This window comes from Lissotriton vulgaris, chromosome 1_1 (assembly GCF_964263255.1).
Source record: "Lissotriton vulgaris chromosome 1_1, aLisVul1.2, whole genome shotgun sequence".
Taxonomy (NCBI): domain Eukaryota; kingdom Metazoa; phylum Chordata; class Amphibia; order Caudata; family Salamandridae; genus Lissotriton; species Lissotriton vulgaris.
This window is the reverse complement of record NC_141685.1, coordinates 250,214,646-250,285,610: the sequence shown is the minus strand read 5'-3', so window position 1 is coordinate 250,285,610 and position 70,965 is coordinate 250,214,646. Positions and strand designations below refer to the sequence as shown.

Sequence of the window (70,965 nt, the reverse complement as noted above, 5' to 3'; positions counted from 1 at the left end):
TGGTGGGCAGAGTGCGGGGCCCTGGACAGCTGCGCATGCCTAGCGCCAGCCCTGTGCTGTGAGTGTGAACATGGCCGTTTGCACCAGTGCCTGTAGAGCCTGTATTGACAGTCATGCGTGCGCATGCCCGTTTGCACAGGTTCCTGTAGAGCCTCTGATGTGTTTCGGCGCTCTTAGCTGTTTTTACCACTGCCTGTAGAGCCTGTAATATCTGAGTGTGTTCTTAGCTGTTTGTGCCACTGCCTGTAGAGCCTGTAATATCTGAGTGTGTTCTTAGCTGTTTGTGCCACTGCCTGTAGAGCCTGTAATATCTGAGTGTGTTCTTAGCTGTTTGTGCCACTGCCTGTAGAGCCTTTAAAGCCGGAGGAGGGGCTGCTGGGTCCCTTGTCCTGTGCCAGTGTGCTGTAAACAGGTGCCCGCACAGGTATGTTTGCCAGAGAAGGGTTGTGTTAGTTCTGTTAATCTGTCACGGTGCAGAAAGGTTGCACAGTTGAGTCATGACACCTTTTAAAGCCATCTGGGTCAGAGGTCACCTGCTCAGTGTTTTCTCTGAGCGGGTTCCCTCACACTGTGCATGGATTTACTTCGATGACGTCACCACCGCGTCACATCTGTGTTTCATCTTCTAGCAATATCATCAAAATGCAATCTGTGGTTGGGTGACTTGAAACCCTCCTGCCTCTGTGCGCTCTCAGAATGGGAGCCGGTTTATGAAAACAGACTGGGGCGCCTGGAACTCTTACAGTGAGAGTCCAGGCGCTGGATTCAGGGGGGCTGGAGTGTGCAGTGTGAGTTTAGGGAGGTTGAAATCCCACATGGACCGAAGATAGAAAGTACTCCCGAGATAACACGAACACTGTGCACGTCATAGAGAAGAACAGTGCCCCGTCCGCTTCTCAGAAGCCCGGATAGCTCAGTCGGTAGAGCATCAGGCTTTTAATCTGAGGGTCTAGGGTTCAAGTCCCTATTCGGGCGATTCAGCTGTTTTATTGTTATTCAGCAGAATTGAAATGGAGGTTTTGAACCGAAAATGATTTTGCTTTTTACTCTTTCATTTCGATCGCTCTAACTTTCCTCTGTTGTCATTCGGGTTTCTTAAGACAAGCAGCGAATCCACCTATTATAGAAGTTTCCACTTACATTTAAGAATCAGACACTGCTTTCTGCCCACGCGGCCAACTGTGACGCCCAAAATTCTGCATTTAATACATTTATGGTCTCAGTGATTGAAAACGTAGGCAAAGCCCTCTGATCACAAGCAAACTTCTAATTTATACCAAACCACACGTCCTGCCAGTGCTGCCAGGGGGCCGTGTCGAGCTTTGACACCAGTTTATATTTTATTACCCTTATGATTGTCTGCTCGCTTTTCGGTGGAACACCTGATACACTGTTTGTAACAATGTGTCAAGATGATTTCTCCACTAGGGAGGGGAGAATTGTTTTCCATCTGACCCCACTTTTTATTTCCAGAACTTTTACTTTTTTGCCACAACTTGGATTAAATTCTACTAATAAAGTAATTAACTGTTGTGAGTTACTTTTTTCAAAGGAAAAAAGTGTTTCCGCCCGGTCTCGAACCGGGGACCTTTCGCGTGTTAGGCGAACGTGATAACTACTACACTACGGAAACCCATGGGATGTGCAGATTTGCTACCCCCCATTTAATTCCTGTGTATTTAGAACAGATGAGCAAATATAGTCCCAGATTCCTTAATAAATCTCTTTTCCCCCCAGAAACATGAGTTTCTTGGAGGCAAAGAATATCAATTTGTAACAAATGTATAATTTTAGCAAGGATTCCTCTCTTTTTACCATCATTGAGACCATTAACATTAAGGGTACAAATTCTAATTTCCCTACCCATCAGTGAAAATAATATTTGAATATCGGCAAGTCCTCACCAGAAACCAAACATTTATTATTCTTACCATTTGAACATTTATTTATTAGAAATCTCCTTATAATACTATTGTCAAGACTTATAATGAGACAAATCAAGCTATCTGAAAAAAAAACCGTACAAAATAAGTACCAAAATATACAAGTTTTGCTTGGTTCCAGTTGCTGTTGATTTACACCCCCACCACCAACCCCCGATTCCACCCACACACACCCACACCCCCAACCCACCTTATGAGGAACAGGGACAGCCAGTCCCTGGGATCACCGAGCGCTTGCCCCCCCCGCCTCCCATCTGACTCGAAGGAAAAAAAGAAGATTTAAAGCTAAACAAGAGAAAAAAAAAGGGCAAGCAGATTGTCAGCCTAATCCGACCTAACCCAGCCAGGACCAGCCTAAAAAATCTAAATCAGCAAAGAGTCATCGTAGTTAGATACACTCAAAATAAAACTATGTATAACAACACACGATAATGCTTATCTATACGCCTTTAGCAGCATATGTAACAAACAGTCATAAAGAAGCTAGTTAATCTTTGGCGACAATCTCAGACACAAAAAATCTCATTTGTCCTTTTACAGTAACTTTCAGTTTGGCCGGATTCTGAAGGTAGACTATAGCACCCTTTTCTTGAAAGCCAGAGATTAGCTGTCTAAGATGCCAACGTTTAGACACTGTTGCCTGGCAAAAGTCGGGTCTCACAAAAAAACGACACCCTTTTGCAGAACGTTTTTTATCAGGTCTGGCTGAATCAAATACGGCTTCTCTGGCCAAAAAGTTACTAAACGTAACCAAAATCGTTCGTGGATAGTCCCCTTCTTTTGGCTTTGATTTTAAAGAAAAAGGAAAACGATGGGCACGTTCGATAACCACTTGCCAATCCCAAGAAGTAAGTTCAGGAAATGCTGAGGAAAATAGATCACACACAAATTTGTGAACATCAGATCCACCTAAATTTTCTGGAACACCCAGAACTCGTAGATTGTTCCTCCGAGACTGATTTTCAAGCTCGGTGAGTTTAAAGCTAATATCGTCTCGGTGTGCTTTAACTTGTTTAAGTTCAGTTTTTTGAGTAGCAACTTCATCTTCTAAGGTGGATATTCTATTCTCAGCACATCGTCAAAGTCAGTAATAAATAATGCAGCAATCACACACGCTAGTGATTCGCCAAAGGGTGCTCCCTTTACTAGAATTCCCCGGTCATTGCTAAATTTTACACACATTCAATTAATTTATACAAAATAAAATGTATAGGTCCAAATGTTAGCTATATTTTTTAAAAGAAACCTAGAGTCCCTCTATGTGTAGCCAATGTCAAACTGACAACGTGCGCACATTTAGGGATACAATAATGGCCAGCTCCCTTATGTGGAAGCCCTGCACCGTAAATGTGTGGCACATGCGGCGCCTAGAGGCGGCACATCACAGGTCCAGGGATGCTGAGTCTTACACAGTGGTCGAAGTGGGGGAAAAAAAGTAGGGGAACAGTGGGCGGAGAATCAGAGGGCGGGAATAACCCAAGGATTGGATCTGTAGGTGGAGCCAGAGGTGTGGCCAGAATGCACATACATCCCAATTTTTAGTATTTGTTTGGCATTTCACTGCCCAGTTTAATCAACCAATGGATACACATGATTATTTAAGGTTATAATGAGTTATTGACATTAAAATATATTCACAAAGTGGGATGTTCTTCTAATCAGAGAATGTACCAAATACGATAAAATGTGGAAACACAAGCTATTTGTCTCCGAGCGGTGGAGTTTCTGTCATCAGCACTTCTCCCTTTTTCCACAACAGCAGTTCAAACATGAATGGCAAAATATCCTAGTTTGCAAATGTTTTCTCTAAAATTATGGCTCTGACATAGTTGCCCCATAATGCAAGATCTGCTGCATGATCTGACCATTTAAACTAATAAATTGTTTGTAGCTCAAACATATCAAAAGTTAATAAAAAATGTGACTTGTGTTGCTGCGGAGGGGATGGCCTATTGCAAAGGTTGACTGGTCACCTTTCTCACTGCTGCGTTTGTATGTTACACTGGTACTAATAAGGCAAAATCTTTCCAGAGACTGTTAGCATGTGTACACACGTCAAAATAATAAAATATCTGGAAATATACTGCATTACACTGCAGCCTTTTTTAAATGCATAATTTAGTCAACACTATGGCATAATTTTGTCATCCTTCGCTGCATAATTAATTCCAGTGGCCCCACAGCAGGAGCACAGGTTAAACGTGATTGTAAATGAAGCAGGGAGACTGTGAAGTTTGCGAACTTAGGGGCTCATTAGGATTGCGGATAATCCGCATCCTCGGCCCGGAGGATGCAGATTATCCGCTGCGGACTGGAAAAAGACCCCCCGCCAGATTAGGATGCCTGGGGGATCTATTTTCCGTCCGCCGCTTTTCCGCCGCGGTCACCTTCCGACCGCGGCGGAAAAGCTCTAACATGGCTGGCGGTGTCTATAAGACACCGCCAGCCATATTACGATAGCTGCGGACATATGCCTTTCCACGGCCGCATTTCCGCCGTGGAAAGGCATACAGTGTTGTCTTCGGGGGCCCGTTGTGGGCCCCCAGGGATGAAGAGGGGGTGGGGGGTGCACATGGGGGGTACCTATGATACACCCCTGCCTTTGCGTGCACGAAGCGGCAGGTACCACGCTGTGCCTGCAGCTTCGTGCACGCAAAGGAAAACATGTTTTTTTTAACATTGCGGCGTGTGCTGCTTCAAGCAGCACCCGCCGCAATGTTAAAAATACAGGATGTGACCGCCAGGGTGGCGGTCACATCCTAATTAGCACGGAGGGTCCGCCGCTGCGGACGGTCCCTCCTCCTCTGGGGTGGCGGACAGATGCAGGTCCGTCTGCCATCCTAATCAGCCCCTTAGTTTGGTGTGCGTGCAAATCCTGCATTGTCAATCCCTAGTGAGTTGCAGCTACTACTGCTGAAACGAGGCCAATGGAGGTACCTATGGGTGAGGCAGACTGGCCTCAAGGGCAGGGCCAACCATAGCACTGGTGGTGTCCTGTGCATTAATGTTTGTTAGTGCCCCCCAATGACCACCTCTGCAATGGATTCCCTCACTACCACCCTTTAACTGTGCCCCCCAAGTCTCCATAACCACTCGCTCTTGGATGCATTTAATTTGATTTACAGCGCCACTCATACCATTGTAGGGTGTCACAGCACTTTACATCACACACATTACACAGAGACAATCAATACGTGTGTAAATCACTGTAAAGAAAATGTTACATAAGACTAAGGACTACATGGTGTAGGAGTCACATGACCACCATACTAGTAGCCCGTATAATTTTATAGCGATTGGTCTGGAGAAACACAATACCCGGAATTTAAAACGTAATACCATGGTTGGGGGTTCTCCTTAATAATCAGAATTGATTTCTGTCCAAAAGAACACTTTTTGGGACATTAGGATAATCAAACACTGGGAGGGGGGGGAAACATAACGCTCTAATTTATACCTTGCAGTTTGTATGCAGCTCTTAGATGACAGTTAATAGCTCACTGTGTGGTTCCGTGATTCTGAAGTGGGTTTGATAGTGCTGAAACCCGTTTTATAAAGATCGTCGGAAATGGACGATTTTGGTGTCAGCAGACCGCAAATGACGAGTCTAACATGTCTGAGCGTTTTCGTATGAATCGATATAGGAGAACACTCTGTATTTGAGGATTTAGTTTGAACCCTCGGGTTCCATTTTGTAATGTGGCAGCCATCTTGTATGGTTGCCCTAACATAGGCCCTATGATCGTGGCCGAACGAGTCCTTGACACGTACGGCTTAGCTGACTTCTGGTTGACCTGGCCGAACTGACTCCTCGCCTGGGGCGAATCCTGCTGAGCCAGTTCCTTGGTTAGCAGCTGCACTGATAAAGATCAAAGAACAGGACGTGGTCCGATTTTATGGCCCACCGTTCCTACTCCTCTATCTCCTTTCCATCTGTTTCTGCCTTTCCTTTACGACATGTTCATCGATCTGGGTTGAAGGTTTTATGATCCGTTTGTCCGGCCTGATTGAACAAGAAACTAGCATATGTGCGATCATTTTGGTGGGCTGGACAACGGAAAGTGGGATTAACTTTGACTGTCGTGATTCGCTACTTTTTGAAATGCTACTTGTTCATTGGTTCGTTTTGTATGCACCGAATGTAAATTGTGATGTTGCCAGAAGCATAAAGACCGAGTTTTGTTCATTGAGATGGTGCAGTCTCTTTAGAACTACCCGTGTGTGTACTTAGTAGACCTCTGTCCCTGGTTGCAACCATTAAACTTTGGTCTTTGACGTCATCGAGAAGTATCTCGTGTCTCTGTTTGCCAAGACAGGGAAATCCGGGGTCTTTGGGTGTTGCCCTGACACCGCTGGGTTTTTGTATTAGTATTGGTTCCGAGAAAACCCAGTACCTCATTTGGCGCCCAACGTGGGGCGACTTCAGCGGTACCGGTCCAAGCCAGAGGTTCGTGAGGAGCGTCGTGTGAAAATTCCGGAGGTTGGCCAGCCACTTCAGCGACCCCTGTATGTCGACGTGGTTCCGAAGGTCTTTGCTGCGAGGCTTCCCGCGTCCCGACGGCTACGAAGGACTGCTGCCCTGACTGTCGCCCTGTTTTGGAGCCTTAGACGTTTGTAGAGCGAGACGATTGACGGGTCTTCTGGTGACGCTATCGAAAATTCAGTTAAGTATAAAGGGAGCGTCTCCTAGTTCTTAGTTCTTAGTTTGGTTTTGTATCCTTTAGTGGATAGCTTTGATTTGGTACCTGCAGGCCCCAAAGCCAAGGGATTCGTGTATTCACGAGTTTATCGATTTTAGATTACCCTTGTTGTTTGAAGCTAGACTAGTGAGCAAGATGCCTGGTTTTAGCAGTCTTAGGAATTTGTTTAGTTGTGGTACTATGAGGGATTCCCGGTTAGAGGATTCGTGTCCGGTTCCTCCGATCGGAACTCCTACATACGAGTTATATGTGAAGCATGGAGTAGGTCCTATTAGCTATAATGAGATTTAGGTAAAATACACGAAGAACGACGGTGTCCTACAGTGGCCCCGTTATGGTAGTTCCGAGACAGAAGTCTTAGATAATCTTGAAGTGAAGTTGTTCAAGAAGAAAGCCCGGCCGAAGATGTTTGACTCTTTCTGCATATGGCGCAAGGAAGCCAAACAGAAAGAAATTAAGTTAGCGAAAAAGAATAGAAAGGGTATGTCAATGGTGCAAGCCGCCGTTGCGTACAGAAATGATGAAGAAGAAAGAGTCAGTGAGCAGATGCTTAGAGTGAGGAAGTTAGCGGTAGACAGATGCTACCCAGTCTTGCCGGCTACAGAGCAGAAAGACGAAAAGGATCTTGTGAAAGACCATTTGATGTCGCATTTGCTAAATTCACCACCACCTTATATGCAGAATGCTACGGCACCACCACAGCCTATTGTGGCCGTGCAAGCTCTTATTGCTTTGCCTCCTGTTATTCCTCCACAGCCAGCTCCTCCGTTGCTTGTTGTTCCTAATGCGCAGCCTTCTCAAGGGTTGCCCACTTTGCCTCCTTCTACTACTGCTGTTTCTATGTCTGTTCCGACTATGGATCCTACTACTACTGTTTCGTCTCCTCTTGTCCTTCCGATTGTTCCTTCTCCTAGACAGCGGATGACCGCTGCCTTTTCTAATTTCCTAACTTCTATTTTGGGACAAATGGGTATGTCTCCTATGAATGAGCGTAGACAATTGCATAGTCAATTGCCCGATACAGATGAGCGAGTGGTTCTAGACCATATGACACGTAGATGGGTGACGTATAAGTCCCAGTATGATCTAGAAGGTATTATGGATGTTTTCCGACAATGGGAAGCACCAAATCAGCGTTACGTTTTTGAACTTATGTGTACATTCCTCCATGAACAATGGATGGATGAAGTGGGTAGAGTTCCTGTAGAATTGTCCCGCTTGCGTTCGGAGTTTGCCAAATGTTGAGAAAGCGGTTTCCACGTTACTGTTGCTCCGTAGCGACGTTCCTATTGAACAGTTGTTTGAGCCAGATTCGTCAGTTAGGAGAAAAGCGCGTCAATATCCGAAGCGAAAGGTTCCTCCAGTATGGAGACCTGCTGATCCTAATGCTGCTCCACCTGTTTTAGCTCATTTCCAGCGAGTGTGGGTACATGTACCATGGAAGCGAGCAGAAGTTCTAGCGCTTAAGCAGACTTTACCAGATCCGCGAAAGAATCCTGCAGGATATTATAAAGAACTTGCGCAAACTGTGAGTTCGTGCGTTATGAATTTGGCGGACATAGATATGCTTTTTGGGAATGTTGTTCCACAGCCCATTTGGAATGTCATTCGTCATACAGATCATGATAATGAATTGGGCGATTCGTGGGTGAATCTCGCTGCAGCAAATGATAGACAAGTTGGAGGTGCTAAGCCTGAAGATGTTATTACTGAACTTCCTGGTAGGATTATTACTTTCATGAAGACTTTAATGCCTGAAGTCCGTGTTAATTGGGACAAATTGTCAGCCTGTAAGCAGAAGAAAGAAGAGTCTGTTTCAGACTTTTTCTCGCGTTTCGAGGAAACGTTTGTAGATCATAGTGGTCAGGATATGGCTACAGAAGGTGGCCAGAGATTGTTTGTTGATAAATTTGTGCACAATCTTCTTCCTGAGTTGTGTACTAAGTTGAAGGATTCCGAGAGTTCTTGGCCCGTTTCTACTTCGGCGCAGATTCTTGCTACGGCTCAGTACTATGAGAATAGGCGTAAGGATGAGTTAGAGAAAGCGGATAAGAAGACTAAGGAATTGAAGACTAAGGTTCTTCTACAACAAGCTTATCTACCTCGTGTTAATAATCAGCGTGACTATCAGTAGCCTCAACAGTATTCGAGGAACTCGCAAAGAGACGAGACTCCTCAACAACAGCGTATTCCGTATGGGCCTAATCAGTGTGCATATTGTAGAGAAGAGGGTCATTATAAGAATAGTTGTCCCGTTCTGTTGCAACGTGCAAATAGTGCTCCTGGTGTTAGAGGTAGAGGTGCTCAACAAGTGCCTAGAGGTAGAGGTCGTGGACAGAACGCACGCCCTTTGCCTCCGCAAAATTCAATGAACAGTTTTGATCAACAGCAGAATTCTTTTGGTCGGTCTACACAGTACTACGTAGATGATTACTATGTTGAAGGCGATGGAGAGCAAGGTAATGATTATTAGGACAGCCATGGACAAAGAGAGGGGGTTGTTTCAGTTCCGGTAGATCAGAGTGGACCTTACGTGGAAGTGATTGCATCAGGTGTGTCAGAGCCTTTTCTGCTGGACACTGGTGCTACGAAGAGTTCTATTATGCATTCGAAACTCCCTGGTGCACCTTTGTCTGGCTTAAATAATGTTTCTATAGGTTTTTCTGGCTCCCCCGTTATGAATCCGATTTCCGTTCCATTGCCTCTTTCTGTTGGTCCTCGTAGACTTGAAGCACCCCTTCTTTTGACAACAGGTTGTAATGAGAACTTACTAGGCCTTGACTTGTTGAAGAGATTGTATGCGACTTTGTACTGTTCTCCGTCAGGAGTACATCTTACGTTAGGTGAGAATGTGATTTCTCCGATATATGTTTCAAAAGATTGTCTTCCATCTGAATTGTCTTTTCTACCAGACTCGTTGTGGGCTTCGGGTCCAAATGATGTGGGCCTGTTAGACATTCCTCCATAAGTTGTGACGTTGAAGGCGAATGCTCAGTTACCTCGCATTCCGCAATATCGTATTTCAAGTGATGGTGAACGAGCGCTTTTAGAGATCATTTATGATCTGATTGATAAAGATGTTATTGAAGAGACTCGAGGTAATGTGTGCAATAGTCCGGTTTTGCCTGTTCTAAAGAGAACTGATTCTTCACAGCCTCCTGTATATAGGTTTGTTATCGATCTTCGTGAAGTGAACAAGATCGTTGTTCCGCAATTCCCTGTTGTACCCGACATTACTGCGTTATTGACACTGATTCCAGCTTCTGCCACTTGGTTTTCGGTGATCGACTTGAAGAATGCTTTCTTCAGCATCCCGATTGCCATAGAGAGTAGAGATATCTTTGGATTCTCTTTGGGAGGACGAAGTTTCCGCTTTAATCGCGCTCCTCAAGGTTATTGTGAGAGTCCATCAATATACAGTCAAGCTCTGAAGACACAACTTGACTTGTTGGCCTTACCGGACGGTGCGGCCCTTATCCAGTATGTTGACGATTTGTTAGTCGCTGCCGATACTGAAGAGATATGTAAGGATGCCACTGTGTCCTTGTTGTCTCATTTGTCCGATTGCCATCATAAAGTTTCTCTTTCCAAACTACAATTTTGTCGCCAAGAAGTTACCTATCTAGGTCACCTCTTATCGAAGGAGGGAAGGAAACTGACCCCAGAAAGAATCCAGACCATTGCGAAAATGAGTGTCCCTACGACACAGAGAGAAGTATGTGCGTTTTTGGGTATTATGTCGTACTGTAGACAGTGGATCCCAAATTTTTCTCTTTTAGCGAAACCTTTGATAGCTCTTACGGTTAAGGATACTCCAACTCCGATTCCTTGGACTGAGGAATGCCAAAAGAGTTTTTCTGAACCACGTAATGCGCTGTGTTCGGCTCCTGTGTTGGGTACTCCCGACTACAGCAAGCCTTTCACATTGTATGTCCATGAAAAAGAAGGATGTGCATTCTCAGTTTTGACCCAACAATTTGGCGGGAAGCAACGCCCATGTGCGTACTTTTCGTAAACTTTGGATCCTGTGGCTAGAGCACAACTGCAGCAGCGGCTGTTTCGATTCGACAATCTGCTGGTTTGGTTATGGATAATACGCTAGTGGTTATGGTTCCACATGCAGTGGATACCTTGTTGAATCGGATGAAGACACAGCACTTGACTAGTGCTCGGTTGTCAGGGTATGAGCTTACGTTGTTAGCAAGCCCTGTGCACATAAAGAGGTGCAATACCCTAAACCCGGCTACATTGTTTCTGATTTCACTTGAGACAGACGATGATAGCGAAGAGCAACATGATTGTTTCTTGAGAACTGAAGAAGAGACGAAAGGGAGGATAGATCTGAGAGATACTCCTCTCCCTGATTGTAATGATGCCTTGTGGGTTGACGGCTCGTGTTTTAAATTAGCAAATGGCGATACCACTGCAGCATATGCCGTGACGACTTTATATACAGTTGTGGAAGATGCACGTATTCCGTATAATTCTGCTCAAGCGGCGGAATTGATCGCACTTACGAGAGCATGTGTGTTGGCGAAAGGGAAAAGAGTGAATGTGTATACTGATAGCCAGTATGCGTTTGGAGTGGCCCATAGCTTTGGACGATTGTGGCGTGAACGTGGATTTTTGACATCGCATGGGACAAAAATCCAGCATGGGCAACTGGTGAATGAACTTCTTGAATCTCTTACGTTACCTTTGCAGATAGCGATTGTGAAATGCAGTGCCCATAGAAAGATCACAGATGATGTTGGTCGTGGTAATGCGTTTGCGGATGAGGTTGCGAAAGAAACTGCTAGGAATGTAGCGAGTCGAATGTATGTTGTGGGACCAGCGAGATGGGTTCCGGAGAAAGGCATGTGTGAAGACACTATTGAGAGCGTGAAGATTATCCAGAGTGAGGCTTCGGAGAAAGAGTTGGATGAATGGAGAGAGAGTAAGGGTAGGTTGGATTCGAATGGTTGTTGGACTGATTTGTCCGAACATCAAAGATGGTTGCTGTCAAATGCCTATGTGCTTCCAGTTGTTACAATGGCACATGGATTGGCACACATTAGTGTGAAAGGGATTTGCAAGTTGTTGGCTCCGGTTTGGCAGAATGTGGGAATACCCAGATGTGCAGAGAATTTGGTCAAGAATTGTATGGTGTGTTTGATGCATAATCCTGGCAAGGGAACTCCAACACCAGCTGGTCATTTTGCTCCTCCTACGTATCCGTTCGAGGCTTTGCAGCTAGATTTTATCCATATGGAAAGATGCAACAACTTGAAGTATGTGTTGGTAGTTGTTTGTTCTTTTTCTAGATTGGTAGAAGCTTACCCCCTTAAGGACAACACTGCTTTGTCCACTGCCAAGGTTTTGATAAAAGAATTTTTCCCTAGATTTGGATTGCCAAGAATCATTTGGAGTGATAACGGAAGTGAGTTTGTGGGACGAGTGATGAAGAGAGAGTGTGATGGTCTCGGGATCGAGCAGAAATTTCATGCTGCAAATCATCCCCAATGAGCTGGTTTAGTCGAGTGTTATAATGGCACTTTGAAGTTACAATTAGCCAAAATTCAAGAGAGCACTGGTTTACAATGGCCAGATGCTTTGCCATTAGCACTTTTGTCCACCCGAATGACTGTGCACTCGCGAATGGGTTTGAGTCCGTATGAGGTTGTGTTTGGTCGCCCGGCGAATATTTGGGGTGTACCAAGACCAACGAGATTTAGCGACCTTGAGTACCCTGTTTTGCTTGATTACTTGCGTGAATTGACTACTAAAATGAGTGTTTTACGCCAACAGGTGCATGACTCTCTTCCACAAGCTGCAGAAGATCCAGGTCACATTATCAAACCTGGTTCCTGGATTTTTGTGAGGAACTTTCAACGTACTAAAAACGAACAACCCCGTTGGACTGGACCCTACCAGGTCCTGTTGTCGACGAGATCTGCAGTGCGAGTTCGTGGGAAGCGCCACTGGATTCACGGATCCCACACGAAGAAAGCACCCTTACCTTTGCCGTACGACAAGTGGGTTCAGGATGGTCTTGCAGATTCAGAAACGGAGACAGTTCCGAAATTTGTAGCATTCAGTGATGCTCGTTTGATTGGGAATAATTCAGAACTGGAGAGTGATCGCAAGCAGCAATACCTCCTGCAGAGCGGTTGGACACTACCGAGCCTCATCTTTTGTTCACTGATCAAGAAGTACCTGGAAGAGACAGATACAATTTGAGATTGAGAACTAAGGACAAATAAAGCTTAATAAAGTTGATTTTTTTTACTGTTTGCAGGTTAACTCTCCACCAAGGATCTACGTATTTTTGTTTTTCTGAACTGCCATCCGGTTCTTGCTGCTAGGGTCGCGGTTGCTACCAGTCTTGGGAGTGCAAGCCTGAGACACTAGGTCTTGGGTTCTGTTGGTCCGAGGCAGTCTTCCTGGGTTCAGCGGAGGCCCTCTCAAGCAGAATCAACCAACCACCGCGGGCAGCAACTTTAGTTTAGGATGGATTTCTTTGAGTTGGAGAGACCTGTGCAGACACTGACTTTTAGAAAACGCATTTGCAAAATAATGTCGAAGAAATGTTTTTTGATTCCGTGCATACTTTTACTACTGAGTTTTGTGATTTTCATAATTGGTTATGTAGCATTTGTTTTTAAAATGACATCTAATTCCACTGTGCAATCTACACCTTCACCTACTATTTCCTCTCATTCTTTCCACCCTTTGCCTGAATATGAGGTAGTCAGACGTAAGGAGTTCGCTAATAATTCCTTCATACCGCTTTTGCACCAGCACCAGTTAGTGATCAATACAACAAACTGCTGGATTTGTGGTTTAATGCCTCATACAGCCGATAAAGGAATTCCTTATTTGGTTTTGCCCTTTAGTTTGAATGGTTCGATCCGAGCTTACAGAACCATGTTCATATATGCCCACAGTGTTGACCCTTTACGTTCACCGAGAGATAATCCGAAGAATAGTCCTATAGCTAGAGGCATAGTCGACATGATTCAAGGGACTAATGCAGTAGAGACTATTCCGAAAGATGAGAGGCAACCATACAGTGGTTGGAGCGTAAATGGATATGGAGTAAGTCTGAGTATTAACTAGCGTGCGAAAAGTCCTCTACCGATCTGGATAGTGCCCCATAAGGGTTACTATTGTCTGCAGGGCAACGGTAAGAATCCGAGAGCTCAGTTAGGGAAGAGCATTTGCACTGAGACTTACGTGTTTCCGTCTCAGTCTTCCCCAGCGTTCTTAGCTGCCAAGGGTACTTATTTTGTTTGCTACGACAAAGCATACACATGGTTGCCCCATGATTTTTCGGGCACATGTTTTGTTTCCTTTCTGTTACCCCCCACTTTTACAGCTGCGGCAGATTATCACAAGATGAGAATTGCTAGAGGTGTCTTTAGCCAAGAAGACACTGCAGGACAAGAATTGGGTGATTTCTTTAAGGGTTTTCTGCCGTTCTGGGACCTATGGCTAACAGTAGGAATATTCGTCAGCTTACGAGAGTGGTTGAGTCCACCATAGTTGAGACTGCCGGTGCCCTTGGTAACCTGACTGCTGAGCTCCAGTCGGATAGACTTATGACACTTCAGAATAGAGTTGCCCTAGACGTTATTCTAGCAGATCGAGGGGGAGTTTGTAGATTGATTCAATCGAGCTGCTGCGTTTTTATTCCAGATAATGCTCCGTCAGTCTTCCAGGCCATTTCCAAATTGCATAAAATCTCCGATTCTGTCCACCTGGACAAAGGGGATTGGTCTTTGATGGGATGGTTATGGGGATTGATATCCACTTGGGGTTGGAAGATTTTGATGGTCATTGGGATGTTCTTAGCGATTCTGTTCATGTTCTGTCTCTGTGTACAGTGTGCTCCGGCTATTTGTGGCCTTTGTGCTACTTTGTGCGTACGGAAGCCTGTCCGGAGAGAGATGCATAGTAATAAGATGATGCTACAGCAGCATATCAATGACCTGATTAATATAGATCCGGATTCAGATTAAAATGGGTCTGGGTTTATTGCCTATGATAGGGCAAAAGGAGGGTCTGTGGTTCCGTGATTCCGAAGTGGGTTCGATAGTGCTGAAACTCGATTTATAAAGATCGTCGGAAATGGACGATTTTGGTGTCAGCAGACCGCAAATGACGAGTCTAACGTGTCTGAGGGTTTTCGTATGAATCGATATAGGAGAACACTCTGTATTTGAGGATTTTGTTTGAACCCTCGGGTTCCATTTTGTAATGTGGCAGCCATCTTGTATGGTTGCCCTAACATAGGCCCTATGATCATGGCCGAGCGAGTCCTTGACACGTACGCCTTAGCTGACTTCTGGTTGACCTGGCCGAACTGACTCCTCACCTGGGGCGAATCCTGCTGATCCAGTTCCTTGGTTAGCAGCTGCACTGATAAAGATCAAAGAACAGGACGTGGTCCGATTTTATGGCCCACCGTTCCCACTCCTCTATCTCCTTTCCATCTGTTTCTGCCTTTCCTTTATGACATGTTCATCGATCTGGGTTGAAGGTTTTATGATGGGTTTGTCCGGCCTGATCGAACAAGAAACTAGCATATGTGCGATCGTTTTGGTGGGCTGGACAACGGAAAGTGGGATTAACTTTGACTGTCGTGATTCGCTACTTTTTGAAATGCTACTTGTTCATTGGTCCGTTTTGTATGCACCGAATGTAAATTGTGATGTTGCTAGAAGCGTAATTTTCGGCATAAAAGACCAAGTTTTGTTCATTGAGATGGTGCAGTCTCTTTCGAACTACCCGTGTGTACTTCGTAGACCTCTGTCCCTGGTTGCAACCTTTAAACTTTGGTCTTTGACGTCATCGAGAAGTATCCCGTGTCTCTGTTTGCCAAGACAGGGGAATCCGGGGTCTTTGAGTGTTGCCCTGACACTGCTGGGTTTTTGTATTAGTATTGGTTCCGAGAAAACCCAGTACCTCAACTGTTCTAAGTTAGGATTTTAACTTATAAATTGCTGGAGGCCAGGAAGGAGGAAGCAAGCGTTTTTAAAACCATAATATACTTGCAAACATGATGCCTCCACCTAAAGTCAGCACCCGGTGCGGTCACACTGGTTGCACCGCCCTAGAGCTGGCCCTTCTCAAGGGTCCTGTGAACTCAGTGACTGTTGTTCTAGGGTGTGCTGCTTCATAGGCCTGCCCGCAAGACTGGAGGTGAACTTCAGTATGGATAGTGGTGGACAAGCCTTGAAGATTAACCTACACTTGTCATGCTAGGGTCCACCTGCTGGTGTGAAGACACCTGGGCTTCTAAGGTGTTGCGAAACCTTCCCAGATCTCGCATGTGATTGTGCTCTCGCAGGAGAGTGATCTGGTGGACTGGTTATTAAGGCTGAACCTGGTTCCTACTTCCAAATTCACCAGCTCTGACCATAGTGCCACATCCTCTCACCCACTGAACACCGTACTGCCCCACTGAGAAAAACTTCCACTGTCTTCAAGTACAACCCAATTGTCGCCCGCTATAAACACCTGGATGCGGCTCAATTTAAATTACGCACTAGACAAGAGCAATATGCGACCTACAAAAAAATAGTAACAACATCCTGGAAAAAGCAAACACTTGTAGGGAATGCAACATTTAGCAAACCATGGGAAATGTAAGCAGGAACAACATGGTTACCTTAATGCTTTTACACTCACTATTCAGAAATCAGTGAGTGTTTTTGCCTGAAAAGTTAAGGATACGACTACAGGGCCCTGAATGGACCCATTTCAATGGCCATTACTTATATCCTCACAAAACGTAAGCAGTATGGTAAAAAGACCACGTCCCTGGAGGCGGAGCCGCAGCACACATTTTGTTTTCCAATCCACGTATTGCAGTACCTCCAGGATTGGTGCACTAGTTCCAAGTCCAGGGGAAACAAAGACAAGAAAACAAAAATAGCGCTTCACTGGCAAACTCTGTAAAAGTGGCGCTAATGTGTTTCTGTGTGAATAAAATCAGTTTGGGCAGTTGGCTACCACTCTGTCTTACTTTATTTAGTTATTTATCTATTTTTCATATTTTTTGCCTTTTATTCCCAATGCTACACTTTGGAAATAAAATGTCAGTAAAATACGACATTTCAAGCAAAAGCGTCTTTCTTTTTTGGATCCATTTCATAGGGAAGCAAATAAAAGAAAGGAGAGGAAAGAGTGTGACAACCCCGTCTTGAAGTCACGGTTTTCATGGCCGTCCTCAGGGGGGGCAAGGAGGGGTGCTCCGGGGGGGAGAGGGGGGGGGGGGGCAAGCGCCTCTCCTTGCCTCCCCCCTGCGAACGCCCATGCCCTATCTACAGGAAACAACATGGGCCTCATTTATGAGGCTGTGCGTCACTTTTACGCTTCCAGTGCGTCACTTTTTGTGACGCAACAGTGGCGTAGAATATGGGCCTTGTAGCGCCATATTTACAAAGGGACGCATCTAGGTAGATGTGTCACTTTGTGAACCCCTGCGCCACATTATACCTGCGCCAGGAATAATGTATGCAAAGGGGGCGTTTTGACGCAAGAAAGGGTCATGGAAGTGACGCAGTGAAATCTATAAGATTTCACTGCGCCATTTCTTGTCCACTAATGCGTCAAAATCTTATGCCTGCTTCATGGAAGGTGTAAGACTGACGCAGGCACTAACAACATGGGACATGGCACATGTGAAAGTAAGCATTGCTGGAGTTGCGTCACTTTTGTGACACACTCCAGCAATGCGTCATTACTGCACCTACAGATACGTCAGAAATACTGACGTATCTGTAACTAATGGCGACATGATGTGTCATATTATAAATATGACGCATCAATCATGACGCAAGGAGTGCGCACTGAGAAGTGACGCATCGCTGCTTTTACTCAGCGATGCGTCATTTCTTATAAATGAGGCCCCAGGTGCCAGCCTTATGTGCCAGACGCCTCTATAGCAGCGGGTTCAATTATTCAAATGAGATTATCTCAGATTTTGCCAGTTCTGACAATTTACAGAAATATTAATAAAACGCGGACCTGCCGTATTGTGCACAGAAACCCTTAAAAAGCAACACCCCGCAGAGGCGAGTTTAAAGTGCACCGCAGACAAGTGAGGTAAACTGGAAGTAAGTGTGATGTGCGGCGAAGACCACCCGTTCTGCCACTCGTGGGCACAACAGAGCCACTTCGATGAATGCCAAACTCCTATGACGTAACTGGGGCATGGGGCTGGTGTCTACATTGAACCCATGCACGAGCGCACGACACGCACGAGAACACGACATGCACGAGCACACGACATGCACGAGCACACGACATGCGCACGAGCACACGACATGCGCGAGCACACGACATGCACGAGCACACGACATGCACACGAGCTGTGTCAGATGCGTCAATGGCAACAGTTGGAGCAACTGGGAATCACAGAGCAAACCTCTGTCTAGACTCTAAAGGCTCATTCTAGGAAGGAAAATGTGATGTGAGATAGAACATGCCTGGAGAATGGGGCATGAATCCAGCTGCCGGTCTGTGCTGCGGAAGGGGAATTAGCTCAGATGGTAGAGCGCTCGCTTAGCATGCGAGAGGTAGCGGGATCGATGCCCGCATTCTCCAGCTTTGTGCCTTTTACCCATTTATTGCATTTATTGTTTTTTTCAGAGAGTGTTATGTGATTAAGTTATCATTTAGTTGCGATTATTAAAATAAGAAACTTCTCGTGCAATTTTATAGGTTAAATTTGCTAAAACCAAGCGTCGGTGTTTGGAAAATGGTTCATTTGTTCATGTTAAACGTAGTGTGTGAAGAAGAAAAAAGTTTATGGGGACCGGTATGGGCTTCTCATGGAATCAAAGCCGGAGGGTGGGGGGAGGGGGGCTGTCACCAACTGAGTTATCTTCCGAATAATCATGAGGTGCCGGAGAGAGGACACTGGACACTGCCAGAGGATAGAGCTGGACCACTATGGGCCCTGCAAGCTGATGGATTGCATGAACCCACAGTAAGGCCAGTTCCTGCAGGCCCCTGGCCCCCAGGGACTGCAGCTGCTGCCCACCTCTGTTAAATGATGGGGGGACAAGACGTCTCCTTCCGAACCCCCGAGACACCTGCGCCCCTGTTGCGTGCATGGAGGTGAGTGGAGTCACCTGCTCCCCTGTTGTGTGTATGGAGGTGAGTGGAGACACCTGCTCCTCTGTTGTGTGTATGGAGGTGAGTGGAGTCACCTGCTCCCCTGTTGTGTGTATGAGGTGAGTGGAGACACGTGCTCCCCTAGAGTGTGTATGGAGGTGAGTCGAGACATGTGCTCCCCTGTTGTGTGTATGGAGGTGAGTGGAGACTCGTGCTCCCCTGTTGTGTGTATGGAGGTGAGTGGAGACACCTGCTCCCCTGTTGTGTGTATGGAGGTGAGTGGAGACACGTGCGCCCCTGTTGTGTGTATGAAGGTGAGTGGAGACACCTGCGCCCCTGTTGTGTGTATGGAGGTGAGTGGAGACACCTGCACCCCTGTTGTGTGTATGGAGGTGAGTGGAGACACCTGCTCCCCTGTTGTGTGTATGGAGGTGAGTGGAGACACCTGCACCCCTGTTGTGTGTATGGAGGTGAGTGGAGACACCTGCTCCCCTGTTGTGTGTATGGAGGTGAGTGGAGACACCTGCACCCCTGTTGTGTGTATGGAGGTGAGTGGAGATACCTGCGCCCCTGTTGTGTGCATGGAGGTGAGTGGAGACACCTGCTCCCCTGTGGTGTGTATGGAGGTGAGTGGAGACACCTGCTCCCCTGTTGTGTGTATGGAGGTGAGTGGAGACACATGCACCCCTGTTGTGTATATAGAGGTGAGTGGAGACTCCTGCTCCCCTGTGGTGTGTATGGAGGTGAGTGGAGACACCTGCTCCCCTGTTGTGTGTATGGAGGTGAGTGGAGACACCTGCTCCTCTGTTGTGTGTATGGATGTGAGTCGAGACACCTGCTCCTCTGTTGTGTGTATGGAGGTGAGTGGATACACCTGCTCCCCTGTTGTGTGTATGAGGTGAGTGGAGACAAGTGCTCCCCTGGAGTGTGTATGGAGGTGAGTCGAGACATGTGCTCCCCTGTTGTGTGTATGGAGGTGAGTGGAGACTCGTGCTCCCCTGTTGTGTGTATGGAGGTGAGTGGAGACACCTGCTCCCCTGTTGTGTGTATGGAGGTGAGTGGAGACACCTGCGCCCCTGTTGTGTGTATGGAGGTGAGTGGAGACACCTGCACCCCTGTTGTGTGTATGGAGGTGAGTGGAGACACCTGCACCCCTGTTGTGTGTATGGAGGTGAGTGGAGACACCTGCTCCCCTGTTGTGTGTATGGAGGTGAGTGGAGACACCTGCACCCCTGTTGTGTGTATGGAGGTGAGTGGAGATACCTGCGCCCCTGTTGTGTGTATGGAGGTGAGTGGAGACACCTGCTCCCCTGTGGTGTGTATGGAGGTGAGTGGAGACACCTGCTCCCCTGTTGTGTGTATGGAGGTGAGTGGAGACACATGCACCCCTGTTGTGTATATAGAGGTGAGTGGAGACTCCTGCTCCCCTGTGGTGTGTATGGAGGTGAGTGGAGACACCTGCTCCCCTGTTGTGTGTATGGAGGTGAGTGGAGACACATGCACCCCTGTTGTGTATATAGAGGTGAGTGGAGACACCTGCGCTCCCGTGTTGTGTGTATGGAGGTGAGTGGTGACACCTGCGCCCCTGTTGTGTGTATGGAGGTGAGTGGAGACACCTGCTCCCCTGTTGTGTGTATGGAGGTGAGTGGAGGCATGCGCTCCCGTGTTGTGTGTATGGAGGTGAGTGGAGACACCTGCTCCCCTGTTGTGTGTATGGAGGTGAGTGGAGGCATGGGCTCCCGTGTTGTGTGTATGGAGGTGAGTGGAGACACGTGCGCCCCTGTTGTGTGTATGGAGGTGAGTGGCGACACGTGCGCCCCTGTTGTGCGTATGGAGGTGAGTGGAGACACCTGCTCCCCTGGTGTGTGTATGGGGGTGAATGGAGACACCTGCACCCCTGGTGTGTGTATAGAGGTGAGTGGAGACACCTGCTTCCCTGGTGTGTGTATGGGGGTGAGTGGAGACACCTGCTACCCTGTTGTGTGCATGGAGGTGAGTGGAGACACGTGCGCCCCTGTTGTGTTTATGGAGGTGAGTGGAGACACGTGCTCCCCTGTTGTGTGTATGGAGGTGAGTGGAGACACCTGCTCCCCTGTTGCGTGTATGGAGGGGAGTGGAGACACCTGCTCCCCTGGTGTGTGTATGGTGGTGAGTGTAGACACGTGCGCCCCTGTTGTGTGTATGGAGGTGAGTGGAGACACCTGCTCCCCTGTTGCGTGTATGGCGGTGAGTGGAGACACCTGCTCCCCTGGTGTGTGTATGGAGGTGAGTGGAGACACCTGCGCCCCTGGTGTGTGTATGGGTGTGAGTGGAGACACGCGCGCCTCAGTTGTGTGTATGGAGGTGAGTGGAGACACGTGCACACCTGTTGTGTGTATGGAGGTGAGTGGAGACACCTGCTCCCCTGTTGCGTGTATGGAGGGGAGTGGAGACACCTGCTCCCCTGGTGTGTGTATGGTGGTGAGTGGAGACACGTGCGCCCCTGTTGTGTGTATGGAGGTGAGTGGAGACACCTGCTCCCCTGTTGCGTGTATGGCGGTGAGTGGAGACACCTGCTCCCCTGGTGTGTGTATGGAGGTGAGTGGAGACACCTGCGCCCCTGGTGTGTGTATGGGTGTGAGTGGAGACATGCGCGCCTCAGTTGTGTGTATGGAGGTGAGTGGAGACACGTGCACACCTGTTGTGTGTATGGAGGTGAGTGGACACCTGCTCCCCTGTTGCGTGCATGGAGGTGAGTGGACTCACCTGCTCCCCTGTTGTGTGCATGGAGGTGAGTGGAGTCACCTGCTCCCCTGTTGTGTGCATGGAGGTGAGTGGAGTAACCTGCTCCCCTGTTGTGTGTATGGAGGTGAGTGGAGACACGCGCACCCCTGTTGTGTGCATGGAGGTGAGTGGAGACACGCGATCCCCTGTTGTGTGCATGGAGGTGAGTGGAGACACGCGCTCCCCTGTTGTGTGTATGGAGGTGAGTGGCCCGTGTCCTGTCATGGTGAGAGCAGGCGCTGAGTGCCTTTAACAGGTGCATGGGTCTCAAGTCACGGTGCCTCACCACGACTTCAATCTACAGGTACTCTAAGGGCACAAGTCTTAAATAAGCATTGGCATAGCCAATAGGTCTCGCTATTGGGACCTTATAAGTATTTAGTTATGCAGCTCAATATCCTTGGTCTAACAACATCAACTGTTGCACTTATAAGGTCCCGAAGGTGAGACTTATTGGCTATGCCAATGCTTGTTTTTTTTGCTGTTAACGTAAACTCGGCCCACTGCCATTAGTGCGCTTTACGCGACGAACAGATTATATTTAACTTTTTTGCCCGACAGTTTTGGTGGAATTGTCATCCCCCTTCATATGTCGGGTAGTTACCAATAAAGGTCAGAAATAAAACAAAAAGTTTTTTTAATTTGTATCCGTTAACACTTTATTCAAGCCTTTCTTGTACACACTCCTTTCTTGTCTGTCTCCTTGTAAGTTATGCAGTGTGAAGGGCGCTGGAGTCAGGTCACTGTGTGTGTGACTGTTGTGCAGCTACAGGAGAAAGGTGTCCACACATGCACAGGAATGATAAAACACCTGTGTGTATTGTCACGTGCCACCCAGCATCGCCTAAAGATAATGGGCCTCATTTATGAGGCTGTGCGTCACTTTTACGCCGCCGGTGCGTCACTTTTTGGGGCACACCAGTGGCGTAAAAAATGTGCCTTGTTGCGCCATATTTACAAAGTGACGCATCTAGGTAGATGCGTCACTTTGTAAACCCCTGCGCCACATTATACCTGTGCCAGGTATAATGTATGCAAGGGGGGCGTATTGACGCAAGGAAGGGTCGTAGAAGTGACGCAGTGAAATCTATGAGATTTCACTGCGTCACTTTTAGGAAGCTGTTGCGTCAATATCTTACGCCTGCCTCACAGCAGGCGTTAGACTGACGCAGGTTCTTTCACATGGGGCTTTCCCCATGCAAAAGGACGCATTGCTGGAGTTGCGTCACTTTTGTGACACACTCCAGCAATGCATCACTTTTGTGATTACAGATACGTCAGAAATACTGACGTATCTGTAACTCCTTGCGACATGATGCGTCATACATTAAATATGACGCATCAGGAATGTCGCAAGGAGGGCGCACTGAGAAGTGACGCATCGCTGCTTTCACGCAGCGATGCGTCATTTCTCATAAATGAGGCCCCCTGTATGGATGTCAGCAGAGACCAGGAGAATGAAAACAGGAAGGGAGGGGATATGTTAGAGATACAGGTGCTCCACTGCTTAAGACCTAGAGTAAATGGAAGCAAATAACAAATACAAATGGCGCCCTGCTCAATACCTAGAATAATATAAAACAAATGAAGTGAAAAATAAAAGTATCTCAGGTCCCACCGAGATTTGAACTCGGATCGCTGGATTCAGAGTCCAGAGTGCTAACCATTACACCATGGAACCGCCTGGTCGCAGCACTTGTCACATTTCAGTCAAATGCTGACTTTCTATTGGTCAACAGTGAATGTTAAACGTCCAATCAAAGAAGTCTATTTCACAATTAAATCCTTAAAACACCATACACGAAACTTTGATTTAACCAACACATGGAAAGTGACACATTGATGCTCTAAACTGTCCTTGGGGGCAGCGCTTTAAGATGCTTTAAGTGTTGGTGTTATTCAGAGAAACGGCGGAGACAGGAGCTGAACCCACAGGAGAGAAAACAGGAACTTCCTAAATTCTCATCTATACTACTATTATAAAGAGAGAACTGAGTCCTTTGAGCCAGGTAAACTCGAAAAGTACACCACCAATCGCAACACCCAATACAGCGTTGGAAAGGGCAGTTGGAGCAGAAGGACATAGGCTAGGCAGACGCCCACCATATACATTTAAAAAGTAAAAGAACCATGCCAACAAAGTAGTCCCTTGTGGGCGTGTCTGTGTTGTGCTGTGGGCTTGTGCTGGGGGGCGTGACAAATGCTGGGGGCGTGTGGTACGTTCCGCCCTTCGGGCTGGACTGTTCCCATGAGGCACAGGGTCAAGGCTGATTTGCATATGGCCATGTCTGAACTGGGGTAGTGTGGAGTGTAAAAAAACGATGGATTTAGGCCCAGATCTCTGTACTGGGGTGAATGTATGACATTGTTTTGCATTCTGTCCATCAACTGTTGTTTTTGCATTTGTCACCCCGAGTGGGATGGGTATGCTGAGACGTGAGTCCCATGCTCTCCACAACACTGGAGTCAAGCTATCCTGGCTGAAGACGGCTGATAGCCAGAAATTGGTGAAAGAAGTGGCTTGGTAGTTTGACCTGGAATGTTTCCACGAGGCACAGGGTTAAGGCAGACTTGCTCATGGCTGTGTCTGAACTGGGGGTGTGTGGAGTGGAAAAAAAATGATGGATTAGGCCAAGATCTCTCTATTGGGGTGAATTTATGGCATTGTTCTGCATTGTGTCCATCAACTGTTGTTTTTACATTCTGCCCTTCATGCCATGTCTAATATTGTGTGCTGGGGGTGTGGGTGTGTGCGGGGCGCGCGTTGTGTCATATATTTAATTGTTTTTTCTTCCCAGGTTCTGTACATTCCAGCTCCGCGTGTCCACCCTGCTCCCTTTAAATACCCCTGCACCCCATAATCAAAACCCACCCATACTCCTTAAAATATCCCAACACCCTTAAACACTAACCCATCTTAACCCTATAAATATACCCTGTACCCCAAAACCCAAACCTATACCTAAATCCTAAAAATACCCCAAAAACCAAACCTACCCCATAACCCTAAAATACCCCTGTACCCCATAACCCAAACCTACCCCTGTACCCTAAAAATACCCCTGCACCCCAAAACCCAAACCTAGCCCTGAACCATAAAAATAACCCTGTACCCCAAAACCCAAACCTACATCTGATCCCTAAAATACCCCTGTACCCCAAAACCCAAACCTAGCCCTGAACCCTAAATATACCCCTGTACCCCAAATCCCAAACCTAGCCCTGAACCCCTAAAATACCCCTGTACCCCAAAACCCAAAACTACCCCTGAACCATAAAAATACCCCTATACCCCAAAACCCAAACCTAGCCCTGAACCCTAAAAATACGCCTGTACCCCAAAACCCATACCTATCCCTAAACGCTAAAACTACCCCTGTACCCCATAACCCAAAACTATATCTGAACCCTTAAAATACCCAAACACCCCAAAACATATACCTCAGTACCCCAAAAACATACACCCCTATACCCATACTTACCTTATCCAAACATTAAAAATAAAATATGCTTTTACCATTCATGCATTTACAACGAATTTCGTTGTAAATGTATGCGTGGTTAAAGCATATAAAATGTAATGCCATGCGTTATAATGGCATTGCGGAGTCATGGTACTTTCATAATGAAAGTATGCAGAGTGATGGTCTGCGGAAAGAAAGTTGCGGAATAATGGGTGTTTACCCTCCTCCGGTAAGTACATTGGTGGTACGGTGGCCCACATCTCCAGCAACATACTCATTTTTTTTCACCACCGATTTAAAAATGCACAGTTTATCTCATTGATGGCCAGCAACGACATACACTTTTCGACACACCTTCCGCCACAAGTTCTAGAATTGCGTACTTTAGAGCTGGGGAGCTACGTTCGAATCTCGGCATCAGGTCAACATCCTGTGATTCCAGGCAAATTGCTTTGTCTCCCCGTCCCTACCACAAATTAATGTGTTGTTCTGTAATGTAAATTGTGCTCATGCCATGTTGTCGCGTTTGCGCTATAGAATATTGCAAGGAAAAATAAAGTAGGGAAACTCGAGTTCACACACTATTGAACGCACACTCTTAAGTGCATCAGCAGTGCACTGTGAATCGGAGCGTTTCACAGGCCTGTCACAGATAAGAAATGCTATCAAAACGAAATCCTACAAAACAATATACACCTGGCCGGCAGCAATTCAACCCGGACAACGTCGGGACGGGCTGCTAGTCTCCTATAAATCAACACAGCGGGTTATTAATGTCACAACACAGACTCCAAAAGCGCCTCTTCCATAGCACGGGCGGAGCAGGGAATAAACGAGCATTTCACACGGTGAGAACCCAGGAAACGGGTGCTTTGTAATCCACACGCTATTGATATAATCTGTACTCTTTGTTGTGTGATAAAAAGCAAACATCGAATAGCCCTTCATAGTATCCATCTGTGGCTTTTTCCCTCCAGTTCTTTAATAATACAGCAGCTGTGCAGCAAGGGCTGGGGCGGGAACAGGAGCCGAGGGGTCGGGGTAAACCACAAAGGGCTTTAGACTGATAGAAGGGAAGAGGCGCAAGTGAGAGTTATTAGGACTTCAAGAGCCATTTTGGTTTGGATGGAATAAAATACATTTTATAATGTTGGAATAGCAAAAAAGTGAACTTCCCATACCGGGAGTCGAACCCGGGCCGCCTGGGTGAAAACCAGGAATCCTAACCGCTAGACCATATGGGAGGCTGTCTGCGCAAGATGCAGTCTGTTGAACATTTGTCCTGTCTGACTTCGGTCTGTACATTTACAGTCACACCGCCACCCATAAGGGTCTGGCCATGAATGGGGTCACAGACCCCCACACTCCTGACAAACCGGAAGGAATGAGGGGTCAAGATTTGTGCCACAACCTGCTCATGTCTCATTATTTAGAACCCTGGACCTTCTCCAAACCCAGAGCCCAGGACCAGAGGACAGCAGCAGCCCCCGCACTGCCTCTTACTGCCCCCCCCCACAGCCAGACAAAGCCACGCCCTTCTCCCCAGGACCCCCTTCACTCCTGTGTCTCCTCACCAGGCTGAGGGCCCCACAGACCCCTCTGCAGTTACCCTCCAGCTGCTTCCTTGATCCACCCACTGCCACCCCCCCCCCTCTGCACCTGTCACAGGCCCGATGCTGCCTTGGGGGGTGGGTCAGCCTGGCTTCTTCCCAGGTATCTTCAGATGCACAGAGTGACCGCCAGGGGGCAGCACCGCCACAGCACTCACAGCCCACAGGGCCCTGGAGCAGCAATGGGGCATCAGCAGCCTTGACAGTGGCAGACCCCGAATAATCCCGCACAGCATTCTGGGAGAGCGGGGGAGGAGCCTCTGTGGTGTGTGTTTACAAAAGTAAACATCTGAGGCTAAAAGCAATAAACACACATTTGTAATCATTCTCTGCTGTGTTGTTCCTTTTTCACATCATGCCAATTTATAAGAACCGAATGGAGAAACTTTTACATATAGATAGGATACGACTGCAGCCGGGGCAGGCAAATAAAACACGCATGTTTATTCATGTCAAATGTAAATAAGATATAAATCAAAATATACTTCTATGTTTACACCGGATGCAAAAAGTGTGCACTGATAGGGTCAGGGTGCAATTTCTTTCCCCCATTTGTTCCTTTCATAAATGTGGGTCCCCAGTTAGCATTCGGCTGCTCTCCCTTGTTATTCTGAGAGTCGGTGTTAAAAGGGGGGCCTTGTCCCTAGTTTGAGGGCCCAGAGTACAGAGGCCCCTGGGGCACCGGAAGTAAACACCCCTCCTTGATACAACTATGACCCGATATGACCCCTCAGACTGGAGCCTGATTCTTGTCTTCTCCTGTCAGATACCTTCTGACAGTGGTGAGTTTTTGGATACCGAGGCAATAGCCTCATTACTCCATATTCGTTTGGAATTTTGTAGTCGCTGTTTAGGTTGTCTTATTGGTGTGTGACGCTTTGTCACAGTTGAGGTTGTATCACATGGTCAGCTCAGTGATGGGCCGCGGGTAGCGGTCAGTAGTGTTTGCAGAATTGTCAGCATGTTTCCTCCGAGAGTCTCGTCTTTGTCCGTCTAGATCCTTCTGTTAGTGTTGAGGTTTGAGTGCCTGCCGCGGCTATAATGCCATCGGGCAGTGAGCGGGTTTTAGGTGCTTCCCGAGGCTATTATGCCATCAGGGCAGCGGTGAGTTTTGCGTATCTGCCGGCGTTTGCCTTCAGGCAGTAATGAGTTTTTGGATGCTGCGTTGCTGTTTCAGGTTCGCAGGGTTAGCGCTTCAATGGGACGCTGGTAGCGGTCAAATGGGTTTGTAGAGATATCTGCAAGTTTCCTGATCAGTCGGTTTTCTTTTTGATCCAGTCCTTTGTAGAATGTCCTGTTGAGTTTGAGGAGATGGTCGTCCAACATCTCAATGCCTAGGTCTCTGTGGAGGTCTGCTGTTCGTGTGCACATGGGAGCACCTGCTGCAATCCGTAAGGCCTTACTCTGTAGTTTTTGTAGGTCCTTCCGAAGATGTGGGCGGCAGCCACTCCAAACTGGTGAGGCGTATGTCATAGTTGGTCGAATTATTGCAGTGACTACCCGCACCTTGCTCTGCATGGGCATCGACTTAGTCTTCAGGAGTGGGTATAATGCAGCCAGTTTGGATGGTGCTTTCTGGCAGGTCTTCTCTATGTGGTTTCTGCAGCTGAGTTTAGAGTCCAAAGTCACCCCTAGGTAGGAGCTGCTGTTTTCCCATTTGACCTCGTCCCCATTGAGGAGGATCTGTGGGTGTTTCCTCTTCTGCTTCATGGTAAATAATGTTGCAGTGGTTTTGCCTGTGTTCAAGGTTATCTGCCAGTCGCTGTACCATTCGGAGAGTCTGCAGAGCGATGTCTCCAGGTTCTTAGCCACTTCTTTGTCGCTGAAGGATTGAGAGATGACTGCAACATCGTCTGCGTAAAGGGCAAGATCAGTCTTCTTTAGGTACGTGGGGATGTCGTTTGTGAATATGTTGAAGAGGAATGGTCCTAGGATTGATCCCTGAGGCACCCCAGCAAGAATTGGGCGTGGCGATGAGCATTCTTCTCGCATCGCCACGTGAAAGGTCCGTTTTGTCAGGTAGCTGGACAGTAGCTTCACCAGGTAGCTGGGATTCTCAGACTGGATTCCTGTCAGGCTTCTTTTATAGAGGAGGTGGGACTGACGTGGAGATGATGCTGCCAGGGAGGGGGGGGAGGGGGGGGGCAAAGGGCTGACAATGGCTCAGCATTTCAACCCAGTCTCTTATCACCTTTGTTACACCCACAGCATATAAGTGCTCTGATAGGTCAGAGGGGACACCCCTCTTGACACCTTCTAGTGTTTAAACAGATCCTTTTACAAGGACCAGCCCCTGAACTTTAAGTAAAACCAGCCCCTGGGGCCCCCTGGGGTCTGAGGGTGTTTCACAGACAGGGACTCGCTGACGTTGGTGACCTCCACTGACTGAATCACCTTTACCAACATCACAGACCAGAAACATAAAATGTAACACCTGGTGAAGTTTGGCATTTATATAACTAGAAAACATAACCCCATTATTAACTTGTGGATCTCGTGGTGAGTACCATTTTTAAAATTAAAATGCATGAACCGCAAAAGCACATTTAAGTATTTAATGCTACAAAGAACATCCGAACCCAAAAAAATAACTCTTAAAACACCATAACACACGTTACCCAGGATGTACAGCAATAATGTATCCAAAAGTAAACACGAAACACCCTAAATAAATAAATAAACATATATAACTCTGATCCAATACCAGGAAACCTACGGTGTTTGAGCGCTACATGTATATAGATATAACTAGATTACATAACCCCTTTATTAACTTTTGGATCCCAAAATAATAAATGTAAATATATCATGAAATCAGTCAGGACTCAGATGTTTCCCTGTTAGTTAAATATCCGTCGGGTTTGCAGCTTTATCAAGTGTTTAGACACCGAATATTTCCCAGTTGGGTACAGTCCAGAACCACTCTTTATGTGATATAGCGCCTTTTCACCCCCAGCATTGCCAATCCTTCGATAGCTCAGTTGGTAGAGCGGAGGACTGTAGTGGAGTGACTGTCATCCTTAGGTCGCTGGTTCAAATCCGCCTCGAAGGATTTTTGCAAACTCTTCACTTTTTTTCCCCTCTGATTTACAATGGAAAGCGCCTCTTTCTCGGAACCTCACACGCCGGGGCTTTTCCTGCCTCCCCTCTTCACCTTTGCAGCCCAGCTCTCTCCTCCGGCGGGGGCGAGGGGGGTGGTGTCTCCCGCCCCCCTCCCTGTGTGCAGCCCCCGCTGCAATGCCCCCTCATCAGACAGAGCCAGGGGCCCCTGGGCTGAAGAGCCAGTCCGGGGCCCCGTCTGAAGCAGCCCTGGGAGCTGGTTGTGGAGCCTGTGCCCCCCTGTGTTGGTGTGAAGGAACTCGGAAATGACATTACAATTTGCTTTTTATTCATAACCACACCTTTACAAGTTTAAATATTTAGAAGTCTTTTACCTTTTGGACAGCATTTGTGTCTTTTCCTTTTAAGTAATTGAAAAAGCAAAAAGTAATTGAGGCTTATTATTTATATAAATACATATGACATTAAAATCAAAGAACTACATGGAAAATGCATTTTGACGAGTATTCTTCATGCTAAATAAATGGAATGTTGGGGGCGGGCTCTGAATGGGGAATTGTTTTATACGAAGGTGTCACTTTTATCTATTTAAATGTAACAGTTTAGAACCTACAGACACATTGTGAAAGTAAAAGTGTCACTGGGCCGGACGTGCACGCCCCACCACCCTCATCAGAGATCTTATATTCCCGGGTCCAGCATGAGTACCTAACACAGGTCGGTGTTTACCCTCTGTATTGGGACATGATAGGACGGCAGGTCCCTGCATTGTAAGTAAAACCCTGCCCAGTAGGGTGACCAACTGGCATGGGTGCAACTTCAGGACGTGAGTGTAAAATTCAGGACAAAACTTTGGGACAAAGTAACGTTTTACAGACACATCAGAGGAGGTCGCGCAATAGTATATAAGTAAGCCCATCCAAATCCAAACATATTCTTCCATTTGCTAACCTATCCATCATGTATCCTTCCTTCCATCCATCATTTCATTCATCTATTCACACTTTCACTCATCCATCCACTCATCCACCCATCCATCCACTCATCCATCCACCCATTTACCATCCATCAACCCTTCCACCCATACATCCACTTTCCTTTTCTCTCAGCCATCCATCCATCCTTTCTCTCATTATCCATTCATTTACCCTTTCATTGATCAATTAACCCTTTCACTAATCCATCCAGCCATCCACCCATCCCTTCAATTCCTCACTCGCCCACCTTTTCATATTAATTATGAGCTGAGCTGTTGACTGCAGAACTGCAGATAGAAGAGGCCCATCAAGAATTTCACCCTTGCTCAAGTTCCTAAAGCAAGGGGTAGGGTTCACTATGCCCCTGTGCTTAGGCAATCTGAAAAAGAGGAAGTCATGAGTCAAGTATGATGCACAGTGCCAGGAATTGAGGTGACTGTGGCATGGTGTTGTATTTGTATTTTATTTGTATTTTAGAGTATTTGTAGAGTGCAACATTCATCCCAAGGTACATCACAGCCTGTTGTTTCCAGGGTTTTAAGCAGGATGAAATAAAATGGGGGTGGGGGGTCTCTCCAAAGGGGGTGTTTAGTGTAATTAGGGCGCGGCTTAAAACACCTAAGTTAAAAAGCTATGCTTCGCATAGTGGGCTGCTGGACTGGTATTTTGCCTCTTCTGTCATTGTATCCAGAAAATTAACACAACAAGTAATGTTACACCTGCAAGACAAGTGGATGAGTGGCGTTGCGTGAATGAGTGGGGTTGCGTGTATGAGTGGGCTTGCGTGGATGAGTGGCGTTGCGTGTGTGAGTGGTGTTGCTTGGGTGAGTGGCGTTGCGTGGTTGAGTGTGGTGTTGCGTGGATGATAGTGGGCTTGCGTGGGTGTGAGTGGCAATGTGTGTCTGTAAGTGTTGCTGTGTGGGTGAAAGTGGCACAGAGCCTTTGATGTGACATTTCAGGTGCAGAGCATGAGATTGATGCAAGGAGCAGGCATGGGAAACAAAACCTTCCTGATGTGAGAGACGATAACGGGTGCATATGCATAGGAGGAGAATACAGGTATATGGCATGTGAAGATATCAGGTGGAAAGATTGGGTAGGGAAGATAATAGGTTCAGGGCTTGCAAGGCATGAGTAGAGTAAAGCATGACAAAATGGTGCAAGGCATGAAAAGAAACTAATGCCAGGTGTGGAAATTGAGGAGTAAAAATAACGATACGGCATGAGATGTCCAGCAAGAGAATATAAAATGTGTGCCAAATTCAGGTGGCATGGGTAGGTAATGTAGTTCAAGCAACTGTGATATAAGTGACATCACAGGCTTTGGTGTGCAAGGCTAGCAAAGGGCCGTCACTGATGTAAGGCTTAGGAAGAGAACATAAAACGTCGAAAACAAGGACAGCGAAGAAGATAGCTGTCTGACCATAGCTGATCCGAAAGTAGCCTTGTTTGCTATGATTACAAGTGCAAAGAATGTCCCGAGAAGGTAGGGAGTGCAAGGCATGATACAGGAAATTATGTGTGCCTTAAACCATGGTAATGTAAGCAAACTGATACAAGTTGATCGGCCGGGAAGCGGCCAGGAAACACAAGTACGGCCGGCCACATAATTAGGGGAGGAGAAGCCGCACAGCACACGCTGGGAGAAGCCCTTTGATGTGCTGTGCGGCCGCGATGCGCGCTCTGTGCTGGGTGAAGGGGGAGGGCCATTAGGAACAGATGGCCATGAAAGTGTATGGGCCAAATGCGCGTGCCTGTACGTGCACTCGAAGAAAACGCCACGGAAAAAAGCGGTGGTTTGACTATCCGATGGAGCACACGAATTCTCCCCCATTTCCCATTGCTTCATTGTTTTGTTTCAAATATTTACGCACAAACAAGAACCAAAAAAAAAAAGCGAGGTCATTGAAACCAAAGCGGTCATTCGTCTGCACGTGATCAGATGACTCAAGGGATCTGTTTTTCATTTGTGGCTCTTTTTGACTGTTATTCAAAGAGACTGGCTCTTTCTGTGCAGTTGGCTCGGCGCTTCGTACATCTGCAGTTCAGAACAAGAACAAGTCGGGTTGGGGTGAGAGAGTGGGAGGGAAGAGCTGGAAAAGCCCAGGCTCGGCAGTGCAGCATGGCTGTGATTGCGTGGAGAGAGAGGGGAGGTGCTGGTGTGGGAGGGGGAGGCTGTGATTGCGTGGAGAGAGAGGGGAGGTGCTGGTGTGGGAGGGGGGAGGTGCTGGTGTGGGAGGGGGAGGCTGTGATTGCGTGGAAAGAGAGGGGAGGTGCTGGTGTGGGAGGGGGGAGGTGCTGGTGTGGGAGGGGGAGGCTGTGATTGCGTGGAGAGAAAGGGGAGGTGCTGGTGTGGGAGGGGGGAGTTGCTGGTGTGGGAGGAGTGCTGCTAGGGGAGGAGAAGCCTGATGCCGGATGGGGGCGGGAGAGGCTGGGCTTGCATGCGATGCGCGTGCATGTTCACGTGAACTTCATGAAAACCGCGGGGCTGAAAGCCCTTCGGTTTAAAGATGTTTTCGCCACATGAATTCTCGCTACGCTCGATGCGCTTGCGCACATCGATAGGTCGCGAGACCTAAAAAAGCAGAAACCATTGCATCGTTGAATATAATATTGAAAATGCACTTTTCTAAAATGATGAGACTGAAAGAACTCTAGCCGCTTCTTTTAACTTGTTTTTCCACCTTCTTTGAATGAACTGGATTCTCACGTAGCAGCATTGGGGTTTTTGCACATTTCTTCCATCTGAAAGAATGTCCTGCCCTTGGCCGAGGCAAGAGGAGGCCACCACATGCTGTGAGAGCCCAGACTGGCCCATTCTCATTCTGGAGGTGGCAATCAGCAGCAGACAGAATGACCATGGGCGGGTGAGGCTGCTCTTGTGCTCCTAGGAAGAGTGCGGTGCGGCCCCATCAGGGAGCTGAGGCTTCATGCAGGGGAACAGTGCTGTTCCCCAATGCCCAAAATTACGGATAAAAGGCATCCGTAAAAGGGATTGTCAAAGACTACAGACTTGAGATCCAAATTCCGGACAGCCCATGGAATTTTCAGACAGGAGAAGCTGCTCATGCACATGCATGTCTGGGAAACCTGGGGCTATCCTCCTGCAGGGTCCCTGAGAAGAAGATCTGACCCTAGCATTGTACTTTCTATTTTTCTTGGTTTGTTGGTCACTGATATTTTTAGGTCAAGCCTGGTCAGTGCATGTGCTGCTCTGCGATGCATGCTGTTTTGGAATTTGTACTTGGAGTCCAGCCCTCTCTCCGCCCATATTTGTCATTGGCTTGTACCATTGTCCTTCAAAAATGCTGGCTCCTGATTCCTTAATAGGCTTGTTAGTCCCTCCTTAATTCCGCTTTATCTTCATTTGTAACCCCCCATAAGGACTTGCCCTTTTACTTCGGTTGTTATATAGTAGGTCTTTTTTTAGTCTGCAAGCCAGCCGTCGCCGCTGCAGGTAACAACGGTGGGGCCGCGTGAGGTGGAAGCTGCTTTTATAATGTGATACAAAATATCTACCTTAAAGGCCTGTAGAACGTTGACACAAACAAATTAACTAAAAGTTACTGAAGCTGCGGAAAGTAAAGATTCTTTTGTAACGCAAGGCTTGGATAAGAGAGATACCAGAACAGCGCAGGATGCTAGATGACCCAAAGTCATTTCAGCATGTCACATTTAGATATATGTTTGGTACGTGCTATGATATTGCAATCATGGGGGGATACTGGGGGGATACTGATGTATCTGTAAATCCTTGCGACATGATGCGTCATACATTAAATATGGCGCATCAGGAATGTCGCAAGGAGTGCGCACTGAGAAGTGACGCATCGCTGCTTTCACGCAGCGATGCGTCATTTCTCATAAATGAGGCCCACTGTATGGATGTTAGCAGAGACCAGGAGAATGAAAACAGGAAGGGAGGGGGTATGTTAGAGATACAGGTGCTCCACTGCTTAAGACCTAGAGTAAATGGAAGCAAATAACAAATACAAATGGCGCCCTGCTCAATACCTAGAATAATATAAAACAAATGAAGTGAAAAATAAAAATACCTCAGGTCCCACCGAGATTTGAACTCGGATCGCTGGATTCAGAGTCCAGAGTGCTAACCATTACACCATGGAACCAGCTGGTTGAAGAACTTGTCACTTTTCAATCAAATTCTGACTTTCTATTGGTCAACAGCGTATGTTAAACGTCCAATCAAAGAAGTCTATTTCACAATTAAATCCTTAAAACACCGTACACGAAACTTTGATTTAACCAACACATGGAAAGTGACACATTGATGCTTTAAACTGTCCTTTGGGGCAGCGCTTTAACTTACTCTTAAAGTTGGTGTAGTGCCGAGAAACGGCGCACACAGGAGCTGCCCCCACAGAGGAGAGGAAACAGGAACTTCCTAAATCCTCATCTCCTATAAATCAACACAGCGCGTTATTAATGTCACAACACAGACTCTAAAGCGCCTCTCCCATAGCACGGGCGCAGCAGGAAAGAAACGAGCATTTAGAGCCCAGGAAACGGGTGCCTTCGTTTTATGCCACGCGCTATTTATATAATCTGTACTCTTCGTTGTGTGATAAAAGGCAAACATCGAATAACCCTTCATAGTATTGATCTGTGCCTTTTTCCCTCCAGTTCTTTAATAATACATCAGCTGCGCAGCAAGGGCTGGGGGGCGGGAACAGGTGCCGAGGGGTCGGGGTAAACCCCAAAGGGCTTTAGACTGATGGCAGCGAAGAGACGCAAGTGAGAGTTATTAGGACTTCCAGAACCATTTTGGTTTGGATGCAATAAAATAATTTTATAATGTTGCAATAGCAAAAGCTGTACTTTCCATACCGGGAGTCGAACCCGGGCCGCCTGGGTGAAAACCAGGAATCCTAACCACTAGACCATATGAAAGCTATTTGCATAGGATGCAGTCTGTTGAACAATTGTCCTGTCAGACTTCGGGCTGTACATTTACAGTCAGACTGCCACCCATAAGGGTCTGGCCATGAATGGGGTAACAGACCACCCCACAGTCCTGACAAACCGGAAGGAATGAGGGGTCAAGATTTGTGCCACAACCGGCTCATGTCTCATTATTTACAACCCTGGAACTTCTCCAGACCCAGAGCCCAGGACCAGAGGACAGCAGCAGCCCCCACACTGCCTCCTACTGCCCCCCACTGGAGCCAGACAAAGCCACGCCCCTCTCCCCAGGACCCCCTTCACTCCTGTGTCTCCTCACCAGGCTGAGGGCCCCACAGACCACTCTGCAGTTACCCTCCAGCTGCTTCCTTGATCCACCCACTGCCCCCCCTGCACCTGTCACAGGCCCGAGGCTGCCTTCGGGGGGGGGGGGGGGGGGGGGGGAGAGGGGGCTCCAGTTAACCTATCAGCACCGACCACAGTCCTGACACTGGATTGGTTCACACAGAGGAGGGAGGACCAGCTCAGGTGCACCCTGGCTTCTTCCCAGGTATCGTCAGATGCTCAGGGTGACCGCCAGGGGGCAGCACCGCCACAGCACTCACAGCCCACAGGGCCCTGGAGCAGCAATGGGGCATCAGCAGCCTTGACAGGGGCAGACCCCGAATAATCCCGCACAGCATTCTGGGAGAGCGGGGGAGGAGCCTCTGCGGTGTGTGTTTACAAAAGTAAACATCTGAGGTTAAAAGCAATAAACACACATTTGTAGGCATTCTCTGCTGTGTTGTTCCTTTTTCACATCATGCCAATTTATAAGAACCGAATGGCGAGACTTTTACATATAGATAGGATACGACTGCAGCCTGGGCAGGCAAATAAAACACTCAGAAGTACAAATGTTTCCATGTTTATTCATGTCAAATGTAAACAAGTTATAAATCAAAATATACATCTATGTTTACACCGGATGTAAAAAGTATGCACTAATAGGGTCACGGTGTATTTTCTTTCCCCCATTTGTTCCTTTCATAAATGTGGGTCCCCAGTAAGCTTCGGCTGCTCTGTCTTGTTATTCTGAGTCGGTGTTAAAAGGGGGGCCTGGTCCCTAGTTTGGGGGCCCAGAGTACAGAGGCCCCCGAGGCACCGGAAGTAAACACCCCTCCTTGATACAACTATGGCCCGATATGACCCCTCAGACTGGATTCCTGTCAGGCTTCTTTATAGAGGAGGTGGGACTGACGTGGAGACGATGCTGCGGGGGGGGGGGGGGGGGGGGGGACGGGCAAAGGGCTGACAAATTGCTCAGCATTTCAACCCAGTCTCCTCCTATTATCACCTTTGTTACACCCACAGCATATAAGTGCTCTGATAGGTCAGAGGGGACATCCCTCTTGACACCTTCTGGTGTTTAAACAGATCCTATTACAAGGACCAGCCCCTGAACTTTAAGTAAAACCAACCCCTGGAGCCCCCTGGGGTCTGAGGGTGTTTCACAGACAGGGACTCGCTGACGTTGGTGACCCCCAGTGACTGAATCACCTTTACCAACATCACAGCCCAGAAACAAAAAATGTAACACCTGATGAAGTTTGACATTATATAACTAGATAACCTAACCCCATTATTAACTTGTGGATCTCGTGGTGAGTACCATTTTTAAAATTAAAATGCATGAACCGCAAAAGCACATTTAAATATTTAATGCTACAAAGAACATCCGAACCCAAAAAATTAACTCTTAAAACACCATAACACATGTTACCCAGGATCAACAGCAATAATGTATCGAAAAGTAAACACGAAACACCCTAAATAAATAAATATATATATATAACTCTGATCCAATACCAGGAAACCTACGGTGTTTGAGCGCTACATGTATATAGATATAACTAGATAACATAACCCCTTTATTAACTTTTGGATCCCAAAATAATAAATGTAAATATATCATGAAAATCAGTCAGGACTCAGACGTTTCCCTGTTAGTTAAATATCCGTCGGGTTTGCAGCTTTATCAAGGGTTTAGACACAGAGTCGTGCCCAGTTGGGTACAGTCCGGAACCACTCTTCATGCGATATAGCGCCTTGTCATTCCCTCCCAATCCAGCCTTCGATAGCTCAGTTGGTAGAGCGGAGGACTGTAGTGGAGTGACTGTCATCCTTAGGTCGCTGGTTCAAATCCGGCTCGAAGGACTTTTGCAAACTCTTCACTTTTTTCCCCTCTGCTTCACAATGGAAAGCGCCTCTTCCTCGGACCCTCACACGCCGGGGCTTTTCCTGCCTCCCCTTTTCACCTTTACAGCCCAGCTCTCTCCTCCGGCGGGGGCGAGGGGGGTGGTGTCTCCCGCCACCCCCTCCCTGTGTGCAGCCCCCGCTGCAATGCCCCCTCATCAGACAGAGCCAGGGGCCCCTGGGCTGAAGAGCCAGTCCGGGCCCCGTCTGAAGCAGCCCTGGGAGCTGGTTGTGGTGACTCTGGCATCAGGGGATGCTGCTGAGAGCGTCTGCTAGGAGGCGAGAGGGTTGCTGTGAGGTGTGAGGGAGGAGTGTGTTTGTGTGTGCGTATGGTGGGAGAGAGTGTGTGTGTGTTTGTTGAGCCCGTGGCCCCCTGTGTTGGTGTCAAGGAGTTGATAAATGGCACGAACCAGTAGCATATCCGGGAGAGGCGGCTTGAAGGCCACATAAGGAATGGCCCAGCAGGTCGAGAGTCTACGGTTCCTCGTTAGTATAGTGGTCAGTATCCCCGCCTGTCACGCGGGAGACCGGGGTTCAATTCCCCGACGGGGAGGCTAATTAATATTATTTTTTTAAATTAAGCAAACATTTTGACGGTGGGAAACCTTTTTTAAATGCAATTTATAAAGTTATACTGATATTACAATTTGCTATTGCTTTTTATTTATGGCCACACCTTTACAAGTTTAAGTTCTCGTATTTTATACATTTTGACCTATTGGTATTGTAAATGACAATGCATTTTATTATTGCAGGTTTTTTTAAACACATAAATAAAAGGCATTGTTATTTACAATGCCAATAGCTCAAAATCTCGCAATTGCGAGACCTATTGCAATACAAATGCTTGTTCCTCTCTAGTTTGTAGTGTAGAAGCTGCTTTTATAATGTGATACAAAATATCTACTTTAAAGGCCTGTAGAACGTTGACACAAACAAATTAACTAAAAGTTCCTGAAGCTGCGGAAAGTAAAGATTCTTTTGTAACTCAAGGCTTGGATAAGAGAGATACCAGAACAGCGCAGGATGCTAGATGACCCAAAGTCATTTCAGCATGTCACATTTAGATATATGTTTGGTACGTGCTATGATATTGCAATCATTTCTATGGAAAAGTACTAGGGCTAATACATCGCATTACAGTGGAAAGTCCCAAAAGCTGCCTACTTAAGACACGTGGTCAGCAACAATATATTTCGGACCATAAATGGTGTAGCGCAGCCTAGGCATTTGCTAATTGGTCAAGTATTCGATGCTTCATTTGTGTTCCGTGCATTATGATGCTGCATCCTCTGTGGTTTGTGTCAATAAAAGCTGTCAGAGACATCACTTCTTTGGACACTCAGCAGCTATGCCGACTGTCTCTGTGCTGCACGTACTCGTATTATCTTGTCATCTATAATACATTTTCTCTTGCATAAGTGCTGATTGCTATTAGTAGTGTGCTATGAGAGTCTTTTACATCTTCGACACTTGTAAAGTCTTAACAGATTTTGTGCTCTAACTGCTGCGGCCTGTGCGATGTGTCCTTACACACGGGGCGAGTCCCATGTGAAAGGCCCTGCATCACTCCTTATGCCTGCTTGAAGCAGGTGTAAGGATTTGACGCAGTCAAGTTGTTGAAGTGTTGCAGTGAAATCGCATAGATTTCTCTGCGCCACTTCTACATGGTTTTTCTGAGTTGGAACGCACAATCTGCATGCATTATACCTGAAGCAGGTATACTGTAGTGAAGTGGTTTACAAAGTGATACATCTGCATAGATGCGTTACTTTGTAAATATGGCGCAGTGCGGTGCGTTTTTATGCTGCTGCAGCGTCACAAAAAGGGATGCAGCTGCAGCGTAAGGGCCTCATAAATAAGGCCCTGATGACCTCATTTATGATGTTTGCTGTGTGCAGCACTCACAAAAAAGAGAAAAAATGAGGAGAAATAAAGATACTTCTCCTCGTTGTACCTCGGTACGTTTTTGGCGCTGCCTCAGAGTTACGCTTTCTTTTAAGGCTGGGGCCGTGCCAAAAAGCCATGGATGTTGCTGGGATCGCTCCCCAGTAACACCATGCGTTAAAGCGAATGATATTACGAGGCAGCATTAAGACTAAAAAAGTGGCCTAGTGCTGCTTCGTAAATATGGATCAGGCTCCTGGGCCACGGAATGTCACAAAAAGAAACATTCCAGCGGTGCAAGAACCTAATAAATAAGGCCCTGGATGTTTTGACAAACCGAAGAATAAAAAAAGAATTGAAAGTTTTCTCTGGAATTTGTTTGTAACTCACTTCATTGGTGGTGCATTATTAGTTGTGGTTTAAGTATATCTGACCACCCTTGGGCAGCAGTTGTATTTAATGAATGCACACATTTCTTATTAATACAAATAATAATAATACATTGTGAACAAGAGGGAGGTACGGTATTCATGGCTCGTTTTCTTTGTTGAATTGCTTATTTACGAGATGCCGGCACTGCCGGTTCGTCACTTTTTTTGACGCTCCAATGGCTCAGGTGCCTCAATCATATCTATGAGGCAACACAAAGTCAGTTCAGTAAATCTTTATTTCGATGATTAAAAACCATCATAAAAATTCATTATACAAAATTCATCAATTACATTTCTGAACCTTAATGCATTAAAAACAAATTTTATACAATTAAAACATGTGGTGTTCTGTACATCATTACTCAGCATCTCGTATTTCTTAATTTTACTGCAACTTTTAAAAAGCTCATAACAGAGGATAAAGTGCGCATGTCATTTGCTCTTTGCAGAAAAAGTAATGCAGTCTTAGCGTGGCGGAATTTTAACTCTTTAAAAATATCCACAAGAAATCTACGTCGAGGGATTTGATAAAATGAACATAAAAGTACAAAATGAAGGGTGTCCTGCGGAGACCTATTGTCGCAGCCGCAGGCACCCTTCTGCTCAATTGTTAATGTAAAACCTGAAGGATAAGCTAAAATATTAGGTAACAAATTGAGCCTAAAACGGCACATTAAAAATCTATCTTGCTGATTGTACATCAGAAATAAATAGGGTTCCATACCTTCCCCATTGCTTACTAAGCCGTGTGCCACTACTGATCTTTTTAGTGAATCAGGGTTTAATCTGCCCCGTTCGTATTTTTCTAATAACTGTTTTTGATCTGATGTTTACAAGAAGTGGTGATCAGAATTGGATCCCTGAAAAGTGTATGCTGATCTATACTCCCTAGTGTGTCCTTGACATAATTTAACCATGGCATTTGAAGAAACTTATCTTTTTGTAAACAATCTATTATCCTACTTAGTTCCGCTTCCGGGTTTACCCAGATACGGAGCCATGTCATGATGGGTCTCACCTTTACCTGATCAGTAATATTTGGGATCCCTAGCTCAGTGTGTGCAATTTCTGCTGGGATACTCTGTGGTGTCTTCAGGATCCTACAAAGGAATTTGTCTTCCTCTACTTGTAATTGTTTTACCTCCCTAAAGCCCCAGACCTCTGCCCTGTAGATAGCCTTTGCAGTGCTTACGGCTCTGTATAAATCCATTACTTGTTCTGGTGACCAGCGACCCAGCCTACCGGCGAAGTTTAATATCGCACCGTTTGCAGAAGCCAATTTTCTACACCTTTCCTCAATTAAGGAATCAAACTTAACCTCCCCATCGAGTAGAAGGCCCAAATAGGAAAAGGTGGTTACGGTTTCTAGAATATGGGCCCCTATTTTAAATACATATTTCTTAGATGGTTTTTTGCCCGCCACCATCACAAAGGATTTGCTCAAGTTCACGGACAGATCTAAATTGTCCATGAACTTCACAAATCCATCAACAAGATGTTGCAAACTCAATGCTGTTCGTGCAAGCACGACCGCGTCATCCGCGTACAACAGTACCGGTATATGACGTGTTCCTGCTTTGGGGCAGTCAGTATTCAGGGCGACCAATGTTCTTTCAAGGTCGTTTATGTACAATGAGAATAAAAAGGGAGCAAGGATACACCCCTGCCTCACTCTGCTAGTGCACGGGAAGGGATCAGTACTCCCCCCCCGCGCTATAGCGGACCTTAGCAGTGGTATTCCAATGTGATTCTTTTAAAATGTTTATAAGTCCGGGATCAATCCCCAGATTACTCATCAATGCCCAGAGTTTGTTCCTGTTCACGTTATCAAAGGCCACGGCCAATTCCATAAATCCCATGTAAACTGTTCGATTGCTAGCTTTTGTATATTTAGCAACTAATAGATAGAGGTTGAGGCATTGATCGCTGGTTGATTTACCCGATCTGAATCCATATTGGGTGTCTTCTAGGGTATGATGTTCTTCTGTCCATGCTGTAGGCGGTTTAAAACCGTTCTACCCAGTAGTTAAGCTGACACATTAATGAGCGATATTGGTCTATAGCATGGGTACTCACAAACTTTCTCTCGGGGGCCAAATTTACAGTTTGGTTTGTGTCCGAGGGCCGCATTGGTGGGGGCGGGGTCAGTGGGGGAGGGTCGGGGCTAGAGCAACAACATAAAACTGACCATGAGGTTGATCACAGGTCCCTGCAGCGGACGCCTTGGTCCACTAAGCTGTCCCAGCATACACACATCTCTCTCTCTCTTTCTCTCTCGGTCTCCCTCCCTCTCTATAGCTCTCTCTCCCTCTCTCTAGCTCTCTCTCCCTCTTTCCCTCCCTCTCTCCTGTCTTCCTCTGTCTCACTCTGACTGTCTCACTCCCTCTGTCTCACTCCCTCTCTCTCACTCCCTCCCTCTCTCTCTCCCTCCCTCTCTCTCTCTCTCTCCCTCCCTCCCTCTCTCTCTCCCTCCCTCTCCGTCTCCCTCCCTCTGACTCTCCATCTCACTCCCTTTCCCTCCCTCTCCCTCCATTCCCTTCCTTTCCCTCCCTCTCACTCCCTCTCCATCTCCCTCCCTTTCCCTCCCTCTCTCTCCCTCCCACTCCCTCCCTCCCACTCCCTCCCTCCCACTCACTCCATCCCTCTCACTCACTCCCTCCCACTCACTCCCTCTCACTCACTCCCTCCCACTCACTCACTCACTCACTCACTCACTCCCACCCACTCCCTCCCTCCCACTCCCTCCCTCTCACTCCCTCTCACTCACTCACTCTCACTCCCTCCCTCTCACTCCCTCCCTCTCACTCACTCCCTCTCACTCACTCCCTCTCACTCACTCCCTCTCACTCCCTCTCTCTCACTCCCTCCCTCCCTCTGTCTCACTCCCTTCCTCTCACTCCCTCCCTCCCTCTCACTCACTCCCTCCCTACCTCCCTCTCACTCCCTCCCTCCCTCCCTCCCACTCACTCCTCCCTCTCACTCACTCCCTCTCACTCACTCCCTCACTCCCTCTTCCCTTCCACTCCTTCCCTCTCACTCCCTCTCACTTACTCCCTCTCACTCACTCCCTCTCACTCCCTCCCTCACTCCCTCCTCCCTTCCACTCCTTCCCTCCCTCTCACTCCCTCTCACTCACTCCCTCCCACTCCCTCCCTCCCACTCACTCACTCCCTCCCTCTCACTCCCTCCCTCCCACTCCCTCTCACTCCCTCCCACTCCCTCTCACTCCGTCCTTCTCACTCATTCCCTCCTGCTCACTCACTCTCTCACTCACTCACTCCCTCTCACTCACTCACTCTCACTCACTCCCTCCCTCTACCTCACTCCCTGTACCTCACTCACTCCCTCTACCTCACACACTGCATCCCTCTTACTCACTCCATCCTTCTCACTCACTCACTCACGCCCACTCACTCACTCATGCCCACTCACTCACTCCCTCCCTCCCACTCCCTCCTCCCTCTCACTCCCTCCCTCCCTCCCACTCACTCACACCCACTCACTCACTAACTCACTCCCTCCCACTCCTCCCTCCCACTCACTCACACCCACTCACTCACTCACTCCCTCTCACTCACTCCCTCACTCCCCTTCCCTCCCTCCCTCTCACTCCCTCCCTCCCACTCCTTCCCTCCCACTCCTTCCCTCTCACTCCCTCCCACCCACTCCTTCCCTCTCACTCCCTCCCTCCCTCTCGCTCACTCCCTCTCTCTCACTCCCTCCATCTCACTCACTCACTCCCTCCCTCTCACTCCCTCCCACCCTCTCACTCCCTCCCACTCACTCACTCATTCCTCCCTCCCTCTCACTCACTCCCTCTCACTCACTCCCTCACTCCCTCCCTCCCTCTCACTCACTCCCTCCCTTCCACTCCTTCCCTCTCACTCCCTCTCACTCACTCCCTCTCTCTCTCTCACTCCCTCTCCCTCCCTCCCACTCCCTCCCTCACTCACTCACTCACTCCCTCCCTCCCTCTCACTCACTCCTTCTCTCTCACTCCCTCACTCCCACTCACTCACTCACTCTCACTACCTCTCACTCACTCACTCCCTCTCACTCACTCACTCCCTCTCACTCTCTCTCTCTCCCTCTCCGTCCCCCTCCCCCTCCCTTTCCCTCCCACTCCCTCTGTCACCTCACCCTGCCTGTGCCGCAGCCGGGGCACACACACACTCTCAGCCGCACCCGAGCTCTTAATGGGTCTTTAAAAGACCATTTGCATGTTAATGTGGCCTTTGTATTTCACCTCTTCTTAGGCCCCTGCAGCTTTACTCTGGCCATTGCTAGGATCATCCGGCCGTCAGCTCCCACAGAGCAGCAGAGTCTCTGGCGCTGCTGCAGACACTTAAAAAAAAAAAACGTAAAACACAGGTATGATGTCTGGGGGTCCGCGGGCCGCCAGGAAAGGCTTGCCGGGCCGCCACAGGCCCGCGGGCCGTACTATGAGTACCCCTGGTCTATAGCATTGAAGATTGTCCCTACTCCCCTTCTTCAAGATAGGGACAATTAATGCTGTAGACCAAGATCATGGGAGTCCGGATTTTATGGCTGCATTTAATACCCTGGTCATAATGTGTGCCCAGAGATCAATGTTGCTTCGGTAAAGGTCTGGTGGCGTACCGTCAGGCCATGGGGCCTTGTTTCGAGTCAGACCTTGAATAGCCTCGGTAATTTCTTGTAATGAAAATTCTAGTTCCGTAGGCCGAACCCCTTCCCAACCCTCTACCGAAACTGTGTCGCAGGGGTGATTATAAAGGCCCTTGAAATGGGTCACCCACTGCTCGGGAAGTATATTAGTACTAATTACAGGTGCACTACTGTCTTGAAAGCACGGCCTATTGATAATTTTCCAAAATTCATTGTAGTCCCTGTTTTCGCCTGCTTCCCTCAGATCAGCCCAGACTTCCGTTTGGAGCGTGATCTTCCTTTGTTTGACCTTAGTTTTGCAAATATGTCTGCAGAGGGCTATTTTCTGCTTGTCCCTCAGGACAGTTTTAAGACAGACTTTTAGGTCTCTCAGTGCCCGATGTCTGCCAGATCACTCCTTACTGAGAGACCATTATATATAAATTCGAGAATTAGGGGGTTGTGGTCACTAAAAGGACTCCAGTCCATTCTCACCTCTTTAACCTGTTCCTTAGCAAAGGTAGATATTATCATAAAATCTATAATGGGTGAGCAGCCTCTGCCTTTGAATGTAGGTATAAGAGTTCCATCTTTTCCCGGGACCACCAAATCTATTGTATGTGTGAGGGCATAAGTGTCTAGTAGCTTCATTAATGAAGTGCCCTCCTTATTATGCTCAAAATGTGGTCCGCATTCTATCGGGCAGGCTGACCAGTCTGGGCTTACAGGGAAACGTTTTGGGCAAAGATGACAATTAAAATCCCACATAACCAGGACAATTGGTTCCCCACCCCTTTCCTTTGCTCAGTTTCTTGATTTAATCTACTCTCTAGTTACTGAATAACTGCGTTAATCCCATCTACAGGCCCTGAGTTGTAGAAATGTAATATCAAGAACCTCATTCCTTGCCCTTGGAATAGCGCTGCCTGGAGAGTATTTGAGGTCCAGGGTGGTTGTGTCCATGTGCCTTTTAAATCAAGATCTAAATACAAGGCTAACCCTCCCTTTGCTCTGCCCGATCTGCCTTCTTGGGCTGGGACAAAGAAACATTTATAACCCTCTAACTGGTAGGGTGAGGAATCAGCCGCCCACATCTCCCGAAGAGCTATTATGTGGAAGCCGCAGATGTACTTCCTCCAATCCTCATTTTCAAGTTTCCCCCCCGTCCCGCTATATTCCAAGACAGTAGAACAAGCCCTGCCCTAGTTGCTTTTCCTCCCTTGGGATCCTGGTCATTTGGCCTGGGCTCAGCCTTCCTTGGCTGTGTCACCCCATAGTCGCCCTCTCCTCCCGTTGTTGGTTGGGGTTCTTCCGTTCCCACCCTTTCTGGGCAATTTCCTAGTGGGAGTAGTCAGTCGTTTTCATCAAGAGATTGTAGCGGACTGAATCTGTTTGCCCACTGGGGGTAATCTAGGTTTGGTATAAACTGACCTATTTGGTCGTGCGTTCTGACCCATTGTCTGGCTGGTGCCCTTCCTATACTACAGTTGGAGTAGGTCTTAGTATGAAAAATCCGTCTCCTTGGATAAAAGTATCCCAATGGTAAGGTACGTATGGTAGTGGTCTGGTTCCTGTTTGGGTTACCTAGTATATATTCCACTAGATTGGTGTCCCTAAGATTCACCACAATACAGTCCCCTGTAATGTCTTTCCTTCTACCACCTAGCCAATTAGCTCGTCTTACATGAAGGATCTCCCCACATTACCCACCTTTCAAGGGCCTGTGTGTATTCAACCATTTAATAATCTTGTTTTTCAGTTCTGAATGTGATTCTTTCTCTGCAGCCCTAAGTTCAGGTACCCCAGCAAAGACAATGACGTAAGGGCATGCTTCAGGGGGATGGTTTATGTGTGGTGGAAAGTTTTCTGGTCTATCATTTGGTGGGTGGCCTTTTTGGTTTATTTGAGACAGATCTTGGGTTATGGGATTCCATGTTTGCCCCGTTTGCGTACATATGTGTTGTTGAGCCTTATCTATGTTCTTGTTGCTCTCCTTCTGATTGTTTCCCCTCTCTGGTGAATCGTGTACTTACGCGATGGTGCATTGCACATTACTATGTAATGTAAATTTATTCAGCGCAACAGCTACCCGTAGGTTTCCCGGCGCTATAAAACGTCAAAGCAGAGAGGAAGAATGCCAGAGAATAATCTATTGATTAAAGAGCCAAGTCTTTAAGTCCTTACGAAATTTATGATAATGTGGTTCTGTGCGCAGCAAAAGTGGCATGGAATTCCAGAGTGCTGGAGCCAAGTATGAAAAGGAACGACCTCCCATCCTGGATTTCTTAATTCTAGGGACTGAAAAATAGTGCTGACGCGCAGAGCGAAGGGATCGTGAAGGATGGTAGTGATGCACCAACGCTTGAAGATATTGTGGAGCAACTCCAGCATTTATCCTATGCATATAGCAGAGAGATTTAAACTTAATGCGGCTTTCCACCCTTAACCAATGAAGATCACAAAGTGCAGCCGAAACTAACATCCTTGCAGGAAGATTGCAAAGCAGTCTGACGGCCGCATTCTGGATGTTTGTAATCTGTTCAATACCTCCTTGCCCACTCCTAGATACAGCACATTGCCATAATCAAGCCTAGAAGTGACACGCGCCTGGATTACCGTTCTCTGAGTGGGCAAGGGAAGCATACAGAGTATCTTTTTGAGCCATTTCAGTATGGCAAAACAAACGGAGGCTGCTTTACTTGCTTGTTGTCTCATGGTGAGCTGGTCATCAACCACAAAACCCAAATTGCGGGCAGATTGAACCGGGGTTGGAGGAGGCCCCATTTGAGCGGGCCAATGTTGTGGGCCCCATAAGATTTTATCTTTGCCAAAAAGCAGTAGCTCCGTTTTGTCCCCGTTTAGTTTCAGTTTGTTGTCATACATCCAGCTTGCAATGCTAGTCAGTCCTGTGTTTAATGAGGAGGTGTTATTATTAGATTTGGTGGAGAAAGAATAAATAAGCTGTGTATCATCGGCGTCGGAATACACCATGAGCCCTGCTTGTTCTGCTATTGCCGCCAAAGGGCTAACATAAATATTAAAAAGCAACGGGCTCAAAATTGAGCCCTGAGGGACTCCATGCTGTGACCCATGTATCTCAGACTTAGCAAAGGTGGAAAAAACCTGAAAGGTATGGTCAGTCAAGAAGCTCTCTAGCCACTTCAATGCATGGCCCGTGATGCCACATGATTGAAGGGTTTATAAGAGAATAGAATGTGACACCGTGTCAAATGCGGCGCTTAAATCCAGAAGGATAAGCGACACAGTTTCGCCATTATCCACAAGGCGACGGATGTTATCAATAACGCCCAGCAGTGTTGACTCAGTGGAAAAACCTGCACGAAACCCTGACTGGGAGTCGTGTAGTAAGTGCTGTGTCTCAATGTGTTGAAGCAACTGGGTGTTAATATGTTTTTCCAAAACTTTGGAAACGATGGGTAAGAGTGAGATAGGACGTAAATTAGATAATACTTCTGGATCAGAGTTTGCTTTTTTTAGCAGGGGCATAACCATAGCGTGTTTCCACGCTGGGGGCACAACGGCTTCTCTTAGAGAGGCATTTAGTAGCTGCACCATTAAGTTAATTGTTGGAAATCTAAGAGACTGTATGATAGACGGAGGAAACAAATCCTCTGGGGAGCCAGACTTAACTCCTTTCAAGATTTTGTGAAAGGTGGTGATGTCCAGTTTATTCCAGTGATTTATAAAAGCCTGGTTAGGAACCGAGATATCTGACTTCATGGGAGAAGGCATTCCTGAAAAGGCAGATGTTCCTAACTTCTGCTTTCCAAAATCTTTATAGATTGTTTCAATCTTGGAGACAAAAAAAAACGCAAGATCATTGCAGCGTTTGGCATCCAAACAAGGAGGCTTGGGCTGACAAGAGGCACCAGAGAGCTCTTTTACTACTTTAAAAAGGGTTTTTGGGCAGTTTTGAGCTTCTTGGATGGTAAGTTTGGTATGCTCAGCTTTGGCATTGCGGCATAGTAAGTGATAGCTACTGAGAGCTCGTTTATATTGTGTTTTTATTTTAGGGTCATACAGCTTCCGCCATTTCCTCTCTAGGTTTTTACACTTAGTTTTTTCCTTCTTTAAGGTCTCTGAAAACCAGGGGGCAGAGGCATGATGGTTAGTATTCACTTTCTTATTAGAGAAAGGGAGACATACGTCTATGGCTGATTTAAGCCAGGAGTGCATGCCCACTTCCTCTCCCAATGAAGAGATTGAATCAGCTGATTTTGTGCTTTCGAGAAGCAAATTGAGTTTTATAGTGTCCAAATGTTTCAAATTTCTGCCCTTGGTCCGATCAGACTGTAAGTTCTCCCATTGTCGTTGTTGCTCAATTTGAAATTCTATTAAAAAGTGGTCGGACCAAAGGACGGGGATTGCAGGTGTACACATAATTGTGTGTAGATTGGAAAAAATTGGATCAAGCAGGTTACCCGCCTTATTAGTAGGCCATGAGTTATGAAGCGTGATGTTTAGTGATGCCAAGTCCACTATGAAACTAGCATTGATGGATTGAGATGTGTCATTTAGATGTAAATTTAAGTCGCCCCCTAACATAAAATTGGGGGCTTGAAGCATGAGCGGGGCAATGAAGTCCAGAAAGGATGCCGCCCATGTATTGGCTGGTCCTGGCGGGCGATACTATAGTACACCAGAGAGAGTGAAGTTGGGCGAGAGGCCAAGGTTAAATAGGCCTGCTTCACAATCGGGAATAATGAGATTAGTCCACTTACAGTTGTACTTATTCTTGTATATAATAGCAATCCCACCACCCTCTTTGCCCACCCGATTTTACCCCAGCAAGGTGTAGTTAGGGGGAAGGGCACAAGCTACGTCTGGTGCGGAGCTGTCGCTTAGCCAGGTTTCAGTAAGAAAAATGGCATCGGGGGAGAGATCAACCAGTAGGTCGGATATTTTATTCTTGTGTTTGGGGAGCGATTAGCAATTAAGACTTAAAAAAGTAGGTTCTACATGTTTTTTCTTGCTAACAAGACTTTTTGTACTGGGTGTCTGAGATGTAGTCGGAAAACCACATGCATGGCAATAAAATAGTTCAGCATCACAACTTAAGTAAGTCAGGGAGGCACAGGTGTGATGTCGAAGAGATAAAAGCAACTTACATGAGTATGTTAGTCTACTGTCGATAGTTTGGGCAGAGGGTATAGCCCCCAGCCCCATCCGGCCGCGGACGGGCGCAGACGGGCTTGCCTTTGGTGTGCCTTCAGCGCGCCATCGGTGCGCCCGCTGAGCACGTCCGCTGCGCTGCCAGAAGTGGGGACACATTTAATGCTGTCAGCTGTTTGGCTCCCAAAGACTGGTGCGGCACCCCTGGGCTACTCCCAAGATGGCGGCAAGTTTCCAGCAGTCCCCCAAGGCAGCACCTCAATCGGCTGCACAGTTTGAAATATGGTGAAGTGAGGGTAGAAGGGAGGGTACGTGAAGCAATTACAGATAAAAACAGTATTTTAAAAATTAAGCAAAATGCTCTTGGCTTTCCGCCTCAAGAGCTGTAGATGTTCTGATAGTGTTGCGTGATGTGCGAGGCGCGATTTATGTACTGTCAGCTGTTTGGCTCCAAAGACTGGTGCGGCACCCCTGGGCTACTCCCAAGATGGCGGCAAGTTTCCAGCAGCCCCCCGATGCAGCACCTCAATCGGCTGCACAGGTTGAAATATGGTGAAGTGAGGGTAGAAGGGAGTGTACGTGAAGCAATTACAGAAAAAAACAGTATTTTAAAAATTAAGCAAAATGCTCTTGGCTTTCCGCCTCAAGAGTTGTAGATGTTCTGATAGTGTTGCGTGATGTGCGAGGCGCGATTTAAGTACTGTCAGCTGTTTGGCTCCCAAAGACTGGTGCGGCACCCCTGGGCTACTCCCAAGATGGCGGCAAGTTTCCAGCAGTCCCCAGATGCAGCACCTCAATCGGCTGCACGGGTTGAAATACGGCTAAGTGAGGGTAGAAGGGAGTGTACGTGAAGCAGTTACAGATAAAAACAGTATTTTAAAAAATTAAGCAAAATGCTCTCGGCTTTCCGCCTCAAGAGCTGCAGACGTTTGATAGTTGTTGTAGCAATTGTTTTTACCCACCATTTGACCAACTGGGGTAGTGGTTGATTGAATAGGGTCTAGGGTAACATTACTACTTGTGGGACCCTTTGACTTTCCCTGTTTAGTCAGTTCATTTGCGATTTTATCAAGCCTGCTAATAATTGGTTTTAGCTGGCTTATGATAAGGACTTCCAGGTACTTTTTTAGGTCTCCAATTACCTCGTCCATCCATCCTGGTGGACCTGAGTGGTGTGGCGCTACTTCTACAGTAATCACATCATTATTGTCTTTTAGTCGATGTGCATTTGTGGTTAGTTTATTTTTTCTAGGTTGGCCCTTCCTGCCGCCCCGTTGTTTGGATGTTTTGCGTGTGACTGTATTTACTGTCCCTAATGGTGTCTGTCCCTGTCTCTACTACCAACTGCGCACAGGATATACCCTCAGTTGAGTTTCCCAGTATCTCAATTTGAGAAGTTTCTGATGTATTTAGATCCCTAGGTTGTGTGGGTGTGACTAGGATAGGTATTGGGGAAGTGGACAGGCTCCTCTCCATACGCTCAATCTCCCCTGAAACTTTCCTCAGCATCAAGTCAATCGCGGTGGGTTTTAATTTACGAGACAGGACTACATTTGGCTCTAAGCCTACAGAGTTAGGTGTACAAGGTAAGTGTGCTTTACTTGTGGCCGCGCGCGTTTTCGGTGGTTTAGACATAGTAAAACTCGGAGAGGATGCTAGAATTTACACTTGCTACACTATCCCCTGGCACTGACCTTCCACAGGGGAGCTAGTCATTAGGCTCTCCTTGTTGTGGATCACAATATACAAACAAATTAGTTCCTTCCCTTCCCACCAGTACATATTAGTCTAAAGTCTGATATTCGAGTCGTCCTAGACAGTCAAATCAGCAATTAGTGGGGTCATGATATCAATCCAAAAGGAAAAGTTCAATACAAAGTACCTTTTCAGGAGAGTCAAAGGGGGTGGCCCAGCCCGGCCTCCTCTGGCCTCGGATGGTCACAGATGGCCTGACCTTTGCCCGGGCTTAGCCCGGCGCACGCCCGCGCGCGTTCCCACGATGCGGGGGCTGCCTCCCTTTCTAATGCGAATCCTGGCGCGAAGAGTGCTGTTGCGGCTTCCCCTGCCGCTGAGGCGTCTGGGACCAGTAGTCCGGAAGAGATCCCCCTCCGCACTGCGGTCGCTGGTGGCTGTGGGCTGCGGCGGCGGGAGGGAGGGAAGCTGGTGGCAAGTGCGGTAGACTCCGGACCAGCAGGTAGGACACTCATCATGCCCCCGAAAGTGTAATGTAAACCCCCGCTCCACAGAGGCTGCGTCCCTTTTTAATGCGCCTCCTGGCGCGCAGAGTGCGTGTTGCGGCTTCCGCTGCCGCTGGGGCGTCAGGGACCAGTAATCCGGAAGAGATTCCTCTCCGCACTGCGGCCGCTGGTGGCTGTGGGCTGTGGCGGCGGGAAGGAGAGAAGCTGGTGGCAAGTGCGGGAGACTCCGGACCAGCAGGTAGGACACTCGTCTTGCCCCCGAAAGTGTAGTGTAGACCCTCCTTTCGCTTTGTGGGCCGTTGCATGGCCTCGTAGATATGGAGTAAGACAAAGCTGCGCAAGTGACTGTGTTGTCTGACTGCGGTCGGAGTCCTTCCATGGGTGTTGATGGCGGGTTTTCCCCGCAACGCCCATGGATTTTAATGCTGCCACAGATTTACTTAATCACATGAACCCTGGGGCGGCGCCAAAACCGTACACCTTCCCAAAGTCAGCATAAAGATTAGAAATATTTGTATTTCTCTTGATTTTTTCCTCTCTCCATGTGTGTTGTATTCTGAAGCCTACTGGGGAAATGCCCAATGGAATAAAAGGCCTGTCTGGCCATGCTCAGGACAGCGGACACTCCCTGAAGGGGAAAGGTGTCTTTCCTTTGTAGGAATGCACCAGTGATTGTGATTGGCCGAAGGTCACAGACACAGCCCGTCACACCCTCAATGAGTGGGCATGTAGCCCTGATGCCCTCTCACCCTGCTCTGGAGCAAACACCACCATCTGCGTCCTCCCCGACCAGGCATTATCTCTTATTAGACACTAAAAATAAACACCAGCAGTGTGGGCCCTTGTGTCGCATTAGTGAATGTCTTTTAAACCTGTGTCGGTGCCTGCAGCGTGTGCAGTGCCTGTGAGTGATGGATGGCAGCGGTTGTCCTGCTGTCTGTGCTCTCTACCATTCCTATGTGATTCTTAGAGTTTATTCATTTGTATCTCTTCCTTGAGTGACTTTACAACTTATACATTTGCAATTTTTTTTCCTGTTTGTATCTTTTATGTAACTCATGTAATCCTAAATCCTTATGTTTTGCAACTGGTTTTTATTTAAAGCGCTCTGACACCTTCGAGTAATGTTCGCGCTGTAGAAAATCACATTAAATAAATAAATCTTAAAAAAGAGTCCGATATCTGTCTTTGAAGCAGCTGAATGTATAAAGACATTGGAAAAGGAAAGAGCCTCGAACATTGGTGTCCTTAGGTTTCAGACGTAGATTCTATTAGAATAATAAAATAATGAACTGTTGTGAGTTACTTTTTTAAAAGGAAAAAAAAATGTGTTTCCGCCCGGTCTCGAACCGGGGACCTTTCGCGTGTTAGGCGAACGTGATAACCACTACACTACGGTAACTCATGGGCGACGCTACGTGGCTTCTTTAATTTCAATGACCAGAGAGCAGTGGAGTCAGCTGGAGAGACGTAGAGATATGGAAGCTTTTCTAACGTTCTGTCACTGAATGCATGAACTCAAGGGTGCACAAGCATCGCCTATCACTGAATGCACAGTACTCAATGCTGCACTAGCATCGCCTCTCACTGAATGCACAGTACTCGATGCTGCACAATCATCGCCTCTCACTGAATGCACAGTACTCAATGCTGCACAAGCATCGCCTCTCACTGAATGCACAGTACTCAATGCTGCTCAAGCATCGCCCCTCACTGAATGCACAGTACTCAATGCTGCACAAGCATCGCCTCTCACTGAATGCACAGTACTCAATGCTGCACAAGCATCGCCTCTCACTGAATGCACAGTACTCAATGCTGCTCAAGCATCGCCCCTCACTGAATGCACAGTACTCAATGCTGCACAAGCATCGCCTCTCTGAATGCACAGTACTCAATGCTGCACAAGCATCGCCTCTCACTGAATGCACAGTACTCAATGCTGCACTAGCATCGCCTCTCACTGAATGCACAGTACTCAATGCTGCACAAACATTGCCTCTCACTGAATGCACAGTTCTCGATGCTGCACAAGCATCGCCTCTCACTGAATGCACAGTACTCAATGCTGCACACGCATCGCCTCTCACTGAATGCACATCACCGTGGGCTGCAGTAATAGATCTCTCACTCAATGCACATTTCACTGATCGCTGCACAGGTCAGCAGACTCTCACTGACTGCATGCCACTGAAAACATCAGAGCACGTGAGCTCTCACTGGATGCTCATGCCTGAACCCTGCACAGAGGAAATATCCGCCAGTGAATATGTGCGAGGGAAACCTGCAGAGCTATGGCCTCTCTCACTGAATCCAGGTCACTGACCCTGCACAGGTCAGTGTACCACACTCACATCTAATAGGAATCTCACTGAACACCAGTGACCGATGCACAGATAAGAACTCCCTGCACACGTGTAGCTCTCACTGAATACAGATCACTGAACTCTGCTCAGTCGAGGTCTCTGTTCAAAGCTAAGAGCTCTCCCTGAGTGCAGATCACTTAACGTTGCACAGCTGAGGTCTCTCTGCACAACTAAGAGCTCTCACTGAATGTTGATGCCCCGGTTACTTACCGGTAATCTTCATTACTCCGAGTATAGTCTTCCTCGCCACATGACTTACATAGTGAGCTTCAGCTCCACGACAGAACCCTCCAAAGTAAAAAAAGCCTCCCACCCCCTCCCAACATGGCCGACCAGTCCCACCTGACCTCTTTAAGAGGCGGGCCGGCCCAACCAACAGCCTGAACTACCAAGCAAACAATGAAGCCGATAGCCAGACAGGGAGGGGGGGAGGGAACTCATGTGGCTAGGAAGACTATACTCGGAGTAATGAAGATTACCGGTAAGTAACCGGGGCATTACCTCCTTGTTAGTCTTCCTCGCCACATGACTTACATAGTGAGCAAATACCCAAGCCAAAAAGGCTTCATTGACCACCATAAGAACAACACCACACGGTGATGCAGATAAACCAACACAAGGTCTATCCAGTACAATGCAAAGAAAACAGGGATTACAGGAAACCTGAATCAAGACATAAAGAAAAAACAGGCCATCAAGGAGCCGAAGCTCCTGCACACAGAACGGCCCCAGCAAAGTCCCCAGGGACAGCACCCCCCAAGACAATGCGATAGTGTTCCATGAGCATGTGGGGGGACGACCACGTCGCCGCCCGACAAATCTCCTCAGCGGAGACACCCTTGAAGGAGGCCCAGGACACAGAGACACACCCCGTGGACCGACCCTGGACCCCCGCCGGAACCACCGAACCCAGTGAAGCATAGGAAAGGATGATAGTCTGTTTAAGCCAGCGACTCAAGGCGGAAAGAGAGGGCTTGTGGCCCGATTGAACTGGACCGAAAGACACAAACAGGCCATCACACCGGGAAAGGGAAGACGTGCGCTCAAGAGAAGCCAAAACAGCACGCCGGACATCCAGCAAGGACAAGGAAGGAACCGTGTCGGGGGGAAGGGCGGTAAGGACACCACCCGAGCCCGGGTCACCAGGGAAGGAACCCCGGGAAGGAAACGGGGGACATGCCGGAGAAACAACCTGATCGGCAAAACCCGCAAGAAGGGAGGGGAGTGGAGGAACGACCCCAGCCCGCCCATTCGCCCAGCAGACACCACTGCCACCAGGAAAAAACCACCGTAAAGGTGAGGAACCGCAAAGCCACCGAGGCCAGGGGCCCAAAGGGCGGACCCTGAAGTGCTCGCAGAACAAGAGGGAGATCCCAAGGGGGAGACAGGCAGAGCGTCTGAGGGCGACGGAGAAAACAACTCCGGAGCCAAGCGAGCCACCAGGGAATCCAGCCCGTCGAAAACCGGACTGCGGAAGGCCCGCAAGGCGGCCCACCGGGCCCTCGGGGAAGAGGGGGCCAAGCCCAAGGAAAACCCCTCAGCCAGGAAATCCAAGACCCGCAAGGGGTCCACGGTGGCGGGGCCAGCACCAAGCCGACCGCACCAACGCGAGAAAGAAGCCCAGTGCCGGGCATAGGAAGAGAATGTGGAAGACCTGCGGGAGCCCAGCAGCAAAACCACAACCCCAGAAGAATAACCCCGAGCAAGCAGCGACATCCGCTCAAGATCCAGGCCTGCAGATGGAGCCAGGCCTGCAGATAGAGCCGGCTCAACACCGACTCCGGGAGCGGGGGTCCCAACAACGGAACGGGAAGATCCGGGATCGGCCAGTAGGCCTGAACCGCCAGCTCGCAAAGGAGAGGGTACCAGGGGCGGCGGACCCAGCCGGGAACCACCAGAAGCACCCCGGCCCTGCCCAAGCGAATCCTGCAGAGGACCCGTGGTATCAGTAGGAACGGGGGAAAAGCGTACAGTAGACCGAAAGGGCAAGCGAATGACCGGGCATCCACCCGCCATACCCCCGGACCCGGGAGGAGAGAGTAGAACCTGGGCAGGAGGGACGAGTCCCCCTCCGCGAACAGATCCACCAGAGGCAGACCGAGTCGAGGCACCAGGCGCCGAAACACCACCAGGGTCAGGGCGAGACAAGGCAACGAAGGAAAGATCCGACTCAGTCGATCCGCCTCCACATAGTCGGACCCCGGGGGAAAGACAGCCCGAAGGGACAGGACCGACGACACCGCCCAAGAAAACAACCCCCGAGTTTGTAATCAAAGGGAGCGAACCTTGCACCCCCCCCTGAAGGCTGACACCGCTCCTCACCACCAGGTCGACTGACCCGACCAAGACCTGGGGACCCCGAAGCAAAGGAGCAAAAGACGGCAGGCCAATAGGACCGCCAGCAACTCCCGAAGCACGAGGAGCTGCGTGACTGTAGGAGATCCCAACGACCCCCAAACGACCCGGCGCCAAAGGACACCCCCCCCTGAACGAAGCAGAGGGGAGGACCGGGTCCAGGCACACGACCCCCGAAGGAGGACAAGCCCGAGACGGGAACCGAAGGGATCACCGCACATAGAGCAGGGAGCCGATGGAGGGGAGACACCGCCTGACGTGAAGCCTCACCCATGACAAAGACGAGGCCGAGATGCATCACACGTCCAGACAGGGAACACCAAGACCCCCTCCCGGCGAAGACGATCCACCAGGCGGGCCGGGAGAACAGTCCACACCCACGGGCCAGAAGGCAAGCCCAACGGAAGCAACCATGGACCTGGAAAAAACGTCAGTGTAGACAAGGGAAGGAGTAGGCACCCGCACCCGTCGAGAAGGCGGGACCCCGTGGAAAGACCGCACGACAAGCAAAACCGGACACCGGCCAGCAAGCCCGAAGAGCCCAAGAACCGTGACAGCCACGTCCCAAGACGGGACGTAACTGCGGCGACAGCCCCCCCCCCCAGGGAACCCCCCGGAGTGAGACGGCCGAAAGCCAGGATCTAGGGGCGAAAAAGGGAGCGGCAGCACCAGTACGAGACCGGGAATAGCCGAAACTCGGGCCCGGAAGCCAAACCTGAACGCACCTCGTGAAGACCGACACCCTGTAATCCGGGCGGAAATGGCCGAAGGACCCCACCCATGCAAGGGCGGGACGCCCTCACCCACAGGCGGATGAGGAGACCGAAGGTAGGCCGTGCCCAGGGGAGCGGGCCCCAAATGAAAGGACAGGAGACAGCCATAATAGGCCACCCGCAGAAAACTCTGACACCGCCGACAAGGATGCAGCCAGACCAGACGGCCGAGCCAGCCTCGCGGCCACCAGAGCGGGAAAGGTGACAAAACCCACCTCTACAACGCCCATCACAACGGACGCAGGCAGAGGAAGGGAGTCCGGAGACATGCGCAGAGAACGCACCCAGAGAAACCCCGGGAACAACCACCGCCGCCGGAGGAGGGAAAAGCAAGCCATACTATGGAACGAACCACGAATTAGCGTGTTAACCCAGCGCAGGGGCCATGCTAATCTTCTCTGCAGTGTACATTGATACAAGAACAGCGGACTACTCACCCGCAAGGGACTCAAGGCGCATGTACGAATGCCGCTGTGGAACCCATCCTGGCTTCCCCTGTGAGGCGCCCACTCCTGGACACCCCCCAAGGTGGAGGCCAGGCATCCTTAGCATTGTGGGGGCCGGCGTGGAGAATAAGCAAGCCATTGCCCAGAGACGCAGAATGGGACTCCATGATTGGAATAGGCACCGAGGCGAGAAATACCAGGTCTGTGGAATATATTGAACCCCAAGACCCGCCGAGGCAGGGAACTGAACCCAGGTCCCGGGCCAGACCACTGCACCAGGGCCCGCCGCTATTCACTGAGCCACACTTCTCCACTACTTTTCGTATATGTGCTGCCGAAGCGAGCACAGCAGGAAAAGGAAGGCCCCGCCGACGGCGACAGAAGAGGGACAAGGACTCCCGCCACCAAGAGGTGACCAGAAGGCACCGCGCCACAGAAAGAACACTCGGCCAACCTGACTGCACAGGGTGCGCCAAGTACCAACCACACAGTACAACTCCCCACCGGAGGAAACACGGGCCCCCAGGACGCTGGAACGGACCGTCAGAAGTGGGATCTGAACCCACGGTCGCCCGCCCAAACAGTGGCTGCAGTGCAAAGCATGACACCAAACAGCCGCGCCAGCAGGGGAACCCAGCCGTGCTGAGGCGGTCGGAAGAAAGAGAAAGTCCGGAGACGGGAAAAACCATCACCCACCGGGAGGCGACCCCCTGGACCCTAAGTGCGTCCAGCACAGCTCCGTGCCGCCAAGGGGAGGCACCCCGCGGCATGTAGCGACTTCCCGTCGGCTAGTTCCGTTCTGTGGGACTTCTAAGCCCAAGACCCGCCGAGGCGGGGAATCAAACCCAGGTCCCGGGCGAGACCTCGGCCTCCGGGGCTGCAGCCCAAACCATTGGACCACACACCACAACAGCCGTGGCCGACGAAGGCATACACAGGCCCAGGCGGAAACAAAACCCCGCCCACAAGAGGCGGGAGGCGCCCGGAGCCAACCCCAGCGCGGCAAGCAGCCGCGGACCCCAGGGAAGCTAAGAAAATCCCAAACGTAGGCGGCAGCGACCAGCGCCGCGCTACCGAGATCCAGGAGGGCAGGAGAGGCCGGACCCGGTCAGCGGAGCCGCCGAGGCCCCGCAGAAAAACAAGGTAGGACCGTGCCCACCCCCGCAGCCCCCAGACCGGCACGCGCACAACCCCGGCATGCAAGTACCGCCGTAGGAGCGCCGTGCACCACTGATGCGCCCCAAGCAAAGCCACAGGCATGTCCCTAGACAGAGAACCGGGACACCCGGAGACGTCCGTGACCACACAAATGCGAAGCCTGCCCACCCCGAGAGATGCCAAGTAAACGCGCTCGTACTAAAAAGCCTCTGCCCTTCAGACAGTTTGTTCGCTTTAAGTGTCTGCTCGTGGTTAGGACAAGAGAAGCATGTCTGCTCTCATGCCTTGCCTATGCGGCAGGCAGGGGCGGGCAGTGCACCAACAGGGCGATCCCACGCAACTGCGTTTTGGAAGCAACCGGAGCCCCAGCACATGGGAGAACCTCCAGCGCCGGACCCGAAGCCCCCAAACGGGCAAGGACCCTTCAGTAACGACCGGGGGAGACACGGGAATGTACTAACACCCTACACCCCCGGCCGCCCCCCCCGTAAACCCTTGGTACGCTATAGCAGCACCTAACCGGACCCACAGGACCGGGGGAAGGAAGAGGGGGGGGGGATATTTAGTCATAAGGCACCAGGGACCGCTAAAGCAGGATCCTCAACCCTAAAACCCATGGGCCAGCTCACGCCGGCCCATCTTACCTGTACAGCGCCTCTGGAGAGAATCGCGCAGAACAAAAAAAACAGGCTGTTGGTTGGGCCGGCCCGCCTCTTATAGAGGTCAGGTGGGACTGGTCGGCCATGTTGGGAGGGGGTGGGAGGCTTTTTTTACTTTGGAGGGTTCTGTCGTGGAGCTGAAGCTCACTATGTAAGTCATGTGGCGAGGAAGACTAACGAGGAGGTAATGAGTTAACTCTCTGCACAGCTGAGGTCTCTGTTCACGGCTAAGAGCTCTCACTGAGCGCAGGTCAGTGAACGCTGCGCAGCCGAGCACTGTTAAGGGCTCTCAGTGAAGGGAGATCCTAGACCTTTCCCCGTCACCCCGACCTCGGCCTCTCTTAAGTGTGTCTTTGTTTTGTTAGTTTCCTTACGTTGTAGTCTGCAAAACAGTTTTTATTTCTTCTCTATGGGGCTTTCCTGTGTTTTGGGTTTTCTGTAAAAGCATTGATAGGATGAATGTGAATATAAATAGCGCCTCCATCCAACATTCGCACACTCACACCTGCACCTTTGTAGTCATGACAGGCTGCAACGAGGTGGTGCACAGCGCTCCCTGGTGGTCTAGTGGTTAGGATTCGGCGCTCTCACCGCCGCGGCCCGGGTTCGATTCCCGGTCAGGGAAGTAGCATTTCTTTTACTCTTTATTTCAAAAATGTTCGATTGATTGTGTTTTTGGTGGGTTTTTAAAATAGAATGTCATGCTTACTTACACTGATTCCTTAATGATGGGGCCAATATTCGAGGCATGGTTCAAGTTTTATACATCTTAGTGATATAGTGGATATTATTACTCTGTTAATGTCTGTTGCCGCCCCCCTCCCCCACTGATGGGTCATTGGAAGCCCTGGGCACTGACCTTAAGAGGTTAAACTAAAACAATACCCAAACTACAGAAATACATCCAAAATATATAGAAATTAAGGAATATTTTTGATAACCCACAATCATAAATCGTAATTCTAATGAGAAGGTTGCAGTTTTTCAACGGGGGCTTTTATTTTTCAGAGATAAAACCTTAGACTCAGCTCTCGCATCTCTGGGGCTGGTGAGGATGGCGGTGAATGGGAGCACTAGAGCAGTGTCCACAGGTGACTGCAGAGGGCGCTGCACCCCTTGTCCTGTGCCAGTGTGCTTAAACAGGGGTCCTGTTAGTTCTGTTCTGTCACGGTGCAGAAAGTTTGCACAGTTGAGCAGTGGCGTCACTAGGGTTGGTGTCACCCGGTGCGGGTAACTCATGGTACATTGCTCACGCCACCCTCACGGGAGAAGCGCTCAAGCCTCTAGCCCACATTGTGCACAGAATGGCGAGGAAACCCCACCGTCGAAGGATTCAAACACTCAGTAAAAGCGACTCCGGCATCACCCCTCCCTCCTTTTCATGGAAGGGACCGTGGCTTGCGTGACTCGGCCGCCCAAAAATCCTCCCACCCAGAGGGTCACCAATGTCCGACACCCAGGGGAGGAATCCAAGCACACACTCCCTGGGAAATGGAATAACACGACCCCCTTTTATCTCCACGCAGAAAAGTGAGCCCAAGGTTGCAGGGCTCAGCCGTCAGTATGCCTCCCACCCCTGAAAGGAGCACATAACACCCTACGACACCTTCCCCTTGGATACCAGCCCTCCTCTCATCCCTTCGCGCGGACACAGCGACACCCCTAAAGGGTCTCTCCTCCCCAAGGATGGTTCACAGTCGAAAACTAGAGTGGATCTCCTACTCCAGATACCCAAGGAGCCTCGTTTCCACCTTGCACAGATATACTGTTAGTTTAACCGGCTTCCCCTCCCTTGTTACCTCGAGGGAGACTCTCTCATCGGCTCCCCCACAGAGGACTGTCACCCTCCCTCCCAACAGCAGAACAGACAGTCTTTGCAAGAGAGGGGGCGGGCACCCATAAGTCAGTATCAGATTGGACAAGCAAACACCTCGAGCACAGCAGTCCAGCCCCTTGGGCGCCTGCCCCCCCACGTAGGAGGCGTATTAGACCCTCAGAACTGGGCCGTTTAATTATCAGGACGTGCTGCACTCGCGGTACTTTTAACTGTAGAACTGTATTTAACAGTGACAAACTCAGTTCTCTCCAGCAGTACCGCTGACTCTATTCTTTCAAATGCACATTGAAATACGGCTCCGTTTCACACAAAAAACATATTCTGTGCATTGAAGCCCTTTAAGCACTCGAGTGAAAGTTGCTGTGAAAAGTCGGGAGATTGAGACCAATGCTACCGCGTACTGTATCAAAACTATTTGTCAATTGGAAATAAACTTAGCAACTTTAAAATAAAGCAGTGTTCTTTGAAGCAGTTCATACGCTTCTAAAGGGGATGCTTCCACCGACTCTGAGCACCCATCTACCGAAAACACCCGCCGTGAGGCTGCAGAGCTGTGTTACAACATTGGTGTCACCCCATGTAACGGTGTCACCCGGTGCGGGCCGCACCCCCCGCACCCCCCTAGTGACGCCACTGCAGTTGAGCCAGGGCACCTTTTAAATCCATCTGGGTCAGGAGTCTCCGGGTCTGTGTTTTCTCTGAGCGGATTCCCACACACTGTACATGGATTTACTTCGATGATGTCATCGTTGCGTCACTTTTAAGTGTTTCAACTACTAGCAATATCGTCAATATGCACATTTCTGGTTGTGAGACTTGAACCCCTCCTGCCTGTGTGCGCTCTCAGAATGGGAGCCGGTTTATGAAAACAGACTGGGGGCGCCTGGAACTCTTACAGCGAGAGTCCAGGCGCTGGCTTCAGTGTGCAATGTTTGTTTAGGGATGTTGAAATCCCACATGGACCAAGACTAGTAAGTGCACCTGAGATAACATGAACACATGACTAATATTCACATAATCAAGTATATTGGTAGCGGCCAGAAGCTCCATGAAGCCCGGATAGCTCAGTCGGTAGAGCATCAGACTTTTAATCTGAGGGTCAAGTCCCTATTCGGGCGATTTAATTTTTTTCATTGTTATTCCGCATATTTAAAATGAAGACTATTCTTTTTTTTTTTTGCTTTTTACTTTACTCTTTTTGTCGATCGCTCTAACTTTTCCTCTGTTGTCATCGGGTTTCTTAAACTCCACCAGTTATAGAAGTTTTCACTTACATTTTAGAATCAGACACTGCTTTCAGCCCACGTGGGCAGCCGTGACGTCCAACATTCCGCATTTAATACATTTATGGACTCAGTGATTGAAAACGAACTCCAGAGCCCTCTGATCACAAGCCCTCATATTACAAGGCCCTTGCGCCACTTTTGCGTCATTTCTAACATGGGAAAAGTGACGCAAAAGTGGCGCAAGAGGCTTGTAAATAACCCCCCTAGTTTGTACCAAACCACCCGTCCTGGCGGTGCTGCAAGGGGACTGTGTCGAGCTTTGCTACCAGTTTATATTTGTATTATCCTTACAACCAGTGACTGGACAGCTTGTTTGTAACAATGTATCAAGTAGGTTTCCACAAGTGGGGAGTATTATTTTCCATATTTTTAAAGGGATGTCAACTCTGACCCCACTTTTTATTTCCTGATTTTTGTATTTTTTGCCACAACTTGTATTTTTGTGAGACAGATGGTGATGAATTAATTGAGAGGAAAACAATGGAAACGTGTAATATGCTGAAAGCGAACTTGGAGCCAGCAGGTAAAAAGTGATGTGACGTCACAGATATGATATTTACCACCAAGGCCAAATTTGTTTAAAAAACATGCAACGGACCACTCTCCCTCTCTTACCCAGTGCCAAGGTCTCTCACCCCCTAACTCTCTCAACACGGTGCCTGTGCCTCCCACCCTCACTCTCTCTTAACTCACACCCAGTGCCTGAGTCTGTCACTCTCTGTTAACTCACTCCCAGTGTCCGAGTCTCCAGGGTCCCTCTCTTGTGCTCACTCCCAGTGTCCGAGTCTCCAGGGTCCCTCTCTTGTGCTCACTCCCAGTGTCTGAGTCTCCAGGGTCCCTCTCTTAACTCACTCCCAGTGCCTTTGCCTCCCACCCTCACTCTCTCTTAACTCACTCCCAGTGCCTGAGTCTGTCACTCTCTGTTAACTCACTCCCAGTGTCCGAGTCTCCAGGGTCCCTCTCTTGTGCTCACTCCCAGTGCCTGAGTCTCCAGGGTCCCTCTCTTGTGCTCACTCCCAGTGCCTGAGTCTCCAGGGTCCCTCTCTTGTGCTCACTCCCAGTGACAGTCTCCAGGGTCCCTCTCTTGCGCTCTCTTGTGCTTTATGATTCTGTGTTCAGAGTCTGGATATTTCGAGCCTGTGTTTGTGTAAACATTGGTGTCTGCCTGTGTCAGTGCCTGCAGCGTGTGCAGTGCCTGTGAGTGATGGATGGAAGCAGCTGTCCTGCTGTCTGTCTGTAAATGGACAGAAAGAGTCCTCGGAGCTGAATGTATGAACAGATTGGAAATAAATAAGATGTGAAAGGTGGTGCAGTCCTAGACCGAATTAAAAGAATAAAATAATTAACTGTTGTGACCTAATGTTTTAAAAGGAAAAGTGTTTCCGCCCGGTCTCGAACCGGGGACCTTTCGCGTGTTAGGCGAACGTGATAACCACTACACTACGGAAACCCATGGGATGCGCACGTGGCTCCTTTAAATCCAATGGGCAGAGAGCACCGGAAGCAGCTGAATAACAGCAGTGGTATGGAAGCTTTTCTAAAGTTCTCTCACTGAACGCATAGAACACACACGTGCACACATAGGATGTCTCTCACTCAATGCATAGTACTCAATGCTGCACAAGCATCGCCTCTCACTGAATGCACAGTACTCAATGCTGCACAAGCATCGCCTCTCACTGAATGCACAGTACTCAATGCTGCACAAGCATCGCCTCTCACTGAATGCACAGTACTCAATGCTGCACAAGCATCGCCTCTCACTGAATGCACAGTACTCAATGCTGCACAAGCATCGCCTCTCACTGAATGCACAGTACTCAATGCTGCACAAGCATCGCCTCTCACTGAATGCATGAACTCAAGGCTGCACAAGCATCGTGTCTTACTGAATGCACAGTACTCAATGCTGCACAAGCATCGCATCTCACTGAATGCACAGTACTCAATGCTGCGCAAGCATCGCCTCTCACTGAATGCACAGTACTCAATGCTGCACAAGCATCGCCTCTCACTGAATGCACAGTACTCAATGCTGCACAAGCATCCCCTCTCACTGAATGCACAGTACTCAATGCTGCACAAGCATCGCCTCTCACTGAATGCACAGTACTCAATGCTGCGCAAGCATCGCCTCTCACTGAATGCACAGTACTCAATGCTGCACAAGCATCGCCTCTCACTGAATGCATGAACTCAAGGCTGCACAAGCATCGTGTCTTACTGAATGCACAGTACTCAATGCTGCACAAGCATCGCATCTCACTGAATGCACAGTACTCAATGCTGCGCAAGCATCGCCTCTCACTGAATGCACAGTACTCAATGCTGCACAAGCATCGCCTCTCACTGAATGCACAGTACTCAATGCTGCACAAGCATCGCCTCTCACTGAATGCATGAACTCAAGGCTGCACAAGCATCGTGTCTTACTGAATGCACAGTACTCAAGGCTGCACAGCATCGCCTCTCACTGAATGCACAGTACTCAATGCTGCCCAAGCATCGTCTCTCACTGAATGCACAGTACTCAAGGCTGCACAAGCATCGTCTCTCACTGAATGCACAGTACTCAAGGCTGCACAGCATCGCCTCTCACTGAATGCACAGTACTCAATGCTGCACAAGCATCGTCTCTCACTGAATGCACAGTACTCAAGGCTGCACAAGCATCGCCTCTCACTGAATGCACAGTACTCAATGCTGCACAAGCATCGCCTCTCACTGAATGCACAGTACTCAATGCTGGACAAGCATCGCCTCTCACTGAATGCACAGTACTCAATGCTGCAGAAGCATCGCCTCTCACTGAATGCATGAACTCAAGGCTGCACAAGCATCGTGTCTTACTGAATGCACAGTACTCAAGGCTGCACAAGCACGGCGTCTCACTGAATGCACAGTACTCAATGCTGCACAAGCATCGCCTCTCACTGAATGCACAGTACTCAATGCTGCACAAGCATCGCCTCTCACTGAATGCATAGTACTCAATGCTGCACAAGCATCGCCTCTCACTGAATGCATGAACTCAAGGCTGCACAAGCATTGTGTCTTACTGAATGCACAGTACTCAAGGCTGCACAGCATCACCTCTCACTGAATGCACAGTACTCAATGCTGCACAAGCATCGTCTCTCACTGAATGCACAGTACTCAAGGCTGCACAAGCATCGTCTCTCACTGAATGCACAGTACTCAATGCTGCACAAGCATCGCCTCTCACTGAATGCACAGTACTCAATGCTGCACAAGCATCGCCTCTCACTGAATGCACAGTACTCAATGCTGCACAAGCATCATCTCTCACTGAATGCACAGTACTCAATGCTGCACAAGCATCGCCTCTCACTGAATGCACAGCATCGCCTCTCACTGAATGCACAGCACTCAATGCTGCACAAGCATCGTGTCTCACTGAATGCACAGTACTCAAGGCTGCACAAGCATCGTCTCTCACTGAATGCACAGTACTCAATGCTGCACAAGCAACGCCTCTCACTGAATGCACAGTACTCAATGCTGCACAAGCATCGCCTCTCACTGAATGCACAGTATTCAATGCTGCACAAGCATCGCCTCTCACTGAATGCATAGTACTCAATGCTGCACAAGCATCACCTCTCACTGAATGAACAGTACTCAATGCTGCACAAGCATCGCCTCTCACTGAATGCACAGTACTCAATGCTGCACAAGCATCGCCTCTCACTGAATGCACAGTACTCAATGCTGCACAAGCATCACCTCTCACTAAATGCACAGTACTCAATGCTGCACACACATCGCCTCTCACTGAATGCATGAACTCAAGGCTGCACGAGCATTGTCTTTCACTGAATGCACAGCACTCAATGCTGCACAAGCATCGTGTCTCACTGAATGCACAGTACTCAAGGCTGCACAAGCATCGTCTCTCACTGAATGCACAGTACTCAATGCTGCACAAGCAACGCCTCTCACTGAATGCACAGTACTCAATGCTGCACAAGCATCGCCTCTCACTGAATGCACAGTATTCAATGCTGCACAAGCATCGCCTCTCACTGAATGCATAGTACTCAATGCTGCACAAGCATCACCTCTCACTGAATGCACAGTACTCAATGCTGCACAAGCATCACCTCTCACTGAATGCACAGTACTCAATGCTGCACAAGCATCGCCTCTCACTGAATGCACAGTACTCAATGCTGCACAAGCATCACCTCTCACTAAATGCACAGTACTCAATGCTGCACACACATCGCCTCTCACTGAATGCATGAACTCAAGGCTGCACGAGCATTGTCTTTCACTGAATGCACAGTACTCAATGCTGCACAAGCATCGCCTCTCACTGAATGCATAGTACTCAATGCTGCACAATCATCGTATCTCACACTGAATGCATAGCACTGTCGCCTGCAGTAAGAGATCTCTCACTCAATGCACATTTCACTGATCGCTTCATGGTAAGCAGACTCTCACTGACTGCATGTCACTGAAAACATCAGAGCACGTGAGCTCTCACTGGATGCTCATGCCTGAACCCTGCGCAGCTGAAATATCCGCCAGTGAATATGTGCGAGGGAAACCTGCAGAGCTATGGCCTCTCTCACTGAATCCAGGTCACTGACCCTGCACAGGTCAGTGTACCTTATCACATCTAATAGGAATCTCACTGAACACCAGTGACCGATGCACAGATAAGAACTCCCTGCACACGTGTAGCTCTCACTGAATACAGATCACTGAACTCTGCTCAGTCGAGGTCTCTGTTCAAAGCTAAGAGCTCTCCCTGAGTGCAGGTCACTTAACGTTGCACAGCTGAGGTCTCTCTGCACAACTAAGAGCTCTCACTGAATGTTGATGAGTTAACTCTCTGCACAGCTGAGGTCTCTGTTCACGGCTAAGAGCTCTCACTGAGCGCAGGTCACTGTGCGCAGCCGAGCACTGTTAAGGGCTCTCAGTGAAGGGAGATCCTAGACCTTTCCCCGTCACCCCGACCTCGCCCTCTCTTAAGTGTGTCTTTGTTTTGTTAGTTTCCTTACGTTGTAGTCTGCAAAACAGTTTTTATTTCTTCTCTATGGTGCTTTCCTGTGTTTTGGGTTTTCTGTAAAAGCATTGATAGGATGAATGTGAATATAAATAGCGCCTCCATCCAACATTCGCACACTCACACCTGCACCTTTGTAGTCATGACAGGCTGCAACGAGATGGTGCACAGCGCTCCCTGGTGGTCTAGTGGTTAGGATTCGGCGCTCTCACCGCCGCGGCCCGGGTTCGATTCCCGGTCAGGGAAGTAGCATTTCTTTTACTCTTTATTTCAAAAATGTTCGATTGATTGTGTTTTTGGTGGGTTTTTAAAATAGAATGTCATGCTTACTTACACTGATTCCTTAATGATGGGGCCAATATTCGAGGCATGGTTCAAGTTTTATACATCTTAGTGACATAGTGGATATTATTACTCTGTTAATGTCTGTTGCCGCCCCCCTCCCCCACTGATGGGTCATTGGAAGCCCTGGGCACTGACCTTAAGAGGTTAAACTAAAACAATACCCAAACTACAGAAATACATCCAAAATATATAGAAATTAAGGAATATTTTTGATAACCCACAATCATAAATCGTAATTCTAATGAGAAGGTTGCAGTTTTTCAACGGGGGCTTTTATTTTTCAGAGATAAAACCTTAGACTCAGCTCTCGCATCTCTGGGGCTGATGAGGATGGCGGTGAATCGGAGCACTACAGCAGTGTCCACAGGTGACTGCAGAGGGGGGCTGCACCCCTTGTCCTGTGCCAGTGTGCTGTAAACAGGTGTGTTTGCCAGAGAGGGGTCCTGTTAGTTCTGTTAATCTGTCACGGTGCAGAAAGGTTGCACAGTTGAGCCATGACACCTTTATAAATCCATCTGGGTCAGGAGTCTCCGGGTCTGTGTTTTCTCTGAGCGGATTCCCACACACTGTACATGAATTTACTTCGATGATGTCATCGTTGCGTCACTTTTAAGTGTTTCAACTACTAGCAATATCTTCAATAAGCACATCACTGGTTGTGAGACTTGAAACCCTCCTGCCTCTGTGCGCTCTCAGAATGGGAGCCGGTTTCTGAAAACAGACTGGGGGCGCCTGGAACTCTTACAGTGAGAGTCCAGGCGCTGGCTTCAGGGGGCTGGAGTGTGCAATGTTTGTTTAGGGATGTCGAAATCCCACGTGGCCCAAGGCTAGAAAGTGCACCTGAGATAACATGAACACATGACTGGTATTCACATAATCGAGGATATTGGTAGCGACAGTTGGCTCCATGAAGCCCGGATAGCTCAGTCGGTAGAGCATCAGACTTTTAATCTGAGGGTCTAGGGTTCAAGTCCCTATTCGGGCGATTTGATTTTTTTCATTGTTATTCCGCATATTTAAAATGAAGACTATTCTTTTTTTTTTTGCTTTTTACTCTTTTTGTCGATCGCTCTAACTTTTCCTCTGTTGTCATCCGGGTTTCTTAAAACCAGTAGCGAATCCACCTGTTTTAGAAGTTTTCACTTACATTTAAGAATCAGACACTGCTTTCAGCCCACGTGGGCAGCCGTGACGTCCAACATTCCGCATTTAATACATTTATGGACTCAGTGATTGAAAACGAACTCCAGAGCCCTCTGATCACAAGCCCTCTGATTACAAGGCCCTTGCGCCACTTTTGCGTCATTTCTAACATGTGAAAAGTGACGCAAAAGTGACGCAAGAGGCTTATAAATAACCCCCCTAGTTTGTACCAAACCACCCGTCCTGCCGGTGCTGTAAGGGGACTGTGTCGAGCTTTGTCACCAGTTTATATTTGTATTATCCTTACAACCAGTGACTGGACAGCTTGTTTGTAACAATGTATCAAGAAGGTTTCCACAAGTGGGGAGTATTATTTTCCATATTTTTAAAGGGATGTCAAATCTGACCCCACTTTTTATTTCCAGAACTTTGTATTTTTTGCCACAACTTGTATTTTTGTGAGACAGATGGTGATGAATTAATTGAGAGGAAAACAATGGAAAAGTGTAATATGCTGAACGCGAACTTGGAGCCAGCAGGTAAAAAGTGATATGACGTCACTGATATGATATTTACCACCAAGGCCAAATTTGTTTTAAAAACATGCAACGGACCACTCTCCCTCTCTTACCCAGTGCCAAGGTCTCTCACCCCCTAACTCTCTCAACCCGGTGCCTGTGCCTCCCACCCTCACTCTCTCTTAACTCACTCCCAGTGACAGTCTCCTGGGTCCCTCTCTTGCGCTCTCTTGTGCTTTATGATTCTGTGTTCAGAGTCTGGATATTTCGTGCCTGTGCACAAGCATCATCTCTCACTGAATGCACAGTACTCAATGCTGCACAAGCATCGCCTCTCACTGAATGCACAGTACTCAATGCTGCACAGCATCGCCTCTCACTGAATGCACAGCACTCAATGCTGCACAAGCATCGTGTCTCACTGAATGCACAGTACTCAAGGCTGCACAAGCATCGTCTCTCACTGAATGCACAGTACTCAATGCTGCACAAGCAACGCCTCTCACTGAATGCACAGTACTCAATGCTGCACAAGCATCGCCTCTCACTGAATGCACAGTATTCAATGCTGCACAAGCATCGCCTCTCACTGAATGCATAGTACTCAATGCTGCACAAGCATCACCTCTCACTGAATGCACAGTACTCAATGCTGCACAAGCATCGCCTCTCACTGAATGCACAGTACTCAATGCTGCACAAGCATCGCCTCTCACTGAATGCACAGTACTCAATGCTGCACAAGCATCACCTCTCACTAAATGCACAGTACTCAATGCTGCACACACATCGCCTCTCACTGAATGCATGAACTCAAGGCTGCACGAGCATTGTCTTTCACTGAATGCACAGTACTCAATGCTGCACAAGCATCACCTCTCACTGAATGCATAGTACTCAATGCTGCACAATCATCGTATCTCACACTGAATGCATAGCACTGTCGGCTGCAGTAAGAGATCTCTCACTAAATGCACATTTCACTG

At 48.4% G+C, this 70,965-nt stretch overlaps 13 non-coding genes and 1 pseudogene across 13 annotated transcripts; 6 read left to right on the top strand and 8 right to left on the bottom strand.

The window, feature by feature from the left end:
• Window positions 1–1,560: 1,560 nt before the first annotated feature.
• Window positions 1,561–1,633, bottom strand: TRNAV-AAC (transfer RNA valine (anticodon AAC)). The gene has a single exon. It is a non-coding gene; the product is annotated as a tRNA-Val (tRNA).
• Window positions 1,634–18,162: 16,529 nt separating this feature from the next.
• On the top strand, window positions 18,163–18,235 carry TRNAA-AGC (transfer RNA alanine (anticodon AGC)). The gene has a single exon. It is a non-coding gene; the product is annotated as a tRNA-Ala (tRNA).
• Window positions 18,236–23,120: 4,885 nt separating this feature from the next.
• Window positions 23,121–23,192, bottom strand: TRNAQ-CUG (transfer RNA glutamine (anticodon CUG)). The gene has a single exon. It is a non-coding gene; the product is annotated as a tRNA-Gln (tRNA).
• A 2,955-nt stretch (window positions 23,193–26,147) lies between these two features.
• Window positions 26,148–26,219, bottom strand: TRNAE-UUC (transfer RNA glutamic acid (anticodon UUC)). The gene has a single exon. It is a non-coding gene; the product is annotated as a tRNA-Glu (tRNA).
• A 3,332-nt stretch (window positions 26,220–29,551) lies between these two features.
• On the top strand, window positions 29,552–29,637 carry TRNAY-GUA (transfer RNA tyrosine (anticodon GUA)). The gene is given in 2 exon segments: window positions 29,552–29,588; window positions 29,602–29,637. It is a non-coding gene; the product is annotated as a tRNA-Tyr (tRNA).
• A 5,043-nt stretch (window positions 29,638–34,680) lies between these two features.
• Window positions 34,681–34,752, bottom strand: TRNAQ-CUG (transfer RNA glutamine (anticodon CUG)). The gene has a single exon. It is a non-coding gene; the product is annotated as a tRNA-Gln (tRNA).
• Window positions 34,753–35,461: 709 nt separating this feature from the next.
• Window positions 35,462–35,533, bottom strand: TRNAE-UUC (transfer RNA glutamic acid (anticodon UUC)). Its single transcript has one exon. It is a non-coding gene; the product is annotated as a tRNA-Glu (tRNA).
• A 2,122-nt stretch (window positions 35,534–37,655) lies between these two features.
• On the top strand, window positions 37,656–37,741 carry TRNAY-GUA (transfer RNA tyrosine (anticodon GUA)). Its single transcript is given in 2 exon segments — window positions 37,656–37,692; window positions 37,706–37,741. It is a non-coding gene; the product is annotated as a tRNA-Tyr (tRNA).
• A 520-nt stretch (window positions 37,742–38,261) lies between these two features.
• TRNAD-GUC (transfer RNA aspartic acid (anticodon GUC)) lies at window positions 38,262–38,333 on the top strand. Its single transcript has one exon. It is a non-coding gene; the product is annotated as a tRNA-Asp (tRNA).
• A 15,051-nt stretch (window positions 38,334–53,384) lies between these two features.
• TRNAV-AAC (transfer RNA valine (anticodon AAC)) lies at window positions 53,385–53,457 on the bottom strand. The gene has a single exon. It is a non-coding gene; the product is annotated as a tRNA-Val (tRNA).
• A 4,427-nt stretch (window positions 53,458–57,884) lies between these two features.
• On the bottom strand, window positions 57,885–57,984 carry LOC147746712 (U6 spliceosomal RNA; annotated as a pseudogene).
• A 2,381-nt stretch (window positions 57,985–60,365) lies between these two features.
• Window positions 60,366–60,437, top strand: TRNAE-CUC (transfer RNA glutamic acid (anticodon CUC)). The gene has a single exon. It is a non-coding gene; the product is annotated as a tRNA-Glu (tRNA).
• A 3,875-nt stretch (window positions 60,438–64,312) lies between these two features.
• Window positions 64,313–64,385, bottom strand: TRNAV-AAC (transfer RNA valine (anticodon AAC)). Its single transcript has one exon. It is a non-coding gene; the product is annotated as a tRNA-Val (tRNA).
• A 3,762-nt stretch (window positions 64,386–68,147) lies between these two features.
• On the top strand, window positions 68,148–68,219 carry TRNAE-CUC (transfer RNA glutamic acid (anticodon CUC)). Its single transcript has one exon. It is a non-coding gene; the product is annotated as a tRNA-Glu (tRNA).
• Window positions 68,220–70,965: the final 2,746 nt, after the last annotated feature.